At 40.1% G+C, this 72,089-nt stretch overlaps 3 protein-coding genes across 4 annotated transcripts; 1 reads left to right on the top strand and 2 right to left on the bottom strand.

Annotated features, from left to right (window-relative positions):
- Positions 1-28,104: 28,104 nt before the first annotated feature.
- Positions 28,105-32,951, bottom strand: lrrc8db (leucine rich repeat containing 8 VRAC subunit Db). The gene is made up of 2 exons (XM_044044954.1): positions 32,743-32,951; positions 28,105-31,576 (listed from the first exon to the last, which is right to left on the bottom strand). The coding sequence occupies exon 2, from the start codon at positions 31,572-31,574 to the stop codon at positions 29,019-29,021; it is 2,556 nt and encodes an 851-aa protein (XP_043900889.1). The 5' UTR covers positions 31,575-31,576; positions 32,743-32,951; the 3' UTR covers positions 28,105-29,018.
- A 1,199-nt stretch (positions 32,952-34,150) lies between these two features.
- lrrc8c (leucine rich repeat containing 8 VRAC subunit C) lies at positions 34,151-44,583 on the bottom strand. The gene is made up of 3 exons (XM_044043217.1): positions 44,490-44,583; positions 40,603-40,745; positions 34,151-37,991 (listed from the first exon to the last, which is right to left on the bottom strand). Exons 2-3 carry the CDS (start codon positions 40,738-40,740, stop codon positions 35,742-35,744), a joined length of 2,388 nt encoding a protein of 795 aa, XP_043899152.1. The 5' UTR covers positions 40,741-40,745; positions 44,490-44,583; the 3' UTR covers positions 34,151-35,741.
- Positions 44,584-46,933: 2,350 nt separating this feature from the next.
- LOC122781291 (kynurenine--oxoglutarate transaminase 3-like) lies at positions 46,934-58,686 on the top strand. 2 transcript variants are annotated; one of them, XM_044044928.1, is made up of 14 exons: positions 46,934-47,016; positions 48,029-48,136; positions 51,527-51,588; positions 52,076-52,220; positions 53,525-53,674; positions 53,764-53,850; positions 53,929-54,051; positions 54,432-54,552; positions 56,131-56,207; positions 56,297-56,386; positions 56,471-56,657; positions 57,156-57,229; positions 57,302-57,388; positions 57,457-58,686. In XM_044044928.1, the coding sequence occupies exons 2-14, from the start codon at positions 48,047-48,049 to the stop codon at positions 57,511-57,513; spliced, it is 1,350 nt and encodes a 449-aa protein (XP_043900863.1). In that variant the 5' UTR covers positions 46,934-47,016; positions 48,029-48,046; the 3' UTR covers positions 57,514-58,686. The 2 variants fall into 2 exon arrangements, with proteins under 2 accessions (XP_043900863.1, XP_043900864.1); XM_044044929.1 differs by having other exon boundaries at positions 46,939-47,016; positions 48,046-48,136.
- The last annotated feature ends 13,403 nt before the right edge of the window (positions 58,687-72,089 follow it).

Below are 72,089 nucleotides of genomic sequence, written 5' to 3'. Positions count from 1 at the left end.
GATTAAATTTTCAATGATCAACACATGAATTTATTGGACCTGACCAAGGGCTTCACCGCTCCAAACCGTACCGTACTGTACCAAACCAAACTGTACCAGGATAGAAACACAGCTATAACGTGCACACTCACTGCAGTTACAAAAAAGTGTCACTAGGTGGCAGTTGCCCTCTGTGACCTCTCATTTCCTTACAGTTTCTTCCCACAATGACAGATGAAACAAGTTGTTGTTCTATTGTAAAATGGTTAAATGTGACATAACGACCCAAGTGTGGCACATTGTACACAAATAATGGACACTACCTCACACGACGCCATCTTTTATACATGTAGAAAGGTATTGTGGCATTTGGTTGTTTTCTTTAGCCTCGGTGCTAAAGAAGAAAAGAAAAAAGATACAGTATAGAAATATATATATATATACATATAATTTAGATGTGTATATATATATATATATGTAGTATATTATGTGTTTTAAGGTATATTTTAAAATAATATAAAAGACAGCAGTCTATGATTGATCTTTGAAGGCCAAGTGTTTTATTTGCTGTAATCTCTCAATTAACTGTTTTTTTTTCCTCACCGGGTATATACTGTATTTCTTCATCTTCACAATGTCAGAGGACAAAAGTCTTTTCAAACTGCCTAAGAAGCATTATTCTGACCTATTTCACTGCTGCCTCTGTGCATGTTCGTTAGACAGTTAATCACAGGGGGAGATCTTCATAGGCGAGCAGGGATTAGTCAAGTCAGGGAGGCTTTTTGACATTCTGACAGCATTCCGCTGGGTCACTCCTTCCAACTTTGCTCCTGAAATCTGCTTCTGCTTCTTCCCTGGATGCTCTTACGGTCTCATGAGCTTATTCAATCACTTCCCTTTTAAGGTTCATTGTGTAACATTTAGGAGGGTTTATTGGCAGAAAATGAATATGCTATTACTGCTATTATATGTGTGCTTGAATTAGGGTATAATTGTTTTAAATTAAAAATCGCTTGTTTTTTATAGCCTTAGAAGTGGAAGCAACATCGGCTAGAAAGGCCAAACCAGCCAGCCAGTGCTTTTTGCAATTTAAAGCAGAGACTTACCGTGTAAACAAAGAAGAATGACATCCTTCCTGCAAACGCCAGGGAAGGATGAGCCAAACCAAACCAATATTCTAAAATAACAACACTATATGTTTGTTCCTATTCCCAAAAGAAGGCATTGAACTGTAGGTTGGACTATTACCAAGCATATTTGGTTCAAGTTTGGTTCAGATGGGACCTTCTGTAGTGGAGTTATAACACCTTTGCCACCTCCTAGTGTCTATTAAGTCGAGCTTTAAATAACTTTTAATCCTCATCTTGTTCATGGTTAAAGGTGGTTGCAGCAAAGCTCCAGGATGTCATGTGTTCTTTTTCCCTCTGTGATTACCCAACCTGTTTCACAGTAGCTCGGGAGAATGTTCCTGCCCGCATAAGAGCAGGGCCGTGCTTTTAAAGGTTCTGTGACATCATCCTATACCTCGCATTTGACCATTTTAGGTACTCTATCTCAATATAGAAGCCACCTGGTGTTAGACAGAGAAGACCTGTCTCCCGTTTGTCCAGGTGCCTCGTCCCTGGAAAACAAACAGAGTTACTAAACTATATATGTATACATTCTCTGTGCTGACCAGAGCCCAAACAAGGCAGTGTCCAGGCCTGACCTGTAGACCTCTGCTGTGAACCTGTTGTAAACTGTCATTAGATGTGATACATCTAAACCCCATAATAACTCTCTCCTGAGAGATCTTCTGTTCTGCTTATCAATACAATGAAATGTACATCTTTCCATTCTAGACAAAACTTAGCTTAGTTAATGTGTTCATCCAAGTGAATACACTACAGTGTGCTCAAAGATAAACTCGTTTTTTTACCACCGTCTTGCATCTGGGTCCAGTACGTGATACAGGATGAGTTTGAATGCAGTAAATACTACTTCCTGTGCCAAATCAACACAATTGGCCCCGAAATGGCGGTTCAATCCAAAATGGCCGCTTTATGTTGGATGTGGGTCATGGATCCAATTGACTTTTTCTTGTTTGTCCTGAGTGACACAAGTGTGTACAGATTTCTGTGTGTGTATGTGAGAACATATTTTTGCCCAAACACAGAACGCCCGAAACTGTCACCCCGACTGACGCAATGCATTTGAGGAATAATATTGAAAATAATAAAACCAATCTCATTTTTTACAAATACAAATACAAGGTTTGCTGTGTAAGAAAGACTAAAAACATCATCAAAATGATGTGACCTTTAATCAAATTTACTAATTAATTTAATGGAGGCGCAACCTCTACCGTAGCTTTTTATATTTTACATTTAACTTTTATATACTTTGATTGTATTGATATATTGAACATATAGTTGTGTATAAGCAAATTTATAGGTGTATAGACTGTATATGTGAGTCTGTATGTATGTATGCCTACTGTATATGTCCATGCACATATGACGATGGAAGTGTATACAAATGTGTATAAATGCATTCATATATAAATGGCAAATGTGGGAAATATTAAGTACCAGTTTATTAAGTACCCTTATGTTGTGAGGTGTGTATGTCTGTCAGTATTTCTAAATCAATACATGTATTATACAAAAATCCCATTTAATAAAATATACCAGAGGAGTTTAGTGATGCTCACAACGTATATTTATTATACTATTATTTATAAATACTATATATATATATATATATATATATATATATATATATATATATATATATATACATATATATATACACATATATTTATTAAGTATTTAGTCCATATGGGTTTTTTTTTTTGCCAAATTGTGTAATAAAATGAAGACCACCTCAAGCAGTGATTGTGCTTTATCTTTAGTGTTTTAATAACCAGACAGATCATCCTCTTCATTGTACTGCATGTTTTCCCCTGTATTTGCCCTGTGCATGTGACAGATAAAAATACTGTTGATTAATATGAGCAATAATAATTTAAATATTAATATTGTGACCGCAGTTTCATTATTGTGAATGTATTTCCTGTGTTGTACATATAATATGTTTTTTTACTATTTTAATATGTCTAATTCTTACCTACTGGACCTTTAAATTCAATTTTGAAGAAGCAAAGCAGGAGTTGCACTTCTTACGTCGCCTATATCCATGTGCTGATAGTCTCATAAAACTATTTTTCCCAAAGTCATATTGCCTCAGTAAAAACAGTCGAAGTGGTAACAAGTGTTTTCACAGCAATTTTTTTTTTTGTGAATTTACTTTATATATATAAAAAAACCACATGTTTTTCTTTTCTAATTTACACATCCTTTAGCTGAAGTCAAATCACAATCCTGCCTGCCTGCCTGCGTCTGATGACCCCGCACCGCTGAGATTTGCACTTACGTGTTGCATGCGCTGTGTTTACATTTGTCTAAAAGCGGTGTAAATTGAATTCTGCTGCATGTTCCCGACAGTGGCTACAAGTGTAAAGTGGCGTGTACAGAGTTGTACGTACGGCTCCTCTGGGGCCCAACCCTCCCCTCATTGTTCCATCAAGGCTCAGGATGATGGCTCGGAGAGCGGGAGGAAAATAATCAATAACTAACACGGCATCCTGCACCCAGGAAGACTCCGCTGTAAATTAACTTGACACTGGGGATGAAAAAGGAGTGAAAGCTCCTCTGGATATCTGTTTGTCTGCTCTCCTCCTCTGATGCGGCGGGGGAAAGAAGTACCAAACGGGGAGCAATTGAATGCAAAGTGCTCGTTTTCTCGCCGACTTTTCTGCAAGCACAGCCTACTCCCCGACCCCTGGAGGCGAGACCAGCAGAAACCTGCATCAGATCAGAAGGTGACATATCAAAAACTGTGTCACAAAAAAGGCAGTAATGGTTGCCAAAGATGTGGCAGGAGTTCTCGTTTTTCGACTGGGCTCGTTCTATTGCTCCCCTGTCTGTGGGGGTTGTATGGTATCAGAGGGAAGCGCACTCTCAGGCCTGCCATGTCGAAGCAGGATTTGATCTTGACGGCTTTGTGACAGTTTTTTTGGATGAGGGATAGCGGTTAGTGCTTAACAAGAGATTTGGAGTTGATCAATGGGACGTCGAAGACAGGGCTGTGTGCAGAGAAACGATGGGGTGGTACCTGTGCGGCGCTCGAAGCCTCTTCCTCTGCACTTTCTCTCACTTTCTAATAATCACTCTTCTCTTTTGCTGCAGTCTAACACGAGCTGACAACACGAAGTGCAGGAAACTGACCCGACACCCGCTGTTCACTTAGAGTAAACATAGATGAATTTATTTGTTGGAGCTATACTGTGTATTAGAATTCATATAAATAAAAAATGTTTTAAAAAAAAACATTGGACTTGTATAGATGATCAAATCTGGGCCTGTCAGCGTTTACGCATCCATCACGATTATCAGGTGGACAAATGAATGAATGAATGAATGAATATTCAGCTGCTGAGAAACAGCAGGAACTAATTCTACTGCTTTACAATCACTTTCTTTGCATTCATTTGATCTCAATCAAGATGCACTGGTATGAGCTGCTTTACATTGTTAAAAGGGACTTAAATGCGATTCTAAATGTGCTAAAAAAAAAATGCTATTGAACTTAATCATGAGTAAGAATTGATCATTCTGCCCTAATTTAATCAAGATGAAAGCTCAACATACAGAATATGGTTGATTTAATTCAATTTGTAATCAAATAATGGTCAAAATCACGGAAAAAGTCTGGCACATGTCTCGTTATGTCAAATAAGTGAGTAAATAAAAATAAGATATTTGTTACTGAATTTGTCAATGTTAGCGAGTTTTACTTTTATTCTATTCTATTCTACTATTATATTTTATTCTATTCTATTTTGCGACTACATGTATGACCAATACTAAGACCCAGATCTCAAGAACAAATGCCAAGAAAATTGTCAGAAATTCTGACCCAGACATTTCCCTCAAATCCATCAGCCAAAGTGACAAGTGACATTTTATATTCTTTTTAAAGTGAGACGAGAGATTGTTTGAACTACAGCGAGGTTAGTTTTCCACGTTAGGGTCACCGTGTTGCTCTAAGTCCAGAGAAGAGCTCGTCTTAAAGGTCGCTGCGACTCCATCACAGTGTCTAATCAAAGAGCTGCAGACAAGGCCACAGAACAATGAATGATGGCGCCAGTTCCCAAAGGTGCCCGGTCACCGGAGGAGGAAACACGTTAAGGATCAAATGCCAGCGACAACCTGAAATCAAAGGCGATACACAGCGAAGCACCTTTTACCATTTAGAGGCAGCTGTAGGAGACGCACAGCTTTCATTATAGATGTAATGGAGAGCCAGCCAAGGTCAGAAAGCAATCATCATTCTGACACCTCGCCTGGCAAGAGCTTCTGGAGGAAGATGCTGCCGTCCACGTAACAACAACAGGCGATGGAGGCCAACGGCGATGTCACAGGCCACTCCCCCCATCGATAACACTGAAAAGGGACCTTTTGTCATCGCATGAAACTTGAAGAGTCACATCTACACCTAAGTGTGCCTCTAATTGGAGCCAGATAAATACTGGCTGTAGCAAAACAGTTGAATGAGGAGAAGCAGGGGAAGGAAAAATAATGTATAATTTAACTTTCTTCCACTGATGGAATGTGGCCATGAATAAGACTATTGTGAGGACAAGTATCCCAGTATCATTCCTTTATCATATCATGTCAGTGACACATGAAGGATTTCTAACTTTTTATTTATTCTTTATACCCTTGCATGTTTTTTTTTAACCAGTTTGAAGCCCTTTCCTTATTATATACTTCTTATCTATTTATGCACCTTGTCTTTCCCTATGTGTTCTGTTATCTTTTCAAATTGTGTATTGATAACCCACATTTTATGTAAGCTATATAAACAAAAGTATTGCTATTATTGTTGTTATAGCTGTGACCTCTTCAAAATATAAAAGGTAGCCTTATGCTACGTTGGACTTCAACTGGACGACGGAACTGCGAGTGATGTCACCTCTGACTTCATCGCGGTCTACGTAGTCAGCCACTGATACAAAACAATGCTCTACGCCAGGGGTGGGCAATTATTTTTCCCAAGGGGCCACATGAGACACAAAACATTTGAGTTCATTTGAATTTAATTTTATCGCTTTTATCAAAAAAAAAAAGCAGTAAATTGTATTGTTTTGGTGTAAATTGGGCAACATACAAACACACAATAAGCACAATTACTAACCAACTGTACTGAAAACATCAAATGACTACACTATATAATTAATACTGTGGTGTAGTACAGTGAATATATCGTCTAACACAACCACAACTCCCCTGACATGTGCGTCCATACGTCAGGCTTTTCAAAATAAAAGCAACTCTTTGCCATCTAAGCTAATGGGGTGACGTGTGACCCCGGTTGAAGTCCGTTCTTGGCCATAAATAATACATTATAAAACTGTCACCATTACATGTCACTAACTGTCACACACTGGACAAATTCCTGACGTAAAACAAACACGCCTGTTACGCTCAGGACTTGAGGTGTAAATCTTATACGTGCATATACGTGAAGGTCCATTGTGGCGTAAAGTAAAGACAGAGGAGGGTTGGTCGGGCTCATCCCAGGCAGACGCTGCCCTCCCCACAGAGAAGCCCTGTAATTAGCGAGGCTAATGAAGAATAGAGCTGAGACTAATGTCCCGGCTGAACTCTGAGCTCTGCTGGCAGAAGGTGAGAGGGTGGACTTCAACTGAGCAGAACATGATCCTGTGCTAACACCATTAACCCTGACCCAGCGCTCCCCTCAGGCTTACATCTGCTGCAGGACTGGACCGGTACCAAATCTCAGTGGGCAGCAAGACTGACTACCTGGCTTTCACAGGTTATGAATGACCTAATAGGCCCCATTATCGCTAATTTATTCTCCTTCATTAACGTACGAAGCCAACCTTTAGGAGACACTATGTTATTAGCACCAGGCTGTGTTCCTTACACTCCTGCCGCTGACTTTAAAAATGTGATTCATACATGAACCCGAGGCATCCTCGAGAGTCCTCGCTTCATGTGTGCACAGTCTACATATTCCATCATTACAGAAACTGTTGTTGTCTGTTTGGCACAGCATGGGTCCTCGCACTGTGATTACATAGCAGAGGAAGACACCTGTCACATGGAGCTGTTACGAGCTGTTACGAGCTGTCAAGGCCAAGTACAGATTGGTTTGCAGCTCGTATGAATGCGCTGGAAGACAAAAAAAAAAATAAAAATGACAAGCCTAATCTTGGAGGGCATCGTTGTTTTTGTTTTTTTCGTCTGTGTGTAAAATCCCATTTTCAGAAACAAAACACTGTATAAACCAGCTCACAATCGCTCTGGTGGGGTTTTTGTGGAGCTGCACGGCGACGCTTTAATGTTGCCGCTTGATTTTGGAAAATGCCGAATGAAAGGATCGTTCCGTGGTGTGAATGCATCGCGGTGACAACGTGCGAGCGCTAACAAAGCAACATGACTGTCATCAGTCACCGCCGCGAATGCCAGGAACACTGATGTGTGTCAAGCTTCACGTGTGAACGCAGAAAAACACACATCAAACGCCGCAAAATAATGGACATCAGCTGGAGGAAGAGTAAAGAGAGACCGGTGGACATTACCTCAATATGTCAACAGTCTGTCAAAAAATGTTAAATATTACTTTTAAATGATAAATTATTATTGTAATATTACCATGAGATGTTCATGGTCCCCAGAGAGTGAATCCTGACGGCTGTCGTGATACTCGTCCTTAGATTTCAAATAGGTTTGCATTATGGAACAATGGCAAAATGTCAAATTTTGTATCTTCACCAAAAATGTTATGTTATTTAGCCTTTTACGAGGAAGTCACATCTCTTTTGCAGCTGATATCAAGTCACAAACAAACCAAATAATTGCTATATTATTGTCATAATTGTGAAAATGTGCTTTAAACTCTAACAATGGCTCTAAAACAAAGTTTAGCTTACAATTTGTTGAGATAGGATAAATCCTGTCCATGCTTTAAAGTGATTTATAATAATAATATTGGATTTAATAAGATTCAATAAGATTGTAAAGAAGTTATGTCAGACAGAGATATGAGATATGTGTATATCGATATCCAGTTCTTTTCTTTCTTTCTTTTTTTTGGCTGTTAGAGGGACAAATAAATCAATAAAATTATAAATAGAATAAACCGAGACAATAATAACCAACAATAATGAGAATTATTTATTTATGTGTATATACACTCAAAGACTAACAATATCAAATATTATGAATTCAAGTTCTGACATTAGATGTACATATGTAAAATTACATCATACATCATGTAAAAATCTACACAACTTCACACTAAAGATGACGTCTTGCTGTGTGTTTGATGTCGTCACATAGAGTGCTGTTCCGTTCGTGTACATTTATGGAGCAAATGAATGTATTGGTTTGTTGAAATGTGACACAAGGAAGTTCACAAATGCCAATCAAATGAGTCAAAGTCAGTGTGGGTGTGGTTACGTTCATCGTCAGTGAACATGGAGGATAAATGTCATCAAATATAGACGCCAGTATCAAACCTACGGAAACAATAACAACATGCTATCTGAACACTCACAAATGTAACAATATTATTAATAATAATAGACTTAATGAAATAAAAATGCATATAACTTTAAAAATAATGACTATATATGTAACTGTGGGCTGTATTTGACTGACCAAGTTGAGTAAAAGGACAGATAAATATTGTATAAATGAATTTATTGTGTAATGTGAGCAATCAAATTAATTACGGGGGTCCACAGCTGTTGGAGGCGAATAAGGCCATGAATTTTTCAGTGCTACCACTTCTCCCTAAGATTTTACAATAAATATTTCTGGAGGTCTTGGATGAATTTTTCATGGCTGAGTGGGGGAGATGAAAGGGAGAGTGAGGGATCCGGGGGACGGGAGCTCGACGCCGCTGCTGACACACCACAGAGCGCTGAATCGGCTCCAATCTTTATCAATGAGGCCCAACTCGGCACTATTGCTTTAATTAGCCTGCTTTGTCAAGCGTTCCGCTATCAATAAAGTGAGGCTGGGCCACACGTGCTCTGATAAAGGACCAGACGGTAGCAATATCGCAAAGTTCACCCTTGTTTTCATGCCCACGCCCACTTTGATGGAGGGAGATAATTCTAGACCGCTTCAAGCTCAGTGATATACTCCTGGTCATTTTAATCACAAACACCGCGGCTGTGTCAGGTGGAGCAGCATCGCCTTTAATTCAAGGCCGTATCATTTATTTATCTGTGATATCCTTGTACGAGACGAATCAATAAAACATCAGAACGGCCGTATGCATACTTCTGTATACCATACACCGTGAAGTGGTGATAAATGCCGTTGATTTGCATGCTACATAGCCTCAGCATGAGGCACAGACTGGATGAATAAATCAGAATTGTGCACAACTTCGTATGTTTCCCCTGATTTAGTATTCAGGGAGGATCCTGAGGTAACTAATTCAGGAGAGACATCTGTTTGGTGGGCAATACACCAGCGATATTCCACCTGGAATAGCATCCATAAACAGCATCCCTTCCTTCTCACCCGGTGCTACGACGCGCGGAGAACACAGGTGATGGTGAAGGTTTGTATGAGCACGATGTGATGGTTTTAACACCATCTTCTCCAGGTCCAACATAACAACACAGCTCATGATTGAGATAAAGAGTCTATATGTGAGATCGTTCATGCATGACTTAAAGAAAATGAGAACCTTCCTCAAACCTCCTGCCCGCCCACAAAATTCTGTAGATTGAATTGGAGTCTGTGAAAATCCGAATACGCCTCAGGTAAACATCAGAGGCAAACTTCCACCCACAAGCAGTGAGTAGCCAGCGAGTCGTAGCAGCAGCAAAACACACGCGCCAACAGAAACACAGCAAAAGCATGAAAAGCAAAGGAAAGTTTGATCACGTGCAGCCAAACACAAAGTCACTGTTTGTGTATATATATATATATATATATATATATATATATATACATATATACATATATATGTATATATATATATATATATATATACATATATACGTATATATATACATATATATGTATATATATATATATATATCATATATATATATGTATATATATATACATATATATACATATATATGTATATTTATATATATATATATATATATATATATCATATCTATACGTTTAATCAGTGTATATGTCTGCAGCGATCAGTAAATCAAACAGTAATTTACGAACATCTTAAGAAATCTAAAGATAAGATGTGAGTGATGTTCACAACATCTATTCAAATATGTTGTCCAAATTAAAGTAACTTATGTCTCACATTTTGCCAACTTGCATATTTAGATTATCCTAAACAATAAACAAACAATTATCTTTGTCTTCTGTCTTCTGCTGTCCTCCAGGACACAAACGTGGCAAGAAGCCAGTGATTATCCCAAAACATTAGTGAAGAAACACTTTTAATAATAGCTATTGTTCTTCTTCGTCCTCGGCTTCTCCCCTCAGGGGACGCCAAAGCGGATCATCTGCCAGATAGATGTACTTCTTGTTCAACGATAAAACAAAAAACTCGAGACACCAGAAACAAACACCAGACTCTCACGAGAACGGGTGAACGTCACCGAGTGATTAATGCTTATTCTGAGCCAGAATAATGAAATGAAGTGTCGGAAACTCATGCCATAAAACATAAAAACCAAACACTACGCTACACACTGAGCTCTTGGATGAAGCTGTTCTTCCAACATCGGTGGCTTTAGCGAAATTAGCAACTCTTGCTATGACAAACACTACTCCGCTAACGTCCAACAGTGACATGCACCTGTGCAGCATCAATGTGAAAGAAGGAGTTCTGTGTGCAGACGAGAGATGAGAAGCTATTTGAAAATCCTGTCATTGATCGTGATCCAGGGTTTTACACAACTGTCCAATACCAACACTGAGGTTGGGAAGAACTTGACTGAGCTGCGCAACACCTTGACCTCAATCTAATCCAATACCTTTGGGATGAATGGGAACGCCGGCTGCAAACCAGCCCTTAACACCGCAGCATCAGTGCCGGACTTGGCTAAAGCTCCAGGGTCCAACATCCATCAGGAAGCCTGAGAGCGGGACGAGCAGAGGCTGCACAAGCTGCACAAGCTGCACAAGCGCATTCATAACCACCACGTTCCTTTCTCCAAACACTCTCGACCACAGATTATGAGAACGCTGTCAATATGGTAATCTGTGCTCTCCTCGCAATGCTGCTGTTTTGTGATCTGATAATAGAAGGTAAAAGAGGATTACGATAACAGACAGCTCCGCCGAGCACCGATTGTTTCATTCTGTTATATTCACACCAATCAATGCGTTCACTTCAAAGCGATGGGAAATGCTCGCATCCAAAGGAGATTGATCAGTTCTAATACAAGTCATTAACATACAAGTTGTTAACAAGTGAGGCCTCTGTATGCTATCGAACAATCAAGAGAGTCATCGATGAAGCCAGTTTAAGACTTTTTAATGTCTTAAAACCTCGAGTACACTCTCGTTCACTCTTCATTTCCCTCTCACCAGGGCCGTAGCAAAGGGGGGGACAAACAGAGGGGCCCCCAAGCCTAGTTAGAGCTGTGCTGGACATTTTGTGGACATTTTTCGGAGCTCATGTCAGAAAATAGCTTAAGTTTTCAGAAATTAAATTCCATTTCTGCTTTTCGTAGCGTTAGCATAAGCCTTTATTATTTACTGTGGGCAAGGGCCTTGCTTTACACAGGGTTAGGGTTGCTAACTTTCACCACCATGTTTCTACGCAAATGAAGAAAAATTGCTATGCGTCAACCAATGAAGACAAAGGAGGCCAGTTTGCAGTCTCACCAATAGATGTCGCTAGTTCATACACGCTACACCTGTAAATGCTAACATATAAATGTGATCAGTACACACACACACACACACACACACATATACATACATATGTTGTATCTATTATCACTGCTGAATAATTGAAAATAATTAAATCCAAAATCATTTTGGATCATTTAGGCCCTCAATGTGTCCACAAATGAACATGATCATAAACATGATAATGAGATATTATATTTCAGTACATGTATTGTTTCCATATCTTTTCATGTGCATCAGGGGTCACATGAGCTTCAAGTCTGGTCAGGCGGAGGTCGCTCAAGTGAATAAACAGACCAACTGTTGAGTGAAGAAATGTGTGGAAAAACACGTAATTTCATAATAAACGAAAACGATAAAAAATAAAATAATAATAATAATAATAATTTTTGCAACGCAAATTTAATCTATAAACACCAAAAACAAGTGGGCTGCTTTAAGTTCATCAAAAAGTTGCATGAGTTCAAGAAAAGGATTCGACAGATTAAAAAATGTTTGCAGCCCAGTCTGAGGCTCACCTGCAATACCATTAATCGTCACCAGAGGGAAGCAGCCCACACTTTAGTCGGTACTGCCCTAATGAACAGCAAATTTATGGGTGAATGTTTTAAATTTTGGGTAAGTGTGAAGGTAATTTGGCATAGTATGACGGAGGGCCTCCCAGGACTGTTCTGCCCACGGCCCTCGAAGCTCCTTTCACACGCCTCTGCCTCTAGCTGTATTTTTCTTTTTCTGATTCTTCCAGTCTATCTCCTCACTCCACCTTCTATCCACTCACTCAACCTTTTAGCCACTTAGCTCAAAGCCTGTACTACCACGGCAGCATGAGACCACCAGTTTACTTTACTGATGATAAATTTATAAGACGAAAAGTATTCAACAAGCTCGTGAATAGCCGCGGCTCCCTTCAGCTGAGGCGGCGGCGGCGGCGTATCCTTTTCATCAACAGAAATAACCCTTCAAACACAGTGAAAGCATCATGCTTAGAGTAAAAGGCCATTTTAGCTGAGGAGGTAAAGGGGGGAGTGAGAGGGTGGACAAACCCTCACAGCCCCAAACCCCTCCCACCCACCCACCCACCGCTGCTTCCTGGACCACAACCAGTATGAACACACCCCCTCCTTCCAAAAAAAAAAAAAAAGGAGCTAAATCAAGGCTTTGAAAAACACACAGCATGTTTAATAATTCAAGCGTTGGTGGGTTTGAATAGCCTCTTTAGTGGAGAAATATACAGTCTCCTGATATAAGATCAGTCCCTCAGGGGGACCCCCCCGCCATCTCACTGCGCCGTGCCCTCTCCTAACTGCGGCACGAGCGGCTGCTTAAGATGCAACTACCTGCCTGATTATACCGAGCAGAAAGAAGCGGAATCCACGCCGACTTTTACTGACACTTTCAATCAGTCACTGTACGTTTAATTTGGGGGGTGGGAGGGGGGGAAACAAAACAAAATAAAAGTTGTGTGAACTTCTCGTACGACACACTGTGAGTCCGTGAATCATGTGCAAAGTTTTGCAGTGGAGCAATTATCGCAGTTGACTAGCATCTTTACTGGGGTTGTGGACGAACACAGGATTGTAAATATTTAACCATCTTCACACCCGACGCGCATTCATATTTCATCGGATTTCTTGCAGTTTATTCTCAAGTGTTGGACTGCATAATTATTTCAGTTTAGTCCTTTTTTTTTTCCACACAACCTATTACTTCCATAAATATGGGAATTTTGAGTTATAGCTCCTCAGAGGGCTAATTTAAGAAAAGCATGCATTAATTAATACAACCTAGATGGAGAAGGGGAGCAGTCCCTCAAGTAAGTAAGCTGTTGGCAGATATCAAGGATGATTTTCTTCTTCAAAGGAAATGGGGATGGATTTGAGAGGATGCGACGGTTGAATCGATACGCTCGGCTCCGGAGGTTGGCAGGTGCGCTTTTGCGTTGCACCTCTCAGTGTTTCTGTCATTCAGACCAAGAAGAGAAAACATCAGTGTGGTCGAGCCCGGAACTTTCCGAGTGTTCATTCCTATTTAATGTATATAAAAGAAATAAAAGCAGAGCTGCTGCTGCTGCTGCTGCTGCTGCCGCGCTCGCTCAGGTGCGTCTTTGTCTCCGACCACTTTGGTGTCGAGACGTTAAAACCTGCCGCTGTGTCGTCGCGTGTCCGATGTGTGCAATAATGAAATAAATATCAAACTCTTAAATATTTTAGTGCATTCTAGGAGTAAAGTGGAATTGTTTTTCTGACAGAGGTTGCCTCCCCTCCCCTCCCATCTCTCTCTCTCTCTCCCTCTCCTCACAAATGCATTGTGCGCACCGTGTCGGCCCAATCCATCACTCGGCGTCTGGCGGGAGAAAAAGCACTTTCCCAGGTTGGGTGTTTTTCAGTTCTGCCAGCGCTGCTGTTTCCACCGGCACCCGTGAGACCTCGCTGATGGACACTCTGGTCATCACTGGCAGGGAGCTTTGGGACTCTCTCTTCAACCTCCCTCCCTCCTCCCTCCCTGCTGCTCCACTCACCTCGTGTTTTCACCTGCACCTTCCTTTGTCCCATCAGTGTTGTGTTCTCTTTCTTGACAACGATGACCGCTGTCCCCGCCCGTGTCGTCCCTTGTAAAGTGGCTCCAGCCTCCGGGGACCATGAAGTCACACTCTGGTGTTTCAGGTGTGTGTGTGTTGGGAGACTTTAAGGATTACAGCAATTAAAACGGAATCGCTCTCAGCAGCAGGAGGTCGTACACTGTGTCATACAGCCAGTATGTCTGACTCGGAGTGGGTAAAATAGTCACTGATGGCTCCAGAAGTCCTCAGAAGTCTTCTGGTTCGCTCTTTCAGGCCAATCAGGAAGGAAGAATATATTTAATTACCACCAGGGGGCAATGTTTCAGTGAAAAAACATGGTTTCATGTGAAAATGACCTTGTCCTTGAGGGATTAATGCTTTCAATCCCTAGTTTAAACTCGTCTTTATTAGAATATGATGTCAGTTTTATAAATGGTGTTCACCTGTAGAGGAAAGTAGACGGTAAAGTATGGCACCAGTGTGTTCAACCTCTGGTTCTGGAGGAAAATCGTGCACTCCGACAGCAACTGGACTGATGTGTGTGTTGACATGTTTGACAGTGGAAACACATCAAACATGCTAACGCATATTAGCATAGTAGCATTGCCCAGATGTTCAGAAGCTGATGTGTGCTGTGTTTAAGAAGCCCTGGGACGTACACTGCACACTGGGCTGAAGTCGCTGCAGTGGTACAAACTCTAACTTACACAGAAGAATGAAAACAAATACAAAATCAAGCATGTGGGCCTAAACTCATGAAACTCATAAACTCATGAACTCATACTCAACCTTGACCCCAAACCCATGACATGGTCCTAGACTGAGACATGGACCCACCTCTCACCCTTCACTTATATTATTCTTTATTTGACAACTCCATGATTTAAAACTCTCCTGCACCAATGCAGTGCAGAAAGTTTGCTATTTTACAACACAGCACACAAGAGTTGCCTCTGCCTCCGTTAGCATGTTCAAATGTATTATTTTAGGAGTATTTTTAAGTGACACAAACTGGCAAAAACATGGATGTTTCTCAATGAACTTTGATTTGAAAATGTTGTCTCAGACTGAGATAAAGGGACCAAAATATTATAACGATAACATGGACTTGTTATGTTTTCATCTGCATGAGTTTTAGAGCTGAAACAACGACTTGATCGTCAACTGTTTTGATAATCGATTCACTGGTTTGAAGCTTTTTTCATGATTAAAACAAGATTTCCGCTTCTTAAATGTGAATATTTCCTTCATTTATTTGCTCCATAAAACAAAGAAGTCATTAAAACTGAATCATTTTTTTGTTTGTGGACAAAACAAGACGTTTGAGAACGTCATCATTTTCCAGGTTTGACGTTTTCTGACATTTTATGGACCAAACGATTAATCGATTATGAAAATAATCGTTAGGGGATTGGATTTGGACATTGAAAAATGTGTGCATGTGTGTGTATACATGTGTCATCTGGATCTGATCCAGATTACAGATTTGGCAGATGTGTTCAGATCAGGACGTCGGCGACATCTTCTCAGGTCAGGATGGATTTTGTCACGTTTATGTACGAAGGAAAAAGCCGGTGACGTTCTTTAGCAATCCAGGAAGTCTTCTGGTGTGTGCTCTCTGAGTGCTGTTGTTCTTCATGTCACTTCACGAAGGTCCCCTGGTTCTCCAAAAACTGTATGGGCCCCTGAAAATGTCCTGAAAATTCCATTTTCAAGTGAAGGTTAGCGTTTGGGTGAAGCTAGTACTGGTTTAAGTCTCCAGGAAATGAACGTGAGTGAATGTAATGTCCTCTGAAACCAGACTGTGTGTGTGTGTGTGTGTGTGAATGGTACAGTCAGGGAGAATCACACTCAGCTCCATTTTGCATCACATCCAGATGAAGTAGACAACACGGGGGGCTCCTGCGTGCACATGTATGTGCTCAGAACAATTACATAGAAATAAATCGGTTCAAATTACCGACGCCTGCTCCACTTTCCCTTTGACAAACCGAGATTTGATTTCCAAAAATGCTCGTCTCTTTCTACACAGAGGAGAAGCCAGCGGGGAGAGGGTGCAGTCGCTGGAGAGAGAAGTGGGCTGGAAGGCAAATCTAGGTGATGCGTATATATTCGCCGAGTGCCCCTGGGTCTTGCATGGGTAGGTAAGATCTGACAAAAGAGATCTGCACGGCAAAAAAAATCCTCCACTCTGCTAGAGCATGGGAAATTAAGCCCAGATAAAGATTCTCTCTTAAACACACTCCCCTCTCTCTCTTTACATCTCCCCTCTCCTCCGCAGTGGCAGGAGAAATTACCCATTGTAGCATTAGATAAACCCAAACAGCCAGTCTCCGTAAGACCTCCAGCTCCTCATGCAGTCCCAGCTTGGCGTCCCTCGGGTGTTTGTTCAAAAGGAAAACTCTGCACTGCCTCCGGGGGATGTTTAACTCATTGCAATGGCAAGTATTTAGAGAGAACTCAACAAGTTTGAGGCTGTCAGAGCCAGAATCCAACTGTCAGGCAGAATTATGTCTGATGTGAGGTAATGACCAATTGCATCACTTTGACAAACCCACCATCGATGAGAACTGGGGCAGGCGGCGATTGCGTTTGCACAAGTGGTTCGTTTGGATTTGAAACACTGCAGCTAAGTGCATTAAATGCTTCTGATTAACTGAGATTATAGCTGCTGCAGCAGGGATGCGGCTTCGGTTTTGATATGGAGCATAAATTGAGGAAGCGCAAACAGATTTTCCTCTCTTTTTTTTTTTGGAGTGGCTGATGAATAATTGAAAGTCAGCAGAGGGAACATCAATAAAAGTGGTAATGAAGCACATTTGTGTGAAATCCTCTCATTCTGAAAACTCCTCCAGCCGCGTGTAACATCTGCTGTTATGATGAAGATATGTAACCGCGTGTTTGTCGGTTACACATTAAACGCCATCGTTTCATGTACATTTAGAAAAGAATTCAAAATATCAACATTGATTATAAAATGCTCGCTCGCTAATTGTCACTTAAGATAATTGTAAAAAAAAAGGGAATTATACAGAAAATAAATGAATGTGTGTAAAATACATATATATATACATATATTTTAATGTATATACAGTATGTGTGTAATTTTTGTGAAAAATCTGTGATACAATTTTCTAAATTCACTGTATTAATGGATGTTAGAATGATGGTACATTATTACATGACACACTATGTAAAAAAGATTTATTGTTTATATGCCTTGACTTTTTATTCATTTATTTTGTGACTTCACATAAATCCCTTATGAAATATGGAGAATTTAAAAATACAAATTGCGCCCAACATGTGTGAATTGCATCTTAAATTGGTTTAGAGCACATGATCGGCCATCACACGTTGCATTGTGTGATAATAATAAATATGTCTTGAAGCTACATCATTTAAAATATTTCCTGACCCTATTCTGAACATGTGACCCCTGACCTGACCTCTGACCTTTGAGTACAGAGTCACATTTACAGCGTTAACACTGAAAACACAAATCTCTTCAAATCCTGATCGCTCATGTTTCAAAACTAAGGCTTTGCTGCCCCCTACCTTTGAGCCAGAGAATTAAAAAACTGAGGGGGAAAAAAACCTTGACAATTTAATTCATTTACAGTTAAATTGATTCCCTTTTTTTTTGTTTTGTTTTACATTATTCTGTCAACACACTCACACATACCCTGATGCCAAGGTTGAATGAGGAGGATGAATAATTGACTTTTAAATAAGGGACACAATCAATTTGATGTTTATTTTTATTTACAGGTCACTTTGTTTCACAGTGAAAGTGTTTCTTTTGTTCTGCCGTTTTCTTGTTTTTTTCCCTCCCTAACACACAGTCGTGGCATGTTGTTGTGTCCACCTGGAGTAGCGCTGACCTTCTACGTGGCAGCTGCCTATAGTTAAAGAAGTCCATTTTCAAGGCTGCTCTTGCTCAAATCAAAACTCCATTATAGATTTTACCTCCAGGGGAACCCAGGGCTCACAAGGTCCTTGGCAATTTTACCTGAGGAAGAAGCTAAAAGGATTTGAAAATCTCCCAGGACGGGCGAGGAGACACAGAGAGGAGAGAGTGAAAGAGGGTGGGATGTGCACCCCAGGACCCGAGCCCCTAATCTTCCTGTGCCAAGCAGGGAGCAAAGCAGAGCAAAAATGGAGATTTAGAGGATGGTTCAGTGGCACTGAACCCTGAGCATCAGGGCCTGGAGAAAAACAAGAGGTGTTTTCACAGTTTCAGCTTTCAATACATTTACAGGTGATGTAAGTCAAAGATATACAACAGCGACCTGCAGAATCAAAAGCACATATACATGCAGGACCTTCGCCGTAATTAATGCGGTGAAATGGCTCGTTGCAAGGATATTGGTGGCTCTCTCTTATATATATGTGTATATATATGGTTTCCTCCAGAACCAGAGGTTGAACATACATATATATGTGTATATATGTATATATTTATATATATGTGTGTATATATATGGTATGGATCAATAAGTGGGCGATGGTGGCTCGTTGGTGGAGCAAGTCGTCTTTCAGCTACAAGGTTGAGGGTTAATTTCCCGACTCAGGGCCACGTTGCTCCTGATGTGCCGTGCTGGCAGCATGAAAGAGATATGACAGAAATGTATGAATGGGTGAATGGCGAAACTGTGGTGTAAAGCAGCGATGAGTGGTTATCGAGACGAGAAAAGCGTTAAATAAATTCAAACTATTTACTGTTTAAAGTTAAATTAGCGTAAACACAAAAATAGCTCGGCAGAATTAGTCATTTTCATGTTGTTCAAACACTTCAAATTATATTTAATGTATTTTTTTTTTATCGTTTCTGGACACATTTTTCCCTCATGCATAACGTTGTAATTACCCAGCTATTACCTGGATATTACGTTGGGGTTACCATGTTATAACATCCTCTCTGTTCATGAAGACCAAACAGAAGCAGAAGAATAACATCTACACGCAGCTTTAGACGTGTTTATGAAAAGAGGGAGCAGCTCTGTCCTCACACCATCCTTAACTGTGTGTGTACTAACAAGACAGATGGAGGCCAAAGATGCAGACGGATCACATCAGGACATCTGTCACTTTGTGGCAACAGCCTCTATAATAAGTGACAAGGCTTCCTCACCCGTGGGGGCACAACACGGGGAGGGAGGGGGAGGTGGGGGATGTGGGTTAGTAGCAGTGTCTGGGAGCAATGGCCGAGCAGACTCATGTGGTGTCCCCTGCTTTTTTAAACAACTCGTCCCAATTACAGCCAATCACATGCAATCTGTGGCCTTGATGATGATGATGATGATGATACTGGGAAGGACACTTAATCATCATCATCATCATCATCATCCTCATTGTTGTGTGTGGAAGCTGACCGAAAACGAGTGACATCAACCAAAACGTTTTTACAGAAAAAAACTTTTTGTCTGTGTATCTTTGTGAGGACTGAAGAGGGACTTTTGGGGGATTAAGACCTGGTTATAGGGTTAGGGTTTAGAATTAAGTGTAGGTTAAAGGTGACATGGAATGCTTGAATCGCACATACATGTTAGTTATGGAGGTCTACTTACATATATTAACTTGTTTTTCATGGTTAAAAACCTCCTAGTCGCTGCAAATATCTCCTCACTGACGCTCTCGTCAGCCGCGCCGTTTCAGACCAAAACCACACCCCCAGAACGTGGACTGTGTTGTGGACTGTCCTGTGATTGGCCAGGTACCTGGAAGTGACACAGCTCCCCCCTCTGGCACGGTGGATGCTCTACACACAAACGCAGCGTTAATTGGAGCTTCCGGTCTATGTCACCTTTAAGGGTTAAGGGCAAGGGAGTGCATAAAGTCCATGAGTGTCCTCAGTAAGAAGCTGCACGAGAACATGTGTGTGTGTGTTTGTACTTGTATTTGTCATCCCTTTAGGACCTTTTCTGTCATAATCACTGACCTTATCAGGAGTCATGGAGACCAAAACCTGGTCCTAATGAGACATTTCTGAGGAACTAGTTAAGTTTAAGGATAAGATTTGAGTCAATGCAGTGTCCTTATCTGCACAAACTAGTGTGTGTGTGTGTGAGAGAAAAAGAGAGTGTGTGTGTGTGTGTGTGTGTGTGTGTGTGTAGTGTTCCTTTACATCAGGAGAGAATGATGCCCTACAGAAATAATTAAAACATAATTACAGCTCATCAACTGTGCAAGTGCTCACAAAGTGCTGTCGCTGAAGATCTGCTGCTGCTTTCCTCAGGGCATCACACACACACACACACACACACACACGCTCAAACACTTAGAGCTCAAATAAATTCTCACTGTATGTCTTGGTGCCAGAGAAAACCGCAAGAGTCAAAACCCTTGCCAAGATTTTTATTTATAAAATACTTTTCACACACAAAGGTGCAGCACAGAGACATAAAAAAAACAACAACGGGGACATTGAAAGAAACCAACACAAAATATAAAAGTGCAAAGATGAAGAAAAGGAGAATAAAATAGGTTAAAAGAGAAATGAAAGCATTCATTCATTCATTTAAAAAAAAAAAAAACACCGCAGAGACAAAACAGCAGTATAATATAAATGAACAAAACACTAAACAGATTAGGTTTAGATGCTGACATGACCTGATTTTGGGGTACCAGAGTAATGGTACGGTACTATCAGGCTCCGCCCACAGTCTATTCTCATACAGAACTTGACAAACAGGCACTAACAGAGCTGCTGGATGTCCTCCTTTGTTGTCTGTCAGTGTTTGTTGTTGTCACACCAGTGTGATGTCACACCAGGCCTAAGTAACCGTGCTGTTCTCAGTCCAAACACAAACCGTTCCAAACGCGCCAAAACTCCAACGACCTGGGGGCCAACAAACTTCTAGTCTGGCTCGGTGGGGGCCACAGGTTTGTTTAATCATATCACTACAGTAACAGTATTCAGAATATTATGTTACAACATTTTCAAAGTAGACGTGTTGTATAAATATTTATGACTCGAAATGAAAACAGAAGAAACACTGAATGTGTTGCATTTAATAATGTGATCTCATGTGATTTAATCACTATAAGAATATAAGTGTTTAAACCAACTGACAACGCCATTGTAACTTATAACAACCTAATAACCTAATAAAATCTATATCTCACTATCGACGTTTACGTGCACATTCCCCTGGTTATGATCAGACCAGCGCTGGCCTGTTTACATGTCCTGTCTTCATGACGCCCTGCAGCTGAACTACACGCTGCGTACACGCTATTTTTAGGTGAAGTTGCAGCTGTTTTTATCCTCTGTATGTGAATACAGAGGATAACAAATGTTATTGCAAACAGTTATCCGACTTCACCTCATACATGGCGGAAGACAAGAGCCTCATGGGGACATCCCTCGGACATCGCTTTTTTTAATGCATTTTAAAACAACATTCCAAATACCCAAGTAGTATCAAAAATATACTATTTGCAGCCACACCATGTATGAAAATAAAATACTAAAAATACCCCCCAGGCAGTTTTTTTAGACAACCTTTTTCATCTCTCCCTGGGAGCAACAGACATTCCATAATCAGTCAACAGATATAATATGCTGACCCCCTTTAGAGACATCCCAGTATGACCCAGGTAAGTAACTCAGGTTCAGGAAATTCTTTATTTACTTTCTTTCAGGATTACAACATACAAACTTTCACCAGTTCAACTCCCATACCTGTTCTCTTCCTGTCATCCGTCTCTCCTCACAGGCCACTGTCTGTCAATACTCTTCATTGGCAAGCATTAGCAAACATGTGGCATGCATATAATCTACTGTAAATACAGTGTCAATACAGTGGACAGCATGACCTTATCTGGGGTCTTTTCTCATGAAAAAGTAGCTTAAGCCTGCCCCACACTAGAGGGTTAATTGGCTAGATTTTAGTCCTGATCTTAGAATGCAGAATGGCTAAAGATCAGGATTTTAGTCCTGATCTTTAGCCATTCTGCATTCTAAAATCCAGAATTCACCCATAATTGTGGGTGAATTCCCCCCGACTGAACAGAGAGTGGGGGGCATGAACAGAGCCCTGCGATAACCAATGAGAGCAAGATGACTGGGAAACTGTTATGCACCGTCAGTTGTGTTAGTTAGTTTTAGTTCAGTGTCACTTCCTGTTTTATTTCACTATGCACTGTCAGTTGTGTTAGTTAGTTTTAGTTCAGTGTCACTTCCTGTTTCATTTCACTAAGCACCGTCAGTTGTGTTAGTTAGTTTTAGTTCAGTGTCACTTCCTGTTTCACTAAAAGTTGTGTTAGTTTTTTAGTTCAGTGTCACTTCCTGTTTTATTTCACTAAGCACCGTCAGTTGTGTTAGTTAGTTTTAGTTCAGTGTCACTTCCTGTTTTATTTAGCTAAGCACCGTCAGTTGTGTTAGTTAGTTTTAGTTCAGTGTCACTTCCTGTTTTATTTAGCTAAGCACCGTCAGTTGTGTTAGTTAGTTTTAGTTCAGTGTCACTTCCTGTTTTATTTCACTACACCGTCAGTTGTGTTAGTTAGTTTTAGTTCAGTGTCACTTCCTGTTTTATTTAGCTAAGTCAGTTGTGTTAGTTAGTTTTAGTTCAGTGTCACCTGTTTTATTTCACTAAGCACCGTCAGTTGTGTTAGTTAGTTTTAGTTCAGTGTCACTTCCTGTTTTATTTAGCTAAGCACCATCAGTTGTGTTAGTTAGTTTTAGTTCAGTGTCACTTCCTGTTTTATTTCACTAAGCACCGTCAGTTGTGTTAGTTTTTTAGTTCAGTGTCACTTCCTGTTTTATTTAGTTGTGTTAGTTAGTTTTAGTTCAGTACATGTCAGTTGTGTTAGTTAGTTTTAGTTCATTGTCACTTCCTGTTTTATTTAGCTTGTTTTTGTTTAGTTTTAGTTCAGTGTCACTCCTGTGTTGTTGTTAGTTTTAGTTCAGTGTCACTTCCTGTTTTATTTTTGTAAGCACCGTCAGTTGTGTTAGTTAGTTTTAGTTCAGTGTCATTTTTCAGTTGTGTTAGTTAGTTTTTCAGTGTCACTTCTGTTTTACAGTTTTAGTTCACTTCCTGTTTTAGTTGTGTTAGTTTTAGTTCAGTGTCACTTCCTGTTTTATGTTGTGTTACTTAGTTTTAGTTCAGTGTCACCTGTTTTATTTTGTACGCCAGTTGTGTTAGTTAGTTTTAGTTCAGTGTCACTTCCTGTTTTATTTAACAGTTGTGTTAGTTTTTAGTTCAGTGTCACTTCCTGTTTTATTTCGCTGTGCACCATCAGTTGTGTTAGTTAGTTTTAGTTCAGTGTCACTTCCTGTTTTATTTAGCTAAGCACCGTCAGTTGTGTTAGTTAGTTTTAGTTCAGTGTCACTTCCTGTTTTATTTAGCTAAGCACCATCAGTTGTGTTAGTTAGTTTTAGTTCAGTGTCACTTCCTGTTTTATTTAGCTTCAGTTGTGTTAGTTAGTTTTAGTTCAGTGTCACTTCCTGTTTTATTTAAGCTAGTCAGTTGTGTTAGTTAGTTTTAGTTCAGTGTCACTTCCTGTTTTATTTAGCTAAGCACCGTCAGTTGTGTTAGTTAGTTTTGTTCAGTGTCACCTGTTTTTTTTAGCTAAGCTCAGTTGTGTTAGTTAGTTTTAGTTCAGTGTCACTTCCTTTAGCTTTTAAGCTGTTTTAGTTCAGTGTCACTTCCTGTTTTATTTAGCTATCAGTTGTGTTAGTTAGTTTTAGTTCAGTGTCACTTCCTGTTTTATTTAGCTAAGCAAGTTAGTTTTAGTTCAGTGTCACTTCCTGGTTGTAGTTAGTTTTAGTTCAGTGTTTTTACACCATCAGTTGTGTTTAGTTAGTTTTAGTTCAGTGTCACTTCCTGTTTTATTTAGCTAAGCACTGTCAGTTGTGTTAGTTAGTTTTAGTTCAGTGTCACTTCCTGTTTTATTTAGCTAAGCACCGTCAGTTGTGTTAGTTAGTTTTAGTTCAGTGTCACTTCCTGTTTTATTTCGCTATGCACCGTCAAGAAGGCTGACAGTGTTTGGATAGCAATCTGATCTTGATGTGGACTCTGGAGACGCATGTTAAAACCAGGTCTAAAGAGGGTCTTAGTGTCTTAGTACTCATATGTTACCTCTTTTAGCTTAGCATTAGTTAGTGCAGTGCAGTTTCATGGTTTTTTTTTATGCACGTTATCACTGTAGCATTTAATGGTATTTTGTTTTTCAATTTCTCACAAAAAGAACATAAATAAAGTGTGATTTGTTTTGATGCTGTTGAATCAGTGTTTGCTGTTCTAGGCCTTATTATCCTTCATAAAAAAAAAAAAACACCTGCATTTGTTCAGGAATATGTTTCCTGCCAAGGACGACCTGGGCATCAGTGGAGGCTCAGAACGTACAGCAGGTCGTTAAAGCAATAACTCGGCTCCTCGGCTGACGTGTCAAACTGTAAAACTGAGACGCACAGACTGAGTCAGCCTCTTAGACTTGACAGCATGTGAGAGCCGCGTGTCCTCAGGTTACCGCGTGGGTCGATGACGGCCCGTTGCTTCTGTGGTGCTAAGTGTTTGTGATGAGAGCCGAGGCCACGGTTTGATCCCATGGAAGTAACGAAGGCGCTGTGTTTGTCTTCCTCCACCTGATGGCACACTCCTGACGAGGTCACTCGTCCTGTTTCTGCCTCTCGTGCTCTCTCTATTACTGTGCCTCCAGATTCATCACATCATGTTTGCCTCAAGGAACACTGGAGAGAAATTGAGTTTAACGTAAATAATTAATGCTAACTGCTAACACAGCATAAATACTACCAATATATGTTTATATATATGTATATACAAATGTTTATCAAATATTAAAATTATATTGTACACACAGCAGTTAATTAACAAATTCTCATCATTTTCTTAATTTGTATTTATATATATGTGTATACATATATACATATATGTATATATATATGAATACTTAGGGTATATATATATATATATATATATATACATATATATGTGTATATATGTATATATATGAATACTTAGGGTATATATATACATATATGTGTATACATATATATGTATATATATCAGGATCTAAAGCTGCTATAAAGTTATTTACAGTGACAATACATTGTAAATACACTGTTTATGGTCTGTATTACATGCATGACATACAGTTCAGATAAAACCTGGTTTTATTTTCTTTGACTTTTTGATGTTAAATGAAGGATATTTACGTATGTTAGAAACAATGGAAAGACTGGGCTGAAAATGTAAGAAGGAAGTGTCATTAAGTGACTTTCAAATATGATTAATTTAAAATATTTAGTGTATTTCACAAATTGATTCAAATGCAACTGCCTTCCAAACCAGGTAAACACATCACAGATACTTTATTACGATATGATGTGCTGTGTGTTGATGTTGGAGCTGTTCCCCCGAGGGAACCTCCCAAAGGGATCAATAAAGTCGTTTGTCTGTCTGTCTGTCTGTCTGATGTTATTTGGATTTCTTGTCTCATGTCACGATTTAGATATAATATCGATGTATTGCCCAACCCCACTCTTTAAATCTGATTTGTACATTTTCAACTTTACTTAAATGTCTCTAGAAAAGACATATTTGATATTTTGTATTAATAATATCATTATAATTCTCTAGTACTTAAAACCATTTCCTCTGAGACAAACTCCACCCAATGACTCATTTTGAAGAAGAAAAAAAAGCCAAGAAGTGGGCTGAGAGCTGAGTGAAGGAGGGAGCAGTGCAGAGAGAAAAAGGCAATGGCTGGTGTTTGACCAGAGAGGCAGTTATTACACAAATTCTTCATTTCAATCTATAATTTCAATAATTGACACTAAATTGTGAACATTTGCACCTGGATCAACAAATAACACAAGTAGATACACATATAAACTGGTTTACACCTGGGAAAAAGAGGTTTAGTATATTAAATATTATACTAAGCACGTTCAAGTAAGAATAACATATAGTATAAAAATAGTTGAGTGAAAAAATGTTAAATGAACAGACGCCATGATGTTGTTATGCCTCACAGCAGCAGCACAGATGACACGTGACACAATGTGTAATTACTATTTATATCCAGCAGAGGGCAACGGTATAAAGGAAACACGGCTTTACCTGTTGAGGACTTAATAAAAATGTATTACGACGTACAGTGAGATCACCTGACTACCCAAACATAATGTACATGAATGCATGAATATATTGTGTTAACCTCCTTGATTGACAAATTAAAGGTGTGAAGCAATAACATTTAATCACCATAGCAGATAGGAAATCATCCCAAATTATAAATACACCTGTATTTGATTGAGAGTTATATTCCTATATATTAAAATATAAGCTGTGTTTTTTACCTTTCTGCAAACTATTGCATTTGTACATTTTGTACAGGTCCTATTTTGAGACATGTTTTCATATGCTGTATATTTAAAGTGACACATCTGAGTTTGCTTTTAACTAATATCAGAGATCAATTGTGACAAGTGAACGCAAACATTGTAAGTGTTCAGAGAGAAATGACAGTCAATCATCTCTTCTACTATCATTGATTGTTGGCAGTGTTGTTAATTCAACCCAATGAGTGCAGTCATCATGGTTTCATGTTCTGTCCTGTTGACATTCTTCTTAGGGTGATACTGTGACTCTGACGTTTTCTGTTACCACGGCTTTGGAAACCGGTGAAGAAGTGTCTGGAGTCAGTGATGAGTTAAGTTTCAAGAATTTATTGAGAGAGAGGAAAACAGAGGCAACATCAGATTCTGACCCGTGCTGTCTGTGACATTAAAACATTAAAAGTGTGAGCCTTTAACTTAAAGTTGGCTATATTCATGGTTCAGTATTTAATCACAGAAAGATTTATTACAATTAGAAGTTTCCTTCACAGATACCGTTACCAGTTGTTGCCACTGGTTGGCGCTGTGGTGTCATGAGAGGTAGACTTTTGTATGTCACATTAGTTCATTTCTATGTCTATTACAGTAACTATGCCATAATTGTGTTAAATTAAATGAAGCAGCATTCATTAAAAATGCCAGAAAAGAAAATTATTAATAATTAAAAAGGGAGATTGAAACTCTTCCATATCTGTGTCCACACTTAGGAGGGAAAAGCATGTTTGTGAATGGAGTGCATAAATAATATTATAATAAATAATATACTTAATGTTTGATTTGTAATGAGAAGTGATGTGATGTGATCATTTAGCTCATTTAGCTTTCCACATCCATCAGATTTTAATGTTGTTTTTACTTTTTCTCATTTATTTAGTCTCTTTTTTTGCTTCTTTTGTACAGTAATTGGTTTTCTAAATGAGATTTTCTAACTAACTAATAACATAAAACGAGAAAAGTCTGTCAATTCTATGTTCTTCAAAAATATTTTTAATGAGATTTCAAATGATCGAGTATTACAGGCATCCAATCCAAACTGTGTCACTATTCAGAATATTTCAACATGTGACTATAAACAGAACTGGAGTGATTTGACCCCTAACGAATAGCTTTGAACGACTGTAGTGGTGTAGAAACGGCAATAATAACATTTATTTAACATAGATTACAAAAATGCTTCGCAGAGACAAGAGTAGATCAATTATAACGTACAGTTGTCAAAAAAACACGAAAAATAAAAATGGAAAATAATAAAAGTAACATTGTGACTTGTCTGTAAACAACAAACATTAACAAAAAATACATTAAAAAATAATGACAAAAGTGAAAGAAGTGTCATTCTTCATTTTAGTATTTAACATGAAGTTGAAATTTGTGCTTTTCCTAATCATTTTGACATTACACCAGAGAAATAGCACTGGTTTGAATAATGAAACAAACAATGCCAATGTCTCATCTGAATGAACCAACCATTTGTGCTGAGGTCAATCACTTGAAATTACAAATAGACTGAAGGTATACTGAATACAAAAGGTAAAAAATCTAAGGTGAGGGACTTGACAGCTACTGTGCACCTAGATGTTTAATTGTTAAGAAGCATAAAATAAATATTTGAACATGACACAAGCTATGATCATCTCTACAGTTCATCTCTAAACATTTCTACAGTGGTAACAACCTTACACTGTATGTGCTGTAAAACACTCACTATAGCCTCCTTTTCAGTAAAGTTGCCTCAGCTACATAAATAGTGGGATGTCATAACAGCAGCCAATAAATTCCACAAAGAACTCCTCGAAAGTACACTAAGTGTAACAATAGAGAACATCCAGAATTTTGTGTTTATTCTTCATGAAGGCTGCGGTCTGCATGGAAAATCAACACCATATTTCCCTATCATCACATAGAAGAGACAATACTCTGTCAACCAATCTATGGACTGCCTGTGTCTAGCGCCTCCCTTTAGGAGGTGCTTGGGACCCCAATGGAAGGATACCAAATACTGGGATGGTAAGTGGAAACGCAAATACTTGCACAACATACTACCAAAATTAACCTAACTGTACTGCTTGTGTAAAGTCTTGTGTAAACTCCTCAAAATGCATTCATCATTGGCAAATGCAAGTATTACAAGGCTGTACCCTGAACTACCACTATGGTGAAGTGGTCAACACGTCGGATATGACTATCGCCCGTCACTTAGACATTTGCAACCGTTAGTAAAAGAAACACCAGATTCCTGGTTGAGGCTCTCTTTGACCTCCATTGGAAGCGAGTCAAAGAGGTGATCCTCCACAATCAGACAGCTCCTGTGGAGGAGGCGGCACTGGCCGATCTGAGGCGGCAGACGATCCAGACAGTTTCCCTTCACTTCCAGGTGAGCCAGCTGTGAGAGTTGGCCAATTTTCTCAGGAATGACCAAGATACAGTTGTGGCTGAGGCATAAGGTCCTCAGTTTGGTGCACTTGAACAGCTGTTTGGGGACTACCTCAACTCTGTTGCCTGTAATGGCAAAATGTTGGAGATTCTGCAGGAAGCCAACCTCCAGTGGTATTACCACGATGGAGTTATGGCTAACATCCAGGTACCTCAGCTTTGGGAGTGAGAATAATGAAGAGGGTAGAGATTCAAGCTTGTTGTGTGAGAGATAGAGTGACTCAATGTTTTTGACGTGGCTAATCGACAATGGAATAGTGATGATCTTATTGTGCCAAAGTTTCAGGCATGTCAGTCTCTTGAGGTGCTGGAAGCTGATGACCTCCTCAATGGTACGGATATGGTTGGACTTCAGGTCGAGCTCCTGCAGGTTGTTCAGACTGAAGATAGCGTGAGGAATTCGCTCCAGCTCGCAATTATGAAGCTCCAGCTCTGCGAGGTTTGTCATTTTCTTCAAACTATTAAGCACTAGGAGCTTGGTCCCGTCATTATGAATGACCAGCTTGATCAGATGTGGGGACAGGTCTGTTATGTTCGTCGGTACTTTTGTGAGGTTGCTTTTGAGATGCAGAGTTTTTAGGTGCCTGAGATCTCGGAGAGATTCGAGTCCGATCATTTTGTTGTTTTCAGAATTCAAGTTGCCAACCAAGTACAGTTCCCTTAGATTTGCCAGTAGGTATACCCAGCTAGGAATCTCAGCGACATCCGTGAATTTGACATGAAGGCACCGCAGGTGATCACGAAGAAACATGAACGCAGTCTGCTCAACTTTGGCCGGACAGTGGTAGAAGTGAAGCTCCTGGAGGTTTATCATTTGTGAGATCTTAGCCGTAATCCTGGCCTCTGGGATTAATTCCAGTTTCAGGATTTCTAGATCAGTGAGCTCAAAGACAGCGTCAGGCACGCCAGACAGCATGAAGAGATGAAGTTCCAGCTTTTCTTGAGAGTTGCGTGTTACATGCTGCCGCAGCTTTTCATAAGTCCACTCTTGATTCAGGCTGATCTCTCGGAGTTTGTTTTCACTCACCTCGGAGAGAAAAACCCCAAAACGCTTTGAGTACAACTGGTCATACTGATCGACCATGTGGAGGAGGAACGCAAAGTCGTTCTTTACATCAGGGATGTCGCTGAAGCTGCTCTCCTCCCTGACTTTCTCAAATGAATACTCCTTCAGTGGTCGCCGAAAAAGCCAGAACAGTGTGTAAATGCAGATAAAGCCATAAACACATATGATCGTGATATAACTGACGAGGAGCTTCTTCAACATGAAAGCCATGTTGTGCGTACAGTGGAATTTAGTGTATCCAGTCAAATGCTTTATCTCGGGCACACAGACGTGATCGAAATCTATCGATGCAACGAACGTCATGGTGTAGCAAAGTATTAGAATGAACTTGACTGTTTTGATGACTGTCTGGATGGCATACAGTCTGTAGATCAAGTCACTGTCTTCCACATGGGCACGGAATTTCCGTACTTTTTCGAACAAGGCCTTTGCTTGCTCACCATCTTTCTTGTCCAGTATGGTCATAGAGGGAACTTCACTCACAAGCTTCTCCACTGAAAATGTCACCCCAGATTTGGTCAGCACCGGTGCGGACTGGTTGGGACTCCCTTCCTCGCTGCTTGTGGACAGGTGTTTCAGGAGCGAGGACGCCCCAGCTAGCCTCTGCTTGTTCTCCTCCGAGTCCTCACAGGCAGTTTCGGACAGCGCTTTTGTAGTCCAAGGTGATTCAAAACACTTTCCAAGTATGGAAACGAAATGTTCGATTTTGGAACTGGTCTTTGGGTACTTGAACCAGAAGTTGCTGCTGACCATCAGAACAATGGTGTGGATTAAAGCGAGGTATGGAAAATATTTGGAATACCAAGGAAGGGCAACATGGTAGCACATCTGGTTGACAAAAACATATTGCTGAAAATCTAGTTTGGTTCTGACACCTGTGGGCTGGGGCTGCCCGAAAGTAGCTGGCTGTGGGAAGTGAATGGTCGGTGCAACGTTTTCAGGAGGCTTTTTAGCCATGAGAGGAGCAGCTTGCTCTCCGATGGCATTTTCTTTGTTCCAGAAGCCATCTGCTGTTTCCACTGGTTCATGGCCCAAGAAATCTCCAGCACCCTCTGGCGTTTGTTCCAGAATGGGAAGACAAACCACTTGGTCTTTGGTTAACTGCATGGTCCCCGAAAATATGGCCAGCATCAGCATGACAATGCCAAGATAATCCATGAAGACATCCCACCATGGTTTCAGTATTCGATAAGTTGGCTGGATGTCGTTCAGCGATGCTACTTCTGTGAGGGTGAACATTCCTGCAACAGAGAGTGTCAATTATCACCATGTTGATGAAATGGTTTCCACACGGATTTGTCTGTTGTCCATACTGAGGCCTTGAACCGTGGGTTTGTGTGTGTACACAGTCAATGATACAGTATGTTGTCTGTCTGCAGTAAAGTACATTATATTTAGATGAATGGATATTTTTCCCAGCTGAGATTGGCACAGCTTCCCCCGCGACCCTCTGCTGGAGGATAAAGTGATGGATAATGGTTGAAGTGCTGTACCCATAAGCATGTAAAGTTATTTTTAAGGAAATAGTGACAGTTGAAGTTATTTGAAGTGTGTGTTTATTACATACTGACACACAGCCAGTGTTGTACCCCCAGCAGGGACACAAGGTTTGGTAAGTTGTGTTACTTTGGTGAATGCAAAGGAATGATCCAAGAGATATGGATCCAAGTATAAGAAATAAGAAACCTCATCAAGCTACACATAAAGAAAGCTGAATTATCCCTTTAATCGTAGGGAACGGCATTGTCTTTCTAAATGAGTACAAGTCAATGTGGTGTCATGAGTGAATAGCTCCTGTGTTACAGTATATGTCACCTCTTTAGGACCTTTTCTGGCCTTAACACTGACCTTGACAGGAGCAGCAGTCCTCATGGAGACCAAAACCTGGTCCGAAGAGCCTAATTTTTGAGGAACTGGTTAAGTTCCCAGATATGATTTGAACTGCGGTTGGGTTAAGGTTAGTTATTAACAATTAAGGTTAGGAATAAGGCTTTGGTTAGGCTGTACAAACAAATAGAAGTCAATGTAATGTTTTAAAATAATAGATGTGGCTCTTTGTGTGTGTGTGTGTGTGTATTTTGACAGTATGAAGGTCACTATTGTTAATGTGGCAGCAGCAGCAGCAGCAGCAGCAGGCTCAGACCGGCTCCAGCAGCAGCAAGGCGCATCCAAACACACAATACGGGAGGTGAGCGTGATGTCCATGAACGCAACACTTCAAACTACATGGTCATTGTTATAAAATCACAGCAGTCAAAATGAATATAAAGTACTACATTCACGAGCGACTTTAATGATTACTATGTGCCTTTATCCGCTAAGTATAGTCCTCTGACGTTATCAGAACACATCGCTGTGTTTCCAGGCTTTTGAGGACCTAGAGATGAGGACCAGCACTCAAACGCACCTTGAGGTGGACGGATCCGGTTAAGTGGAGGACAGCGGTACCGGACAAAGCCTCTTGTTACGCGCCATGTTTCGCTGCGGCGAGGACGCGCTCCATTCTTCTGACCCGTTCAAACGAGGGCCTGATGACTGGGCAGTAAAGAGCTTAGTGGCCACCCCCACCCCCGCTTCAGATGGTCCGCTCCTGTGGAGATGATGTAGAGCCGCGACGTGACGTCATTCACACGGTGTCATCCCCATGTTTCACAGGACGACACAGCTGCCGAGTCAAAACCAAACCAAACGGGACGTTGACCCACTAACGTTTGGGGCCGTCGTAAAAACGCAGAGTGGTGTCGTTTAAAGGGATAGTTCACATTTTTTCTTCAGTGACTGAGGGTGCTTTACAAAAACACATTCATTAAACCAAAGAATAGTTTCAAATAGGAAAAATAACATTATATATATTGTAAGATGTAGTGTCTATATGTATGTTACACTCATGCCACTGTCAAATAACTTAACACAAGGACAAATATGTCTGAAACATGTGAATTCTACTGCTCAAAAAGCAGTTTGACAGGGTATATTATTTTTGTCCGCGCTGCCGCTGTATACACAAACGCTCCCTCTGTCAGGTCTGATAGTAGTGTGTGAAAGAGCCTGTTTTACAGCATACAAATAATGTTAAATACTATCTGTTCATGAAGACCAGAGAGAGGCAGAACAATAATAATATATCAGTAACAACAAATAAAGTTACACACTGTAGCTTTACATACACATGAGACAAGTGGAAATAATCCCTGGGGCTCTCAACAGGCCTATAATTTAAAAAGGCTTTAATATTTCATGGCTCAGTTAGGGTATTAATAAAATGAGCGGTGTGGCACTAATGCAGTCTACCTGCTTCTCCACTTGTGCCAATACCTCAAGCTATAATAAACATCATGACTAAAGATCGTGACAGCTCCCATCAGTAAAGCAAAAACATGCATTTACTCCCAGATTAAAGTTGTTTGTACAAATCCCTTCCACCAACACTGCAGTCATTTAAAAGATTGGATAACAAAATGTCCAAATCAGCATCATATCTTTCAAAACTGACTTTTATTGTTATGCTTTTTGTTGTTGACACTCACTACTTTTTTATTTTTTTTCAAAGGTGCGTCATGCACGCACCATAAAAGCCTAATCGTCTTTGCAATAATCCTCACCAGCAAGCAGGTGACATTATCAGGCACACCTGCATATGTAGGCCAAAACTAGAAGACTGAATTCATTCTCCCTCTCATCCGTCTCAATTTAACACTATTATCAAATTGGTAGTTCATTATTACTCAGATTAAATAAATGGCATGTTTCTATTTTTGTTTCCTGCAGGATTTCGTTTTCAAAAGTTTTCAAAAAGTCCAACCTAAGAACTGACATCCACAAAAAGAAATCTGTCTTTATTGAGCAACAAAATAATGCTGTTTAAGAAAATACAATTTTAATACACTACACTCTTTGTTCGCATATTACAGGAACTGGAGAAAGACAGCATGGCATAGTCCTTTAAGTTTAATGCACTTAAATGGTATCTTTCTACAACACATATTTGTTTAGACAGGGTGTAGCATGTACTATTTTGCATTTCCCCTGCAGTTCACTTTATTAACAGTCTTTTGAAGAAAATAAAGCTTTATAAAGGCAACATAAAAACATATATTCAATGCATCATAACATGAGGTTTTCAGCTTTGATTTACATTCAGAAATACTGCACAATTTGTATGTGGCACTCAAAATTGTGCTATAGGTGCATTTTGGAAAATATGCTTATTTGCTTTCTTTCCAAAAAAGTATGATGAACACAGTGACACCGATTCCAATACCTGAAATTTGCTTCTAAGCCAAAATGCCTACCAACCTACACCAGTGTACACACAACCTATATGACCTATTTTAAAGGCCAATTTATACTCTGATGGATGAAATGGATCAATGCCACCGGAAATCGTGGGAGCAGTAAAGAGTCAATGGTCCAATCAGTCAGGAAAAAGGGTAAAGAAACAACTGTAAAACATACTTGCTGCCAGAAAACAGAGAGTGACAGCCAGGAGCTCGGCTTCACTCACTGACCAATACAATAATGCTCACTATGTTTGTTGATGCCTGCAACTTGGTACTCGGCACTGCCATCGAGAGGAAGCATTGGGTAAATGTCCACACCGACACAAAAGATACACAGAGGTATGTAGGGTAGTGAGGGAGATAATGTCTGGAATGTAAGAAAATTGAGTATAAATGTAAAGCTGTATAGGAATGATTACTGATTTAATTACCTCATTCGTTTTTAACCATTTGAAAAACAAATGCAAACAAAAAATATAGTTATCCAAATTTCCAGTCATACTAAAGAATGTGTTACCATTTTACTTACAAAAAAAGGCTGACATGCTAGCTAACAATGGTTATCGCTCCACTATGATAAATTACATTTATGCTGTACAACTGCTGTATTGGAGCTGTGAATAAGAAATAATGTCTAGCTTTATCTGATATATACTTTGAAGATGTGGAACAGGATTCACATGTGAAATGTGACACATTTCTTATACTGGGATCCATATTGGAACATCTCCTTTTTGTGTTTATAACAAAACGATCAAATTAAGACAATAAAATGTAACACTCCCCATCATCAGACTGCCTCTGACCCTAATCCTTACCTTCTGGGTGTCACGGAACATTTAACATAGAAATGTGGATTTTTACTAATGCTATATTTCCCAAAATGCCAAAAAAAACATTCCTTAAAGGATTCATGGATGGATAACGTGTCAAAAGCTAATAACAGAACTAGCATATCTGTAGCAGCATTATGTGACAACATACAAATAAATAATGTATCCATCCATCCATCGAGGAATCTTTTAAACAGTTGTGTAATACTTCATGGTTCAGACCTCATACAAAAGTCGGGCTGGGAACTCGTGGACAGAGCGAACAGCAGGCACTGCGGCTACAATGAAGTGTCTCACTCCGCCTTCATTTGGTCCCTGATATCTGAAGGCAAAGTTTCAAACAGTGCGTCTTCCACTATAAGGCCACTGCGCTTCAAAGCACGACAGTACCCGAGCTCCTGCGGCAGGAACTCAAAGTGGTTGCATTTGAGCTCCAGATATGTCAGCAGAGCTAGGTAGGAAATTTTTGGTGAGATTATGGACAGCGAGTTCTTCCCAAGCTTTAGCGTTTTGAGCTTCTTGCAAAAGAAGAGCTCATCCGGTAGGTTTTCGATTTTGTTACACGTGACAGAAAAATACTGCAGACTCTGGAGGACTCCAATTTCTGGAGGGATGAATCGGATGTCATTGTTGGACAGGTCCAAGTACCGCAGCTTGTTGCAGAGGAACAAGTGCGAAGGCAAAATCTCAATCTTGTTGTAGCTGAAGTAGAGGCGCTCGAGGCTGCCAAGCTTTTTGATATGCTCTGGGATGTACATGATGCTGTTGTACCAAAGTTTAAGGCAAGTGAGCTTTCGAAGGTGCTGGAAACTGATAATCTCCTCTATTGACCGAATGTTGTTCTCTTTCAGATCGAGCTCTTGGAGATTTGTGAGGCTGAAGACTGCATGCGGGATGCGTTCCAGATCGCAGCGCACTAACTCCAGCTCGAGCAGATTGGGGATCTTTTTTAGATTGTTGAGCATCACGAGTTTAGTGCCATCATTGTGCAAGTACAGCCGCTGCAGATGGCTGGAAACATCCACTATCGACTGAGGTATCTTGGTCAAATTACTTTTCAGGGAAAGTGTTTTCAAACATTTCATCTCCCGCAGTGACTCGAGAACGATATTCTTCGAGGCATCGGGGCTGAGGGATCCAGTGAGAGCGAGCTCCTCCAAGTTGCGCAGGCCATACAACCAGTTTGGAAGCTCCCTGTTATCATCGAACTTCACGCGAAGCACTTTCAGGTTCTCTTTGAGGAAGGAGGTAGCTGTTGTGTGCAACTTTAAAGAGCATTGGTAAAGAGACAGCTCCTGCAGGTCTTCCAGCTGAGAGATGGAGGCAGGTACGGTGACATTGTTGATCATTTCGAGCTTGAGTGACTGCAGCTCTGTCAACTCAAAGACAGTGTCAGGTAACCCAGGAAGCATGAAGAGCTGAAGTTCTAGTCTGTTATTGGCGTTAGTCTGGAGTCTCAGGCGCAGCTTCTCTGCAGTCCACTCATGGTTGAGGTTGAGCTGTTTGAGCTTGTTCTCGCTGACCTCCGACAAAAAAACTGCAAACCTTTTGGAATACAGCGGGTCATACTGGTCAATCATATGTAGCATGAAGGCAAAGTCATTTTTGACATCCGGGATGTCGTTGATGCCCGTTTCCTGCCGCACATACTCAAAGGAGTATTCTTTCAGTGAGCGGTAAAACAGCCAGTAGGAGGTGTAAAGGCTTGTTAATCCATACACAGCCACTAAACACAGGTAACAGTAGGACAGCTTAGAAAACAGATGGGCCATAGTGTGATTACACTCAAACTCTTTGTAGCCTGTCATGTCCTGGATCTCCACCTCACAGTGTACTCTGTTCCGCACCTTATTCACTAACGAGCTATTATAGGCAATGATTAGTAGGAATTTAAACACCTTGACGACCGTTTGCCGAACATACATCAGGTAGAGAATGTCCCCTTCTTCAACATGCAGACGGAACTTCTTCACCTTTTCAAAAAGAGCTTTGGCTTGTTCGCCCTCTTTTTTATCAAGGACACTTGCGGATGGTTTTTCAACGACAATCTTCTCTGGGATTGAGCGGAGCGACTGTGTCTTCTCTACACTTCCTTCTCCAGGACACACTGTGATGTTGGACTTAAAGGCGCTGGTCTTCTTACTGTCCTTTTCTTCCGGATTTTCTCCGGACACTTCCGACAAAGCTCGCGTGGTCCAGGGAGAGTCAAAGCACTTGCCAAGCATGGAGATAAAGTGTTCTATTTTTGAGCTGGAGCCAGGGAATTTGAACCAGAAGTTGCTGCACACCATTAATACCACAGTGTGTATGAGAACCAAATAGGGAAAATACTTGGCATACCAGTGTAGAGCCTTCTCATAACACATCTGATTGATGAAACTGTACTGCTGAAGATCCAGGTCCGTCTTCAGGCCTGTCATCTCTTTCGGTACAGCTGAAATGTTGGATTGCAGGTGCAACAGTGACTTCACCTCCACTTCGCTTGCGTTGTCAGAGGGCGATGCCGTTCTCTGCGGAAGGCATATGATTTTGTCTTGCATCACCTAACAGACGAAACAGAGAAAAAGAGAGAATCAGAGACAGCACGGCCCCTCTGCCTCGCTACCACTTTGTGTCAATGGCCACTTGTGTGCTGCACCTGGAAAATGTCCTCCATTACAGATCACCCTCATAAAACCTATAGCTTACTGTGATTTATGACCAGTCACTTTCTACAGTTACATTTTTTCCACATGACCAAAAATAGATTTCCAAGGGTGTGACTTTGTCCCAAAGGATATGAACCAAACAGTAATGTGCAAACAATGTTCTGCAAAAGAAATTGTGCATGTGCACATTGAATCTTAGTGTTTGATGCTGATGTGTTCATATTTATCAAACCCCAAACCCTTCGTAGCTCCCTTCTTGTGCATTGACAGAGAAGTCTAGAAATGGCACTTGCAGTGAAGGTCATGCAAAATGCTAACTTGCTCGCTGCATGTAAACAAAGTTATTACAGTAAACAATGTATTAAGTCTCTAATTTAAACCGATTCATTAGAATAAACCAGTGGCATATATGTAAACCAGCAGAACACAGATCTCAAGTTGACGTCAGTAAACAGCGAGAGCCTTTGTTTACATTTTCTGTAAATAATGGCAACAGGAAACTGTGTGCACGATGATGAGCTGCCCATTACTCAACTCTCAACCTTTTATACAACAACATGAGCTGACACCAAGTGCAGAGAAAGCCTGTGTTTACAGCTGCACTCTAATATCAATGAGTATATATTGTATAGTCAATGACATATTAAATACATCTTATTTATGATTACTTTGTATCTTTTTAATCCTGTTTTAAGAGACTGTCCTAGTACAATTTATTTTAAGTCAATTTTCTGTCTTTTATCTCTTTCTTTTTTAAAACTAACCCTTTAAATTGATACATAGAGTTGAATAAATGTTTAAGGTGTTTGTTGGTCTGATATTTTGCGTATTATGTCTGTTTCTTTCATCTTGATTGTATCCAGTCTTAATTAATGTTGCCTATGCGTTCTGAGAAGTTTTTCCTCTGAGTATTTGCATCCCAGTTACACAATTTTACAGCAAGTAAACAGAATCTGAAAATGTAGTTGTTGTTTTTTTGGTTAATGTTTTCGACAATAGTGCGTTTTCCTTTACTTTTGTTGACAAGTTTCGCCGTGTATCTCAGAACTGTCACCTGATGTTAGGCGGTGACATGCCTTATCAGCTGATGTCAGATTTGACAGGTCGATCACGCCTCCTGCTGTCCGGTTGCCCCCCCCCAGGACAGGTGTGTGACAGCATAAACGTTCCCTCATCCCGGTTCATTGTCCTGTGCACACACGTTTCCTTATTTCCACTGCCTCCATGGTATCGGTTTTCTCTCTCTGGCCTCTTGTCGTTTGCGGTGATCTGAAATGTCAGACTTTTCCTGGGATGCCTTCTCTTTTTCCGATCTTGTGCGTCTCTTTTCTGTTTCTTCGTCACATTCTTTCTGTTCTATTCCGCGTGGGCGTGGCGCGATCGACCCGTCAAATCTGACAGGAAGATGACGCCTCCGAACATCAGCTGATAAGGCACGTCACCACCTAACATCAGGTGACAGATCTGAGGAAGGCGGAAGGTGCACGCCGAAACTTGTTAACAAAGGTAAAGGAAAACTTACTACTGTCTAGAAAATGAAACAAAAGTTCAATCAGAAGACATGACAATCACAATATAGAATCTGATAATGCATGACTGAATTAGTCTCATAACAATACTGGAGTATACTGCCAGTATCCTGAGAACATTTTGCACCTGGCAGACTATTAAATCTTCATTTCACTGTAAATACTTACATTTTCAGAGTTCTCCACGCAACATTATAACCCACGTCATATAAAACCTGTAATGTTTTTAAAAAATAACAGTATCATCTGTTTATTACTTTGCTGCAATGTTGTTGGAGTGGTTTCACCCACTGGTTCCAGCACTTTGTGTACATCTGTGATGAAATCCTGTGACACCAGTGCAGCTGTGCTGCAGCACATTTGCAGATTAAAGTGCAAAGTCAGGTCTGCATAAATCTCTGAGGAGCTGATTTACAGACTATGACTTTCTTTGTGTTTCTCCCACCTGCAGGCATTGATGTGCCGGACAATAAAATAATGACATAACGTTGATGACATATTTAACAATCTGGACTACAAATTAATTTGCAAATTTTATTTACTGTCTACACGATCATAATAAATCATTTCATTTCCCGCACTCACACAAAAAGCCCTCAGAGCAGCCAGTTCCTCTCAGGTAGAGAAGTCAAACGCTCGGTCACGCCATTCTGGAATCTTGTGTTTACGTAGAGGGGCAGGGCGAGTAAATGTTTCCACTGGTAAACTCCTGATGGGCTGAATGCTTCCTTTGGTGCACACAGTGCAGACTGTAAAAGCAGGGAATGAGTGTTTTTGAGCTGGTGCCAATGCAGAGCGCTGTAATGTTCCATCTTAGAGCTGGTTCTAGTGGATTCAAGTGCTCATTGCTAATAAAAACAGAACTGTAGGGTAACTCCTTTCATGTCATGAACATGTTCAAAGTCATTAGCACTTGACACTTCACTTACATGAGATGCACTTAAGTAGAAACACCAGGGTGAGGCATTGTTACTGACCTGAAGAGTGCATCCGAACACACCGATCATGAGCATGATGACGGACAGGTAGTCAGTGAACACATCCCACCATGGCTTGAGGACTCTGAACGCTGGCTGCTGTTCAGAGAACTGCCGGAACTCCATCACAGGAATCATGATGCCTGAGACAAAAGAAGCTCACGTGAGCGACCTTCAGTCAGTGCAACAACATGTGTTCATGTTATTCCTGTCCCACCGGCATTGTCGTTCACCCTCCATTGTTCATGCAGGTCCCTCTACGTTTAGTTTGTCCAGTTCTTTGGTTTTCTGTACATACCATCACAAACAAATCACATTTCTGAACTATAACAGTAAGTGAAGAAAACCTTCTTAGCATCAGCGTGTTTTTGAGAGTGCTTCACTAAAATACTGAACCTTAGTGTACATTATGTTAAATAACACTACTACTACTTTCTGTTTTTAATTTACATTTTTAGCAACTGTATGTTATTAATGTAACACACCAATAATTTGTTGCTTCTCGTTGCTGCTTCATTCTTAAAAATTGAAAAAGGTCTTCATATAATTGTTCAAATGGCTGATGAATGGAGACACCTGTGCTGCGTCCTTTAGCTTCAGTGTTAGCGGCTGCTGTTTCATACTCTTTGAATACACGATGAAGATTTGTTGTGTTTATCCAGACTCTGAACGCTGCATATGAGCGCAGCACTGAGGGTAACACCTGAGGCTGGTTTCCTGTTGTTTGGCCGCAGTGTAGTGCCCCCTAGCGGCATTGCAATGTCATTGCATTATCTGATCATTTATCCGGTCAAATTTCATGATCGAAGCAATTTATCGGGCCCCATAATTCTCTGTTGATGAATGTAATGAAATGTGTTGCTTATAAACACAATAGCATGCTGAGCTAAGCTAAATAGTGTAGTAGTATCTGTACAAATGAAATGTTTCATGTCGCCATGCTTGTGACCATGTTATGCTAAGCTTACATACATGCAGGTAAGCATTTGAATATAGCATTATCATGTTCATGGCAGCCGTGGCCAAGTGGAAAGGGAACTTGACTTGTAACCGGAGGGTCGCTGGTTCAAATCCCCTCCCGGCCAAAAAGGGCTGGGGGCTGAAACTGGATCAAACCACATATCTGTCATTCACTGCTTTAAAAACCATGAAATATTATACAGTAATATACAGGATTTCTCTCTATCTGTTATAAAATGATTACCACAGATATTTCTGATATCTGTCTGATCTGACCAAAGATTGACCTCAGTGTAATTCAAAATTAAAAATACTCATGAGTGTTGTTGTAAACACACACACACACACATCGTATAATGAATTATCTACAATGTACAGTATTTTATGGTGAGCTCCACTGTGCTGCTGTGAGATAGGTGCTGTCAAGTGAATGCGTCTGTCCATTATTCATGCTTTGAGCTGTAAAATGATGTAGAAGCCTCGAGGCTTTTATACGCATCTCATTTTTGATCATTCAATTCACAAAAGGTCTTCACTGATTCTCCCCGGTGACAGCAGGAACAATGGAGAGAAGACATTCAAGAGATGTTTGCACTCAACGCTCCACTAACGGCCCCCTTTAAAGAGTACTTTATATATTAAAGTAAAGAAATACCACCACAACAACAGCATCAATGATATACTAGGGTATATTATTGACGCTGTTGTTGTGGTGGTATTTAGGGTATTTATGCTGTGACATTCTCAGACCTTACTGAGAATAGCTTTCATTACGGAACTTCAAGAAGAAAGAATTGGGTTTGGTTTCACAGCTTTACTTAAAGTAAAGTACTTAACAATTACTTCAGTCTACTGTATTGATATTTGACAGGTAGCGTGTCTAGTGGCGGTGAGGATTTACATGGTAATCACACGCAGCAACATCAGATAATCAGTGTATCTAATGTTTGCTGTGGTTTTTGTACATTTGATGAGTTAAACTGCAGCATAAACATAGTAAATATGCTAAACATGCACATTAGAGTTCTTGAATGCAGCTTTTTTTGGCTAACTTTTGGCAAAGTCCATGTCCCTTGCTGCCATCAGAATTCCCCATCCTCGCAGCGCTTGCGTCCATCCAACTTCTCAACTGGAACACGGTGAACTTGGGGATGACGTAACTCCCAGTTCCGAGTTCCGATGTAAATGGAACGCAGCATTGGGATACTTGAAACACTTCCCCTAGATACTACTATACCAGATAAACAATTTTCAGGGATTTACATTTCCTCTACGACTGTATATTAAGATCTGGCAGATGTAGTTTCTAATAACGTTGAAGACTGACGTGGAAAACACATACAGCAAGACCCTCACTATTTCACATCATGAACGTTTTTGGAGAAGGGCCGGAGGATTTATTCACGTACAAACGGTCTCTTTGTGGAGTTCTGGCTCCTGATTGGTTAAAGTGTTGTGGTTTACGGGAAAAGTTACTTCCAGACTTACTGTCAAAACAAACCCTGAGACTGAGAGGCCTATGTAGCTCAGCATACACTCTCAATGAGTGACATTCACTTGCTAAGTATTTTATCTTAGGTACAAATATGTTGACAGCAGCTTTAAAATGATGTAATATTATGTTGTTGTTTTTAATGATGGGGTTTCATTATTATTCTCATAACAAATGCTATGAAACCTCCATCCTCAAGAGGTTTGGAACATATTGCAGACAAGATCGATCCCTTGACTAGTTGATTATTCTTATACTGTGGTAGTTAATTTAATTAGTGTAAATAAAGGGCATGAATCCTGAGGGACAATGAGCAACTTCTGTTTAAATTTGTTTTTAATTGCTGTGGCAACAAAATAATCATTGCATTGTTTTGTATCATCAGTTCAAAGAGACAACGTGTGTGTTCCTTGTGATTCCAGTTATATGTCGCAGTATTCCGAGCCATTGTGTCACAACAGACATTCCTACCCATACTTTATTGGGTGCATGCTAGTCTCTGTTGTTGTTGTTTTCCAATACACAAAATAAATACAGATATTATACATAATAATGTATCATTGTTACATATTATTATTTCAGCTTTGAGGTTGTGCCACCACAAAGACAGGAACTCATGACACAGACACACAACTGAAGAAAACAATATCAAGACTTCCTGTCATGAAAAGGAATTCTATTTTCCCATAGTGCAACTCTTTGATGAATCAATTAACATCCTTCCTGCCTCCTGCACATCAACTTCTGTCAACGACACTGAAACTCTAACAGCTACAAATAGTAACAATAACAGTGAGCAGTGAGACAATTGTTCAGTTTAAGTTTGGGGAAAGTCAGTATGAGTGAGAATCACAGTTAGTAATGTGTTCTTAGGAAAATCACTGTCTCCAGTGGATGAGTCAGCCACTGATTTGGGCTGACCAGGCCATATCCTCGTCCCTTCCTGACAGGAAATGTGTCTGAACCCAAGATATCCAAAAACAGACATGTTTGGAACACACCCAGAGCCGCAGGCTCAACACAACAACAACTCCTAACTATCATGGAAGAAGAAGAAAACACACTTATCTGACCGCAATGCGGGGAAACAACACACACACACGTAGTTGTATGTTTGAGGTGCAGTACTTTAGACTTTATAGTGAAAGAGCAGTGAGAGGACCTGAGATTGACACAGTGATTCCGTCACACCAATCATCAATAAATCAATCGATCAGAAACACGAGGCGCACGTGCGCAAAGTAACGCGCATTCACAATGACACACACGCGCAACATTCCAGGTGAAGTAACGGCGATGTGAGTGTGAACAGTGGCTGTTATTCACATTTCCCCCTGCGTTACTACAGCGTCTTATGTTTATGATGATAACAGCAGTAATAATAATAATAATAATAATAATAATAATAATAATGATAATATATGTGATGTTTTACCTTCCGTCAGAGAAGATCAGGGCTGGAGATCCTCTGAGCTCGTCTTTCACGCGCTGGGAGGTTTCGGATCATGATGTGCGCGCCGTCCACCTCCTCGCCTCTCCTCTCCTTTCCTCCCCTCCCTCCTCTCCTCCCCCTCTCTCCGCGTGCCAACCTTCCTATATCCTCTGCCTGACCATGCAGGGGCGTGCACAGCTGAAGAAACACAAGACTTCACTGTGTGTGTGTGTGTGTGTAGGCTTTGAGTACAAATTTGGATTCAAAGTCATGTTGGTGAGGACATTTTGTCTGGTCCTCACAACTTTAAAGAGCTTTTTTGCAGGTTAAGACTTGATTTTAGGGTTAGATGAAGACTTGGGTTCATGTCAGGGTTAGGATTAGGCAACTCGTTGAGATGGTTAAGGTTAGGGTAAAGGCCCATCATTGTGCACGTCTCAGGCAAGCTTACCACAACAGACGAAACCGAGCAATTCCACTGGAAATTATCTGGAAGTTTAGAGTCAATAATCAGTCAGAAAAACATCATGAAGCGGTTTGGTTTGGTACAGTTTGGAACGGTAAAACCCTGAGTCAGGCTTGCGTTTCGACCGAGAACAGTACCTTTACTTGGTGGGGGGAGGCTGTGCCCGATGGCCGCGTAACATCAAACTGGTTTGATAACCTTGAACAAGGGCATTAATTCTTAAGGTTTATTCCAGCCAAATACTAACGAGAACAATTAGCTCATCGGGTAAAATATAGATGGAATCATATAGGCTTATGAAATTTGCTAGATCTCAACTAGCTATTTAAACTGTTGTAGAGAGGAAAGACTCATGTGTTTCTTTTATATAATCATGACTTTGGCAGTCCAAGTTATCTGGCTTTTTTTATTTCACAGTCACACATAAAAAACAAATCATGTAATAGACCTTGGGTCTGGCAAATAAAACCCTGAACATTGGGAGTGATGCTGCTGCAGCACAGAGCCCCAGGCATTCTACAAATGCACAGCCTATAGGCAAAGAAAGGTAATGTCATTATTTTCTAGTGCGTTGTGTGTGGGAAATTGTCACTTAACAGTTACAATCAAGCAACTGTTCCTTATACAAACATTGTTCCTTGACTCTCCATGCACTGGATGATAGTAGGTGAGATAGCGTCTGAAACCTTGACTGTAATTTTACATTTATTACGTTATATACCAGTTGCATTCGATCCATACTCACATTTAAGATAAATATACAATAAATGTATAAAGAAAGAGAAACACAAATATTAAATATATTAAAGGTCCAAATTATCCCTGACTGACATATCACTCTCTCAACAAATCATCAATTCTGGTTTGGTCAAAGTAAACACTTAATTCACTAAATTAACAAAAACAAACACTTATAACCTAAATGACTACTTCTTTAACAGAATTAGGTGGCTTTAGCAAGTGTGTCATGGTGGCTTTTTTTTTATTAAAACAATAGAAAACATCCTACTTAACAACAAAATAGTGTAAGCACACTTAGAATAGCTAACATAAACTTCCCCGTGTAATTCAAGCATTCAAAATTTAAGTTAATTTGACATTCAGTGGTACGGTCACATTGAATTGAATGAAGCGTTGTCTTCTGCGTTCAACTGATGGCGCTTTTAAGAAAAGCTGCCTGGTCTGTCTGTCGTTTACTCTGTGCCCAAACGTAAGGGTGCCAAAGAACAGTTGGGGCCAGTTATTTTGCTACTGTTCAAAATGGAAACAGAAAATAATACATAATACAATACTGCTTGTGTTTCCGCTAACGCTGATGTGGACCGAAAACAGCTGGAGTGCACCACACTTGTGTTTCACTCAACAATAAACCAGAAAAAGTGAATGAGGGCTGTGGAGCATTTAGTGGAATTGTACTTTAGAATAGGTTTCACAAACATCACAAGTATCAGGACATAAAAAATGAATTGTAAATTTTTTTTTCTCAATGTGGCCCTAATATACTGTCGTACTCCTCCAGATGTGGTGTGTGTGTGTGTGTGTGTGGGTAAAATGTAAAATGAACATCACAGATGGTCAGTGCTGCATTCACTTACACACTCCTCCATTGCTAGTACATTCATGTGTTTTTTTTTGTTGTTTTTTTTAAAACTTACTCTGGAAAATAATTATAATAAAAGATATGTTAATGATATTGTCTTATCATTCACGGCAACAGGGACACATTTTATTTCAGTCTGTTAAAATCAGTGCTATCCCACATTCTTGCTGCTAATGTACAAATCTAATCTACATGTTTTTTTTTAGAATTTCAAGCCTCTATAGTCTGAGACTCTGGTTTTGGTGTTTCTTTCGTGGGGGTGCTTTTTATTATTGTTGCGTTTTTTTTTGTTTTACGTTAGTCAGGTGTTAGAGAAGTTAGAGCAGTATTGCACTAATTTCACAGCGACCGTGAAGGCAGCATCACCTTGTCCAGCCTTTCCAATGACGTCACCCCCCGCTCCTCTCGAGGAGACTGTCCGGTCAGTGGTGGTACTGTTTGTTGACACTCCACACAGTTTATCAGTAAGTTGTGGTGTTTCAAACACATTAACCTCTTTCACTTCATGGTACGTGTTTCTGACAGAGGGACGTTCAAATCCCATCGCTACCTACTGCGATTTAATGCTAAAAACAAAGCTAACGGACCGACTAATAAACGTTGACTGAAGCTAGCCTGGAGGTGCTAGCAGGTTAGCACAGTGAGCCCATTGGGCTGTTGCTAACATCAGCGTATGTACATTTTCCGCTGAAACAACCGAACAGATATAACATGAATGCATTAACTAAACAAACAAACTACACAGTTTTCCCGACAGTATTTTTTCCCTGCGTTTTCCGTTTAAAGGAAAGAAAACACAATGTACATCTGTTTATATGAGGTATTGGTTAAAGTTCGTTAGTTTATTTAGGTTTTTACACTGTATAGACACATTTAAATGGCCTGTTAAATAAGGTTATTCAGTATCATGTATGCCAGAAAGAAATGATAAACTTGAGGTTTTAAAAGTCAATGTTTGATTGGATTAACACGGCAACAACAGATTTCACAGATACAAAATATATAGGCTCTTCTTAATCAGCTCTCGCACAATGGCGCCACCTGCTGTTGTACTACTTTCTTTTTTAGCAACAAAACAGTCAAAGAAAAACTTGATTTTTGACTCATGATTAAAATGCCTTTAATGTGGTGGTATGGTCATATTAAATGGTTTATTATGACAGGACACTGCATCATTTCAGGTGATTATTAGAGAGTCTTATGGACACTTGTGTTTCTAAATGCACCTCCCACTAATCTAGTTGGAAGTGCTCAAGAGGTTTCAACAATACAAGCAGGTTTGGCACATGATTGTTTTCATGAAGGACAGAGGAGGAAACAAGCCCAAAATACAGACTAGTTATCATTTAGATTGTTTATTAGTACTTTATGTATAAATATACAATTCCAGGCTTTGTAAGAGTTAAAAAATTGTGCAACATCAGATTTGAATGGTGCTGTAATAATCGTTTTTACAGGATTTTTTTTTTTTTACAGTTTTGATTCTCTTGCAGCATGAACGTCACACAGCAAGTGCTGAAATCCATCAAATCTGCACGTCGTTCAGTTTACATAAACTGCAGAAGAAAGTTTTGTGCGTCACAGGTAAGAAAACATGCGATGCAGGTGTGATCAAGTAGCTTCTTTGTTAAATGTGTGTTTACGGTTTAAGTGTGTCGTGGTTGTAATGTTTATATTCATATCTGTTTGTTGCTGTCGCTCTCTGTGAGATGAGATAAAAAAAAAGTTTTATTGTGTAAAAAATGTAAACAAAGGATCTGAAAGTTATAAACTATGGGCAACTCCCTTTAAATGTTGAATTTATTTGTAAATGTTGTGATAAAAGATCATTTAAGTAGTTTATATAACAAACTGCTTGGTGTTAAACTTTCATACTCGGCTCCCCGACCGTAGTTAGAGATCGTAGAGGGCTGAAGAGGTATCACTTCGCTTCAGGTTCAATGACCCAATTAACTCCACACGGCAGGTAAACATATGGACGGATATGTCTTGCCTACTTATGCCGAGTGTTTATTACAGCAATCACAACCCCAACACTTATTCTGCTACATTTATAAACTTCTGTGGGCTAAACAGTTTCGCTTCTCTCGCTTCATATCACAACACCCTCACCCCGTACACCGTCGCTCACTCACACACACACACACACACGCACACGCAGACGTCCTCACGCATCGCACTGAGGTCAAGCCAGCCGTGGTTCGCGTTTGCCTGGTCAAATCAGCCGCACGTTTTTGTCTAGTGCGCGAATCTACTAACGTTTACGGTAATCGTAATGAAACGGCACTGAAGAGCTGGGAGTGACTGTGAGGAGTTCAAGATTCATACTGCTAGACTGAGTAGTATGCAGCGGCAGCGCCGGAGAGCAACAACCGGGAACAACACCCCAGTGTTATTTATTTATTTATATATTCATTTATTTAAATTTTGTTTACACACCGAAACAGAGGATTCCGCCAGAAAACTCAAAGAAGAAGAAACGAAGAGAAAACTAGAAAGTAGTGAACTAAATACTTCCCAGACTACCTGCAAGCATAATATAAAGTACTTACACTGTGTACTTTTTGAGTAATCCTGTCAAAATCATTACAGAGGACAAGATTAAGTCTATTTCGCCCTACTTTGACATGGAATAAAAAGCTTATTTTCCATTAGTAGTCCAAGATTCACACACTATAGAACTTAGTACTTCCCAAACTTACCTGCATGAATAATAAGAACTACTTTTACTGTGTACCTTTTGAGTAATCCTCTGCCAAAATTCTTTACATAGAACATGATTAAGTCAATTTTGTCCATCTTGGACATTGAATAAAAAGCTTATTTTACATAAGTAGTCGTTGATTCACACACTATAGAGTTGTGTGAAGTTTTGTGAAGAGTTGTACAAACATTGGACAAAATTGACTTAATCTTGTCCTCTGTTAAGGATTTCGACAGAGTATTACTCAAAAAGTACACAGTAAAAGTACTTCATACTATGAATGTATGTAGTCTGGGAAGTACTAAGTTCTATAGTGTGTGAATCATTGACTACTTATAGAAAATAAGCCTTTTATTCCATGACAAATTTGGACAAATTGACTTAATCTTGTCCTCTGTAATGATTTTGACAGGATTACTCAAAAAGTACACAGTAAAAGTATTTCATATTATGAATGCAGGTAGTCTGGGAAGTACTAAGTTCTATAGTGCGTGAATCACTGACAACTTATGTAAAATAAGCTTTTTATTCCCTGTCCAACTTGGACAAAATTGACTTAATCATGTCTTCTGTAAAGAATTTTGGCAGAGGATTACTCAAAAGGTACACAGTAAATGTACTTTATATTATGAATGTATGTCGTCTGGGAAGTACTAAGTTCTATAGTGTGTGAATCTCTGACTACTTATGGAAAATATGCTTTTTATTCCATGTGGAAGTAGGACAAAATAGATTTAATCTTGTCCTCTGTTAAGGATTTCGACAGAGGATTACTCAAAAAGTACACAGTGTAAGTACTTCATATTATGCTTGCAGGTAGTCTGGGAAGTATTTAGTTCACTACTTTCTAGTTTTCTCTTCGTTTCTTCTTCTTCTTTGAGTTTTCTGGCGGAATCCTCTGTTTCGGTGTGTAAACAAAGTTTAAATAAATAAATAAATAAATGAATACATAAATAACACTGGGGTGTTGTTTCCAGTTGTTGCTCTCCGGCGCTGCCGCTGCATACTACTCAGTCCAGCAGTATGAATCTTGAACTCCTCACAGTCACTCCCAGCTCTTCAGTGCCGTTTCATTACGATTACAGTAAACGTTAGTAGATTTGCGGCTGATTTGACCAGGCAAGCGCGAACTACGGCTGGCTTGACCGCAGTGGCATCGTGCACCTCCTGCTCTCTTAAAAGAATGCACTCTTAAATCTCAGCAGCTCTAATTTTTCTTTTTTTCCTGCACCTGCAGTTATTTATATTGTTAATAAATTAAGAAATCTAATATATATTATATGATATATATGTGTAGGGATGGGCGATATGTCAAAAACATTCCCCAGGGTAAGAATATGTCATCCCACGTTAAAAACGATACATTCCCATTGATGACGTACATATGTGCGCAAGCAGTGCACATAAAGTAATTGTGCTGCCCCATTGCAACAGAGCCTACACACACCTGCCAACCTCTGCGCATTTTGACATTAAATTACGCTACGCTATTCCGACGTGTCACTTCAAACTACAGTCTGTGGCTCTAACTTTAGCAACTTTAGCAACTTTAGCCTGCTGGGAAAAGACTTCGGCCAGTCATTGCGCTCGTTTCCATCCATTCAGTTAGCTTATGTCAAATATATTAAGATCTACATTTAAGATAGGTCTGACTTAAAGTGAATCAGAGTAATATAAACAACTCTGTATGGGTTCAAAAAAAGAAGTGCCTTTTCTTCTTATAGAGTTCTTGTTTTCCCTCATTGTCTATTTGTATGTTGAATATCTGTGTGGGGAAGTGATTATTAAGCATGTGAAAGAGACATATTAATTATGTGTGGTCAGCCAAAAGGTCATTGAAAATGAGATGATTTTTCCCTGGGACCCATCTAAAAGACCACCCTTGGGTCCCAGGACACATCGCATTGAAAAGCTAGCAACATCACTGCTTTATTATCATTTTGGTGATAGATTTATTGTCAAAAAGATAAGGCTGAATTGGCGTTTATCTATCGTCATTTTTGTCGTTACCGTGATAAATACCAGAAATGATCGCCCATCCCTAGTATGTATCATATATGAAAATATCTTATTCAGGATACAGCCAATCAGATTTCTTGTGCCTTTGCAAACAGTCAGCGACGCAAAGCCCTGAATGTTATTGAACACCACCAGCTCTGAACTTGTCTAACTGAACAGGCTGATCCAGTATTTCACTTCACAGTTAAACACAACAACTTCTTGTTCTTAATTGTCGACTTAATCCCCTGTGATGTGGTTTCATCTCACAGTGTACGATGACATCACGACACACCCACTCCAAAAGAATTGAAGGACTGGACAAAAATGTCTGGTAAGTGACAGAATTAAACTTCCACCTGTGTTTATGACAATGAAGAAGAGGAATTCTGAGTTATAATGACAATTAGTTTAGTTTATTTTGTTTTTTGCACAATATACACATATGTAAAAAAACTGTGTAAAAGTTTGGGAGAAAAACAGAGAGGGTTTATTTGAAGAAAGTAATAACTTTCAACTCAAGTGTTGAAATGTGTGGCTTCGAGATGCATTTAAGAAACTTCACTTCTGCAAGCACATATACCTTATAGTATAGTTTGACAGAAATATTGATTTAATTTGTATCATGATAGATATGGAATTATGTATTCCCATATTACCCAGCCCTAATCATTTTTACACCTTCTTAAAATTAAAATGAACGAATGTGTATGCGCTAGAGTTTTTTTGAAAACATTTTTGTCTGATTCTTTTTGCTCGTCAGACACGACAGCATGAGATGTGTTCTGTCCAGTTATGAGTTTATTTTTCTGTCGACTCAGGGTGGCGTTTACTTCAGTGGCAGCAGACCCGTCCATAGTGAACCTCGGTCAAGGGTACCCCGACATCCCCCCACCTTCTTATGTCAAAGAGGCTCTGGCAAAAGCCGCATCCGTGGACAAGATAAACCAGTACACCAGAGGCTTTGTAAGCAACATCTCACACAGTGTGACATACAGTAAAACAACATGATAACAACATGTAAGATTACTGGACCTCATGTGTCAGCCATTTGTTTCTAGTGGCATGTACAATTGAATGATATGCACATTTCATTACTTGAAAATTGTCATCATGCTTATTTTATATTTTACTCTGCATTTAGAAATATAATTAAAGAGCTATGCGTATGAACCAGAGCTAATAATAGTTCTGTTGTCTGTCACCTGTTTAAAGTTTAGACACTTGCACTGCTGACGGTGCCAAAAATAACACAAGTTTCCTTTCTGGAGCCTGAAACCAGGACTGAATGAATGAGTAAACACATCCTGACCTACTGGAAAGGAAGCATGATCATATATGGTTATTCTAGCTCTCCTCGCACACACACACACACACTGAAAATCACACAGGTGTCACATGTTTATGTTGGTCATTCAATTCACACACTTTTCTGAAGTTTAGAAGGATTAAACTCAATTTGATGGGGAAGGTTTTTAAATAATGTAAGACCAAATTATATTTGTATACATATATATATATATATATGTATGTATAAATATATATACACATATATACACAGTATATGTATGTACAAATATACAAATGAGACCCATGTGTTTACTATATAGGAGGTGAAAACTATCTAACCAAACCAACAAACTATACTAACTACAGTTTAGCATTGTTTGTTTATTTGGTGTTATTCACCTTCTCTTATCAGATATATGGAGCCCTGATGTGTGATGTGTTCAATGACAATGATGTAAAAACTTTGTGGTCATGGAGTATCCCTTTAGTAATTAATACAAGCTGTATGATTTTTCACGCTCTTAAATGTGAATATTCACTGGGTTGTTTGCTCCATATAATAAAGAAATCATCAAAACTGGAGAATTTTAGTGTGGACAAAATAAGACTAGATCTTCTGGTTTGGGAAACACTGATCAACATTTTTTTTATAATTTCCTGCCATTTTATGGACCAAAGAAATGATCGATTAATGGAAAAAGTAATCAGCAGATTGTTATAATCTATTATGAAAAGAATTGTTAGTTGTAGCTGGAGTGGCAAGTGCAAGCTAAGAGCCTTCATAATCAGTTTTAATTGAAAATAAAAAAAACAATAGTGATGTTTCTGAAGTATTTTGCATGTATTTGCTCTGTATTAGATTTTTTTCCCCTTCCAACACTTAAAATGAACATTCTGACATTTATGCAGTTAATTCCACAGTTTCAATATATTCACTGTCCTGTTACTCCTTTACATCTTGTGTTTATACTGAATATTAGGGTCATCCCTCACTGGTGAAAGCCCTCGCTCAGGTTTATGGAAAAGTCTACGGACGGCACATCGACCCTTTCAAAGATATCCTGGTCACAGTCGGAGGTTACGGTTCCTTGTTCAGCACCATGCAAGCGCTGGTGGAGGAGGGAGACGAGGTACACGCACGCCCTCACCTCTCTCACATCTGTATTTGTCTTTGAATTCAGAAACATGCTCCCAGTATTTACAGTGCTTTTCCGCCTAGGTCATCATAATAGAACCTTTCTTCGATTGCTACGTACCTATGGTACGAATGGCCGGAGCCAAGCCTGTGCTGATACCGCTACGCCTTGTAAGTTCAATTTAAATGAGCCGCTGTTTGACGAACATGTTCCATGTTTACAGAGTTTACTCTACTACAACTCAACAGAAGCCTGGAAAGAAGACAATCACAAGTGCTGACTGGTTTCTTGATCCGGAGGAGCTTTCCAGTAAATTCAACTCCAAGACAAAGGCCATCATCATCAACACACCAAACAATCCTATAGGAAAGGCAAGTATACATCATGGTCACCTTGTGTTATGTTGGACAAATTAAATCAGTTACCGTGTCTATTTGTAAACAAATGTTTTATCAGTGATAGCATTCACAAAAACAAATCTCTCTACTCCTAAGAGTGCAGAGGTGATGATATGTTAGCTGTTTCTTGAATGCATCTTGAAGCTGCTCCTCTTAGCTCAACACGCTGTGAACCCTGCAGTACTTTCACTGGCTCTCATGCACTGGAGTTTAGAATATTCAAATATTCAATGGATAATGCCTTTGAATATTCAAATAGCATTTTTGCTAAAAATGCCCACCTGAAATAAACGCTTAATGTAATGACCCGAACACGTACGCAGTTTCAGTCGTTTCTGTTTTCATTCCTGCAGATTTTTAGCAGAGATGAGCTGCAGATGATCGCTGACCTGTGTATAAAACACGACACTCTGTGCTTCAGCGACGAGGTGTATGAGTGGCTCATCTACAGGGGAAACCAGCATATCAAAATTGGTATGATTTATATTTAATCAATTGTCTGACCAAAATTGTGCCTGTTAGGTGCCTCTCTCTGAGCCTTAGGAAAACTCATACACAGGTATGTTGGAGATATTCGCTTAACAACATAACTGAGGTCCTTTTTTTATTATCATTTATTTATTTATATTTTTTTCATGGGCCAAGAGGGTATAGATATGCACTTACCATTATGCACTCATAGCTGGACCATGCAGTAATTACTGTATGTTGTTTGATGCACTTCCAGGCTGTGTATTTTGGTCGATGCGTCAATGTCACAAAACACTAATGCTATGTTAACATGCATTATTGTTGATGAAAAAAGAGGAGACTAAAATGTTTTGCATTAAATAAAAACTAAGATAAAATATTTCGGTATTGTCCTTTTACCATTAAAAAACGGTACATTTTGGCTCTTTTGTGTGAGGATTTGATCAGCATTCCGGAACGTGTGCGTGTTCAGTATCAAATACGTAATCAATGTCCAATCGTAAGTGGTTCTTTTGAATAAAATGCATTTATTTACATCCCGTGCACAGGTACGGAGGATGATGAATGACCTACCTAAATGTCCTTTCAAACCCAATGCCCCCCTCTGGTGGCTTAACAAAAGAATTACATGATGGCTTCAACAATCTCTTTATTTTGGTCAATAAAATAAAGAGACAGATATCTAGCTGTTAGGCATTCACAATACTCTGAACAAGTTGATGTGCAGCAGCTATATTTCTGGCGTGTGCTGTTGGTGCGACTCTGTCGCTGCAACAGAAAGCCGCCCTGACTGAACCTCACGTGACTCATACTTTCAATCAAGCTTGTTTACAGAGTCAGCGATGACATCGTACTATGACGTCATGACACGACGTAACACCTGTGCTCAGTTACACCTGTCTAAACTAAAGATTGACTTTCATAGTAGGTTTTGAACACCATGTGACCTTTCGCCCAGACACTTTTATCAGTGTTGCACAAGTGACTTTTTCTCAGATAATTATAGTAACATTTGATCAGTATTTGAGATTTGAGTGTGACTGAAATCAGAAAATCAGAAAAGTAATGTTTTTGTTAAGAAAAGACTAAATATGACATTTGAAACAAGGCTAAGACTAAATTAAAAAGAAAATGGGTGACAAAATAACACAAGCAGTGGAGAGAGAAAGACGACAAAGCAGCAGCTTCTGAGAGGCAGTAGATACACCAATTGTGTATAATTTCAGTATGAAACTGTGAAGATTTACATTACTAGATACCCATATGCACTGGTTTACACTTAAAGGTTCAAATTTGAGCCTTTCACAATGCAGCATTGAAAATGATCTTTCAACACACTCTACCATTTCAGTTTCCTGAATCCATTCATTTTTGTGAAATATACTGTATATGCTTCCTGTGAGAACAACAGAGGCACACTTTGTGTCTTCACTATTCCGCCACACTTATTTACATATGAACGGTGAAAGGACAACCAATCACATTCCCAGATTTCAGGTAGTGAATGTTTGTGGAGTATTTTGTTGCTGGAGTTGCATTCATATTTGTATTTGTAACGGGTTGTTGTTTCTTTGTCTACAGCCACTCTGCCTGGAATGTGGGACAGAACGATCACCATCGGCAGTGCAGGGAAAACATTCAGTGTAACTGGATGGAAGGTGAGAAAAGTGTGCATTGTACAACTCTCTGTCAAACACTCGCCACCATCACTTTGAGTACATGACAGAGTTCAACTTGTGTCTCCAAGCTTGGTTGGTCCATCGGACCCGAGCACTTGATGAAGCACCTACAAACCGTGATGCAGAATACGCTCTACACCTGTCCAACACCTTTACAGGCCAGTCTACGAAGCTCCTTCAAAAATGGACTTAAAGTACAATTAAATTCACGCATTTTCAAGTGTGTCTATTTCTACCTACAGGAAGCTGTGGCACAAGGTTTGAACCTGAACTATGACCTGATGGGTCAGCCTGAGTGCTACTTCACCTCACTGGCAGAAGAACTGCAAGGGAAGAGGGACCGCATGGCCACCATCATGCAGGAGGCTGGCATGACACCTGTTATCCCAGAGGGAGGCTACTTCATGCTGGTGGATGTCACGTCTCTCAGTGAGTTTGGAAAATATTGATTTATTTTGCACGCATAGAAAAACTAAAAGATAATGTTATTGACTATAGAAAGGGTTTTACAGAATTGCAAAGTTAAATATTTATGGCTATTTTCACTATTTTGAAAGGCAATCCCTATGTAAAACATAACAAGCTGATTACATCATTAAAAGTTGAATTGAAGTGGAACTGTCATTTACATTTTCATTAGAAATACACAACTCTATGGATGTAAAGTGTTGGTAACAATTTCAGTACAAAAACAAAATTACACCAGTGTTGTTGTTTACGATATTTTTATGTAGAAATGTCAAATATTTAAGTGGAGAAAAATAAGTGCCACCACTTATTTACATGTGACATGTGCATGACTGGATGATTGGGATTAAAAAGCAGTTGAACAGGTGTACCTAACAAAGTGGCCGGAGAGTGTATGTGCACAAGAAACTTGAATTCAAAGTATTCCGAGTATTTATCTGTGTTTTGTATTTGTTGTAGATCAGGATCTGTCACATATGGGCGACGATGAAGCCTATGACTACAAGTTTGTGAAATGGATGATCAAAGAAAAGGTGAATTAAATGAGTTTGGTTCCTACCATACACAGCACGTGTGTCACTCACGTTCTATTTTATCTTTTCCAGAAACTGGCAGCCATTCCAGTCACAGCGTTTGTTGGAGATGAGTCCAAGAAGCACTTTGAGAAATATATTCGTTTTTGCTTCATCAAGGTAAATAAACGAGTGTTAAAAAAGAAAAACAACATCTTCATAATGTTCATTTGTTTTTCCATCAACAGCAAGACGAAACCATCGAAGCCGCAGGAAACATCCTGAAAAACTGGACTAAGGGTTAAAGTGCTGCTGTGTCAGGAGGAGGAGGAGGAGGAGGAGGAGGACTAAGAACTGTGATTTGACTGTGATTTTTCTCTTATTATGTATTCCAACACTTTGAAGTGTATCATTTTATAACGTAGCACTCACACATACATGGAAGTCATCCTTGTCTGACAGCCTGGTGCTTTCATGATGATGTCATCTGCCACTCACACATTTCCCCACTCAGGACACACACTTCTTTCTGTGTTTCCATCATGGTACGGTTCAGTTTGGAATGGTAAAGCCTGAATGGTCAGGCTTGTGTTTCAACTGAGAACAATGGAGGAACATCCAGACTCTCTTTTTTTCTGTGGCTTTTTGTCTTAATTAGGGCAGTGTTTTTCAGCCAGTGAGATATTGTCAGGTGTGCCGTGGGAAATGATCCAATTTCACCTAATTGGTCTAAAGAACGAGTGTCTGTGCTGTCTAGTGACTGGCAGAGTTAATCATTTAATACTTTTCCATCTCAGTAGGTGGCAGCAGGTAGCTAATTGCCTTGTACTTTGAGACAAGAGAATTATTAACGCTTGGATGCGACAGGTGGCGGTGACAGTGATGGAGAGGTTTTTGAAACTGGACCCTGGACAAAAGTCTCGAGGCGGTACAGCGAAAGCTCCGTTGCGCTTGGTGAAAAGCTATCCAACAGTGCTGTGGTCCCAAGTGAGCTTAAACGCCATCTCCAAACGAAAACAGAGAACACGTGAATTGATTCCACAGCAAGACACTTTGACGAGAATTATTGTTGAGCTACAGTTTCACTTTTTAACATTTTCGGCTGGTGGTGTGTCTCGTGATTTTTTCAATGAAAAAAGTACCATGGCTCAAAAAAGGTTGAAAAACACTAAATTTGGGCCGTCAATTCCGTTTTTTCAAATCTGAACATGTACGTGATGTGACTTTAACTTTGACTTAATTGACTCGTCAATTCACCGTCACTACATTCCACTCTTACTGATATTTTCTTAGCGGGTTCACATTAGACGCTCAGTTTCTTTTACTATTACCATCTCACATCATGTGAAGATGAAAGGCAAACTACATGGACCTTTATACCGTGTTCATATTTCGTTTCTCTTAATTTGTTTGTTGTGTGTAGAAAGTGTGGTTTCTCAAAATCGGTGCAGTTAATAAACAAACCGAGTCCGTTTGTCCTCCCGAGAGTTCTGCTTTTTTTCTTCTCCTCAGCCTTTTCAAAGCCCTTTTCCACAAAGTGCAACCAAATCCGTGTATATTGTTACCTCTGTGCCAGTGCCACGGCAGTGAAATGCAATCCTGAAAAGCATTAAATGCTTCATGCTTGCACTTTATCTGCTTTCCTTACCAGTAAAATCGATGTCACAGAAATTCAAGTGCCTTATGTCGGCCTTCACTTTACAGCAGAGGTTCTTTAAGTGGGAAGTGTGGCTCCTTAGAGGAGGAAGCTCAATTATTGAAAGTTTAAAAGGGTTCCATCACTTTTTCACTGTTAAATAGGGTGTGATTTAGGAAAAGTTCCAAGATAATATAACTAGGGTGATTAATGTATCAAACATTTATTAGAAATAATTATAATGTGTCACAGAAATGGCTGTAAATCAGTTGCTTTATTATGTACAAATTTACTTGTCACAATTGTGATTTGGGTCACAATAGTTTGCCATGTTTAAACAGTTGGTCCCCACATAAAAAGTCTGGAAACGCTGCTTTATTTTTTCTCATATCTCAGTGGTTCTGACAGGATAACCAAATTACATTATTGGCTGTGATAAATTGATTTAATAACATTTCCAAATCAGAATTATTTATAAATAATACGTTTATCAGCAAAGTCTGATGAACTAGCTGTATTTTAGCTAGCTATACTTTAGCGAGCTATAAATTGCTGTAGTTCCCTGTTGACGTGTCAACTTATTGTCTTCACTCACTAACAATGTTATATATTATTGTATTTAATAAAATAAAGTCTCGGTGGATTTCACGAACCGTTCTAAAGGTTCAGCTTTATGAGCTAATTCAGACACACTTGCATATTTCAGCGAGCTAAAGACGAGGACTAAACTACGTCTCAAGCTTTTGTGCTAGCTTACAAATAATTCTATTTAATATTTCTTTAAATAAACCAAAAAACATGATTAAATCCACAAACTGTTCATAACTGCATGCCATGTTTCTTGTGCAAAACGTGTCAGTGACGTCAGATAAGCATATTTTAGCTCGCTGAGCTAACATTGCTTCAGCAGGTTTTCAGTTACAGGACGAGAGAGACAATAAGGGCCAGGAGGGTTTGCTTAATCTGGACAATAAACTACAGCTAAGTTAATCACAGCTGCATCTGTACAATGTAAAAACATTTATGTTGCGTGTGGTTATTACATTTTCAACGTTCTTAATAATTGTTTTTTTAAACCTCGTAGACGTGAAACAAACTTCACAGCTTTTATTTCATAAAATGATTGGCGGCTCACAGCTTCTTCACCTTTGGCCGAGCGAGGAGTGACTCACCTGAATGGAATGCAGCCATCATGATTAAAGTTTTCAGTTCCAATTCTGTTTTTCCCACTGCGACCTTTCAGTACGTTTTCTGGACCATGTCCTCTGTTTGTTAGCAGATCTACACATACAGTGACTCATGGTGTTTATTGCTCCCCACGGCCACTAGAGGGAGACACAGTACCTAAAACTGAAACAACAAATGAGTTTCACAGTCTTTATTGTTATTATTATTATTCTTTCCATTGAGAAAAAGAACAACAGCAAACTCTTTGTATTTGACCCTTTATGTAAAAGTAGAAAGTCGACCTTAAATGCTGTGACATGGGATGGCTGAATCTGTCAGGGAGTCATTGCTGAGAATAAACCTATTATTATGAACACAGATTCTGAAAAATGTGTCTCAGAGTCTTTGCAAACATTATGAAAATGTATTGAAGACTACTACGACTGACACATGTCCACACTGTTTTATATTTTGCTGTTATTCACTGCAGCAGTTTGGTCATATGCATCCCTCCATTTGGTTTATTATTGTTGCTAAAAGATTAGATTAATTGTTATCTTCTCTCACTTATAGTGTGTTATTTGTATTTGTTGGACATTCTCTGATTTGTTGTAAGATAAAACTTATTTTCTACACTAAATATTGACATTTTCTTGAGGTTTTTTTGTTAGTTTGCTGCAAAGTATCTGTAGGATTGTTCACGTTGGCTGCTCAGGAGGTGACATTTAAAGTGTGAACTTTAAAATGTGTGTACACGAGTAGGAGTTTGTGTTCCTTTTAGAAATCGAGCACATTATTTCCTGTCAAATTCAAACCCACGTAGCATAAGTGTACTGCGGCAGATGATTGGATTCCACACATGAAGCAGGTCAGTCAACACCAAACACCACAGCTACTCCCATGCTGTCGTCATAATCATCACTTCATCTGCTGGAGGAAGGAGCACAATCTGATGAAATGCTTTTAATTGTAGCCTCAGAGTTAATAGTTAGCGTTCCAAGCTAGTTGGCATGAAATTGTGCTGCCGCTGCTGCTGCTGCTGCTGGAGGGAAGAAGGGAGAGGTGAGGAGGGGGCGTTGATTTCTGCTCACCCTCTCCAACCCCCCAGATTAACATCTATACACCATGTGAACCTTTGAATTCATGTAGGTGGCTGATGTCATGGCAACCACCACAAAAACAAATGATGCCAGTCTGCTTTGGCGAGAGATCCATTTCCTTTTCCATAAACATCTCTGTGATGGAGTCCAGAATAACAGCAGTAGGTTTTTAGTCATGTGATAGCTGTGGTAATTTAAGTGATGGTGGTTTTACGTATCATTGTGCATTTTAAAGTGCTTTCATTCATGGGTTATTTTTGATGGCCCTTTTTCCCACTATGGTCCCAGCTCGCCACGGCACGGCACAGTTTAGGTTGGTTTCCCACTACAAAAATATTACCTACTCAACGTGGGCGGAGTCATCACTGACTTGTAAAGCAGCTGTTTTCAGTGTGACTGACTCATTAGAATCCGTTGATTAAAAGTATTGGTGTAGAACTTGAAATGAAATACAGTACATGTGATGCTAAATACACCACACTCTGAGATTTTAGACCTTTTCCTGGTAATTGTTGGAGATGAACCCACGTTTTCACTGATCTACAGTACGGCGTACTGTAGCACGTAGTACACGCAGAGTACATGCTGGAACCTCGCCAGAGCAGGTACTAAAAAAAGTACCTTGTGTTTCAGGAAATGCATTTTAAACGACACAACGAAGGAACACATTCTTTATCAATTCATAAAAAAAGAAGAGCAGACCGCATGAGGGGGTGATCGATCATATCAGTGATGAATTTTTAGTTGACATGAGGGTGAAGAGGCGGAGTCACACCGTGGACAGCTCACCTGTGCATCACCCTGCAAACAACCATTCACTCTCACACCTACGGTCGTTTTAGTGTGTCCTGTTATCCCTAAATCGTCCACACAGAAAGTCCTTTGGTTCAACCAGGATCTGAACCAGTGACCTTCTTCCTGTGAGGCAACAACACATAGCAGCTGCAGTGGCCTAGCCAGCGCTCACCTGACTGACGTCCCCTCCTGACACCAAAATAACAAACACAAACAAACTTGTTGAAACTGCCAAATACTCCAAAAACTCTGGAGATGTGGATGGACAGGAACTTTTTTTGCAGCGTCGACAGCCAGTGAGTTTTACTGCGGGACGAGTTCAGGAGGACGCAGCTTTTTCACGGCTGATGTTAATGAAAACGTTTCCTCTGCAGCACAGTGAAGCAGGACACACTTTAACAGACCGCGGCGACGCTCTCCACTGGACACGGACTGGCACAGAAAATCAAAAATAGAGGACGAAAGAAATCGAATTAACTGAATAGTTTGTTATTGCTCATTTAGCTTTCATTGAGTTTTCAGGAAGTTTTAAAAACAAAGTCCCAGTATCGGCCTATTTTGGCATTGGTTTGGTGTAAATAACACCATAATATGATTGTTGTTGTTATGGCACACACGTTGATTTCTGCTTCTCGCTGCATATGCTTGAATTCTACTGTAATTAAAATACTTGACATTTTTATCTTTTAAAGTTGTAATTACAGGCCATTCTACTGTATTCTACTGTAATTAACAGGCCAAATAATTGATCTGGGCTCTGTTGAAATACATAATAACACAGCTGTCCAATACTACATGTACATACTTGACAACAGTCTGACTGTAACAGACATTTGTATCATTTTCTATAAGTTTGTTTAAACTTCATCACTTTGAACTCTTTTCTGTTCATAAAAAAACTGTACGACCACAAGTCAGTGGTTTGTTTAACTTTCACCCGGGAACAGAAACCTTTATTTATGCTGATAATTATAGATATCCACTGATTTGTTACTGTGTCACATGAAGCTGTTGAAATTCTTTTTCTATGTGAAAATGAATAAACCAAGAATGAATGTCAGTGATTTGTAACGATTGCATTGACAGTAGAAACACAGTCACTCTGTTCATTTAATCATTTATTACAAAATATCATTATAACAACATTATAATGTGTGTTAGAATTGGTCACGTGGCGGTGACGCGGTGAAGGATTAGGATCGTGTGCGCAGCTGTCCTCAGACATGTTTCACGTGCTGTTACCAGATCTCCATGGATTAGCTTGGTCTGTGTATGTTAATGATGATTATTATTGTGTCAATAATCTGATGTGGTGATCCTGTAATGAAGGAGGAATTAGGTTATTAAAGGCAGAGCAGATGTTGCTGTTTCCCTGTGTGGCCTCTAGGTGGCCACGTTGCTCACACTCTGCAGAGAACTTCTGTCTCTCCTGCCTTTGAAAGGGAAATGACTCGTTTTGGTACCAAAATAAAGTAATACAAAGTATTTAAATACTAAATACTTTGATGATTAAATATTTGGTTTTGATTTAAATGTGAGTATCTTCTGGCTTCTTTGCTCCTTACTGACAGTAAACTGATCACTTCCTGCTCTTTCATTTCAAATCTGACACAATGTTCTGTGATAAATTATTGAGAAAATAAATATCACTCATACAATGTGATCTGATCCTTTCACCTATTTATCTCGTGTTTTATCCCTTTTATCACATATTTATTTTCATCGTGCATTTGTGTTATGTTGTCCCTTTTTCTTCCTTTTTATCGTTTCTATTATTTATTTATTTGTATTTATAATTCACTCTTAACTGTGTTTGTGTAGTGGCATCTTCTTTGTTTTTATTTATATGTGTATGTGGTGTTTTTGTTGCCTTTGCCTGAGCTTCTCTTGTTTCTGTCCCTAAGTATTTAAGCACTTGTTAAACTTTTGTTTGTGTTTTTAATGGTAATATTTACAGAAATCTTCCTTCCTGTTTAGTGCACAGGTCCTTTTGGGATCACTGACTCATGTGTGTCCAACATTGTGTGACTATTCCCACATGTTTAGAAACCTCTAATGTGTGATTCCTTTTGTCGGAAGTTGGAATAGTAAAAGTTGAAGATTATTATTATTGTTATTATTATTATTATTGTTGTTGTCACCTGTCATTTCTATTCTACCAGTCATTAGGAAACAAATACATACCTGAAATTCTTTCAAACTAAAGAGTCTAACATGAGTCACAGTCTCAGACCTTAACCCAGGATTACCGTGATGATGTCACCGAGGTCATCCTTTTAAACCAGAGGTCTCAAACATATGACATGCTGTTAATTATCGGAACAAAAAACATTATGGGGATATAATTGTGGAATATTGTGCTCAGTGAACAGTTTTTGTCACTTCACCAGTGCGGACGCCGACCGGGCCCCAGGGCCCCTGCTTTAAACTCTGCTAAACTTCTCCCAGAGCTCCAGGAGACGCACACATGCAAAGATGGCAAATGATTCCATTCATGTGTCATTTGGAAGATAAACAGTGATTCAAATAACACACTGATCCTTCACTGTCGTTGATACGTGACAATAATTCCGCAGCATTTCTCCACATGTGTTGAATCTCTTGTGGCCGAGACATAAATATCTGTGAGAATTGGAGGGGTTGTAGCGGTTCTCCCCCCCCCTCCCTCCCCTCCCTCCCCTCCCTCCCCCTCTCCTTCTGTCCGCTGATGTCCGCTCTCTCACACAGTGACCATATGGCGGCATGTTCCCAGCTCCTACTGCCAGCGCCTGCTCTGTGCACACGGCCCTAACAGCTTGGTGGACACATAATTAATTTGCACGGGCGTCTGCCATTTATTTCCCAACCTACATTTTTGGTTAATTGGACAGAGGAAGGTTAAAATCCAATGAATGTCTGCGGGTTTGTTAAAGGCGACTCATTTACACGATGGAGTCAAAACATCATATGTGCTTTTAGTAATGTGCTCATGTGTGGTGGGCGGGGCTTGTGTCAATGTGCGCAGATGATCAGTGACAAAAATGTGACTCATCATTTGGAGAATTTTTAGGGCTGTAACAGTTAATCGATGACTCCATTAATCGCCGACTATTTTGATAAATGATCAATCCATGATTATCCAGTTTTTATTTTCATTCTCTGCTTCTTAATGTGCGGAATTTAGATTTTTTTTGCTCCTAAAGCAAATAAAACTGTAAAACCAAACTTATTGAGAAAATAATCCTTAGTTGGAGCCCTAATCAATACTTCATGAGTCCAGGTTTTGTTGTTAGAACACGGACCAATGACTATGTTTAAACATACAGAGGCTATAAGAATGTGTAGTATACAGTGTCTTATATCCTTTTTTCAGCACAACCGCGACAATCTGACTTTAATTTAAATAAAAAAATAATAATTTTCACCAACTACATAAACACACCTGAGCAAAAACTACTCAAAATGTTTCAAATCAGATTGAATTTGTGAAATTTGGAAATACGTCACAGTTCAAAGTTGACTTGGCTCGTTTTTATGACCACAAACAAAAGAAAAACGCACAGTTATTGCTACTTTATGTCTCTAATAAGATGCAATATAAAATGAATCATAACTTAGACTCAACAACACATTTTCTCCTCTCTGTTAAAGTGATTGTTTAATCTGATTTTAGAAGATTAACACACGTTTCCAGGATTTTCAAGTCTTTTTAACAGTTCAGCATCGTTTGGTTGGATTCTTGTGCCGTCGTCGTTGCGCTCATGACTCTTCCAGTGACGACACTCTCTGACCAATCAGGGGCCGGCAGTCTGCTCATATCACAGTTTAGTAACCGCTCTAACATCGGGGCGACGGTCGCTCAGCGGTAGAGCGAGTCGTCTTTCAACTTGAAGGTTGTGGTTTTGATTCCCGGCTCCGCTAGTCTACATGTCCATGTGTCCTTGGGCAAAACACTTAACCCCACGTTGCTCCTGTTTGATGGATGAGTGATGGAAAATGTGCTGTGTGAATGTATGAATGTAAAGCAGCTTGGAAAAGGGCTTAAACTGTAAATGCAGACTTGGAACCTCACCAGGTACCAGGGACCAAGGACCAGGTACCAGGGACCAGGTACCATGGATCAGGGACCAGGTACCAGGTACCAGGTACCAGGTACCAGGGACCAGGGACCATGGATCAGGGACCAGGAACCAGGTACCAGGTACCAGGTACCAGGTACCATGGACCAGGGACCAGGGACCAGGGACCAGGGAACAGGGACCAGGTACAAGGGACCAGGTACCATGGACCAGGGACCAGGGACCAGGGACCAGGGACCAGGTACCATGGACCAGGGACAAGGTACCAGGTACCAGGTACCAGGTACCATGGACCATGGACCATGGACCAGGGACCAGGGACCATGGACCAGGGACCATGGACCATGGACCAGGGACCATGGACCAGGGACCATGGACCATGGACCAGGGACCAGGGACTATCCCTAATGGAAAAGCAACAAAACTGAGTCGAGTCGAGCCGAGTAGTGCCAGAACTGTGTAATGGAAAAGCATCATATGGGAAAACGATCTAGTTCTCCCTTGATTTCTAATGTGACCTTTGCAGACCTTCTGCCTCAGTCTGGTTTTGGGTCTTAAACGTGTTAAACCTGTCTTAAACCTGTCCTCAAAAGAACATAATGGCAGTTTAGTAAATCATGTTCTCATTTGGAGGACAACATGGCACGTATGGGTGGACACGAGTGTGATTGACAGCTGGCATCATCCAATAGGAGCGTGAGTGCGGGTGACGTCTGTGAACGTCAGAAACTGACACGTTCGAAACAGGCGTTTGTTTTGCAACAAGGCGACGGCGTCCACTCCCGTACGCAGTCGTACGTAACCTAACAACACTGAGCTATTATTTATACGCCTCATATTGTAGCTCATGTGCTGTTTATTCAGAGTAATTCCTGTTGTCCTGTGTTGTTTACAGCATAATGGAACCTGACACAGCAGTCCTCCCCTCCCCTCCTGTCCTCTGTTTGTCATTTCACCCCGCTGCTATATTAATTCACTAAGCAGCAGCAGCAGCAGCAGCAGCAGCAGCAGCAGCAGCAGCAACTGTCTCTTTGCAAGCAAAGTTGAACCAGACACAGAATATGAATTTAATCAAGTTAATTGACTAATAAATGCAAGTGTTATTAGAAGCCCGAATACATAAATCTCTTCTGGCTTTTTTGTTGTATTTTGTAAACATCAAAAGCTGATGATGAAAGTTGTTATCTAAATGATCAGAGAGATATGTCTATAAAGAGAAACCGTTAATTAGAAATCCTGAATATGAAATGGGCCTGCCATTGTGTTATGTTTTCATTTATTACGGCTCCTTCGTGGTGAATAATTAAAAATGGCAGCGCTCTCAGAGAGCAAATAATTAGCTGAGAAACATTTAGGAATGTCGCATTAAATGATCTGATGCTCCGTAAATCTGCCCTTTCTTTTCTATAATGGAACTTTTGAAAGTCTCCGACTCTTTTTCTTATGTTTTCTTAATATATTCAATTTCTGCCAATAAGCTCTTCTAAATGTTACACCCTGTATCTTTAAGTGTATGCTCTGTATTAATAGAGTATTGGTGACCACCTAAAGCTGCTTTGCACCACAGTTTTTTGCCATTCACCCATTCATTCACACCCATTCAGTGACACAGCACATTTTTAACACCCATTCGCATGCTGCCAGGTGCATTGTGGGGTTAAATGTCTTGCCCAAGGACACATCAATATATAGACAAGTGGAGCTGGGAATCAAACCCACTTTACCACCTTTACTTTGTGACACACCAAGGTCCGATGACACAGAAGCTGCTGCTCTGCTGCCTCTTGTGGTAAGTTTGTGTCACTGAGATCAACTTGAAGTTACAAAATAACCCATTTAAAGTCGCCGGCTCCTGTAAACTGTGATATCGTTGACTTAAGCTGACGTAGATTGTACTAGAGTGGCCTTTTTTCTTTTTCTTTGTTTTCCACTGAAAAGTGCCAGTGAAATTTCCAGCTTGTAGTCGGACCTTTTTCAGTTTTTGGTGGGTGTGTTAAATAATGGGGTTGTTTGTGCCGAGGTGCACCACGGGTTAATGACAATACAAATGATTGCACTCATTCAGGCTCAGAGGGGATGAAACAGCTCGCCAGCGCCTGCAGCAGCTGTGAGGAAAGGGGACGTTCTCTCTTTCATTTGTATGTTGCCCCTCGAGCAGAGCAAAGCGGGGCACGTTGTCCACGGTGGCAAACCCTGCTGCTGTTAATCACCTGCCTCCCCCCCCAGTCTCACCCCCCTCTCCTTCTTCTCTTCCTCCTCTCTCTCTCTCTCTCTCTCTCTCTTTCCTGCACTGATTTGCAAGCGCAGATTAATCAGAGCATGGGGGCCTTGATGAAATTTTGCTGTTATTGTTCCCAATTTTAGCAACATCTTTTATTGTCTTCATCATTCATTTACAGGAGGGGGAGGCTGTGTCAATTATGCAAATAATGTTGCACACTCTTTTCCCTCTCACAGATTACTTCGTTCACTCGCCATTGTTTGCGGGAATTTCATTATTAAATATTATGACGCTCACGTTTCCTTCAATTTCCAGAAGCTTTGTTTCAAAATGTGATCTCTCCTGCAGCTGCTCATCCCCTCACTCTGAGCCAAAATCAAAGCACCGTGTGTGTGCGTGTGCGTGTGCGTGCACGTGTGTGTGTGCGGCAGCAGCACGCCAAGGCCAAACAAACTCAGTTTGATGGTTTTGAAGTTAGCACCTCACTCAAATAACAGACAAAAGTATGATTGGAAAGAAAGGTTGACCATATCTGGTTAAGCGACCGCAAATTGAATTCATTTTTTTTTCCTCCCCAAAACTGACATTCAATGATGCACCTAATGACATTTTAATCTCATTTCTTTAATTCCCAGGAATTGGCTTTTCAAAGGTTTTCTCTGGCAGCAACACAGATTGGTATTAGATCCCGGTGATAATAGAGAAATTAAAGCTTTTTATATTTCACACTTTCACAGGAACGGACATGTTTCCTCATTATTATTACACATCTCACTCTGACTTTCCTGAGGTCACTGCCGCCGCCTTTTACTCTGACTCTGAAAAGTTAGCTATTTAATAATCCAATACATTTGTAGAAAACATCAGTCACGCTTAATAATCCTTGATTATTTGAAGTTCTGGAAAATGAATCACACAGATAAGCTGATTTGATACTGAATGATTTTAATTTTTTTTTTTCCATATCTCAGTTTGAGGCTGTTCCTGTCGTGCTGCAAGGCCGAAGTGGACCAACACTGCTTTGTCCCTTTAAGCCCTAAGACTAATTTTTAGGTCTCTGCTCGAAAATGTCACACTCTTGGTAGCAAGGCAACAGAGTAACATGGTAAAAACAAGAAGCTATTTCAGGATGAATATCTCTGATGGAGAATAAGCTCTAAACTCACTCAAATCAAAGTACAACCTGTGAACATAGTCTCTGCAGAGTTTGACTTGATTGATTGACAGCTTTGTTAGCCAATGAGAAGCAACAGAACGCACAGATGTGACGCGCCTGGCTGCTGTCCTAGGATAGGGTAATGCTTCCCCAATGGTCCTTACATCAGCTCGAGACGCCCGTGTTTCGAATGTAACACAGAAAGTCCGTCTCACCAGAGAAAAATCAATTTTTTCAGCTTTCATTTGAGCCGCGGTGTTATTTGAGCTGTGTTTTCCACGTTTAAAATGTTTTTTACAGCCTTGTAGCCCAGATTCTGCTGCTGTTTAATTTGATGCCCAGCTCATTCTCTTAAAATTCACTTTTTTCGCGATCCTTATCGAAAATAGGCTGCCTCTGTCAGGGTCCCCCAATTGGGGGGGGGACCTTCGCGTACTAATACTACCACTACTACTACTACTACTCCTGCTACGACTGCTACTACTATAATAAAACTAGAGTTTAGGCCTAACAAAATGGTATTTTTGTTTATTTTCTTAAATCTTACAGGAAATAATTTTAAAAAAAGATAAAAAAAGCAACATACAAACACATATAAAATTAAATACAGACATAAAAAAACAAAAAATAGAAGTTGTATGCGTGGCTATAGCTGTAAATCAATCTCTCACGTGGCAGAGCAGGTTTTGATTCTCCAATGGGGAGATGAATTGGGCAGCCTGTGGACAAATGGAAGGGAATTGGAAGGTTGCTGGTCCAAATCACATTCTCTGGTTTGTGTGTAAATGCAGACATTCTAAATTCGAATTCTCTTTGACAAGTAAAGTGGTGAGAAATGTGACGATGAAGTGAAAAGATGTCAATATCAGAATGTGATCACAGTTTGTTTGATGATCACATCAACGATGGCTTGGTTCAGTTCCACTAAGTTGGGACAGTGTGTCTGTGAGCGAGCATGCATTCTGAAACTGAGAAAGCAAAATGGCACTGCTCCATCGTTCATTTGCACCTGCAACCTCTCAAAATGTCTGCTATGAAAATGAGCTATTGCTAATATACTCGTCTGAATGACAGTGATTTTTGGTTTAGTAACCTCTGTTACCCTGTTACCCTGTTGCTCTGTTACCCTGCTACCCTGTTAGCATATTACTCTGTTACCCTGCTACCCTGTTAGCATGTTACTCTGTTACCCTGTTACCATGTTACTCTGTTGCCCCGATACCCTGTTATCCAGTTACCCTGTTACCCTGCTACCATGTTGCTATGTTACCCTGTTGCCTGGTTAATCTGTTATCCCGTTGCTCTGTTACCCCGTTGCCCTGTTACTCTATTATCCTATTGCCCTGTTACTCTGTTACCCTGCTACCATGCTACTCTGCTATCCCGTTACCCTGTTATCCAGTTACTCTGTTACCCTGCTACCATGTTGCTCTGTTACCCTATAACCCTCTTATCCTGTTGCCCCGTTACCCTGTTACTGTCACCTTGTTACTCTGTTATCCTGTTGCCCTGTTACTCTGGTTCCCTGTTACCCTGTTACTCTTCTACCCTGTCTCCCTGTCATCCTGATTCCCTGTTACCGTCTCCCCTGCTACCCTGTTACTGTCACCCTGTTACTCTGTTGCCCTGTTACTCTGTTTCCCCGTTATCCTGTTACTCTGTTGCCCTGCTACCCTGTTACTCTGTTGCCCTGTTACTGTCACCCTGTTATTCTGTTATCCTGTTGCCCCTTTACCCTGTCACCATGTTTTCCCGTTTCCCTGTTGCCCTGTCGCCCTGTTACTCTGTTAGCATGTTACTCTGTTGCCCCGTCACCCTGTTACTTTGTTACCAAGTTACTCTGTTAGCATGTTACTCTGTTACCCTGTCTCCCTGTAATCCTGTTGCCCTGTTACCCTGCTACCCTGTTACTGTCACCCTGTTACTCTGTCACCCTGTTACTCTGTTGCCCTGTTGCTTTGTTGCCCTGTTACCCTGCTACCAAGTTACCCTGTCTCCCTGCCATCCTGTTGCCCTGTTACTTTTTTATCCTGTTACTCTGTTGCTGTTGCAAACTACACATATTCAAGCTGAAAGTAAATAAAAACAATAAAATATGATTAAAATCATTGATCACTTTAATAGTTGATTACTAATTGATCACTGCAGACCTAAGATTCTGGGTTGTTTCCAACCTAGAACCTTTAAGTGTGTTCACTCTTTGTTAATTGTTCTGGCTTCAAATAAAACTCATTCTAATTCTGCTGTGACCTTCAGCAGGTCATGTGACCGCCTCAGAACGCGAGTGGCTGGTCCATGAAGGGGGCGGGGCTTGAAAACACATAACTCGGTGGAGCTCCGTGACGTTTTCCGCGTGCGAGGCGGTTGCTCCCACGGTGGGTGTGTTCACTGTCATGTCCGGCGCCGCTCGTCATGTCGGAGGAACAGCTGTCCGTGCTAACGAGGCCACACACACACACACACACACACACACACACACTCAGGCCAGTGAGCAGACCAGAGCACCACTCAGGCTCTGTAAGGCCCCGGGATACATAAACAATGACTTAATGAGAATGCGTGCCATTACTGTAATTAACACAGCTCGCGTCAAAGCACTGTCAGCGTTCAGGAGTTTGAGGAGGGTTCTGGAGTTACAGCAAAAAGCCCGGGACGTGATGACCAGAGGCCCTGCCCTCAACACTGACAACAGACCACATGGAGCATAAACACACAGAGTATTTCACTTCTATGTTATGGTCACTAATT

The sequence above is a fragment of the Solea senegalensis genome, linkage group LG14, assembly GCF_019176455.1.
Source record: "Solea senegalensis isolate Sse05_10M linkage group LG14, IFAPA_SoseM_1, whole genome shotgun sequence".
In the NCBI taxonomy this organism is placed as follows: domain Eukaryota; kingdom Metazoa; phylum Chordata; class Actinopteri; order Pleuronectiformes; family Soleidae; genus Solea; species Solea senegalensis.
Note: the sequence above shows the minus strand (reverse complement) of the source record. Positions and strands in the feature narration are given on the sequence as shown.

Excerpts from the sequence above, each read along its gene's own strand:
- lrrc8c (XM_044043217.1), bottom strand. The coding sequence starts at position 40,740 with ATGATTCCTGTGATGGAGTTCCGGCAGTTCTCTGAACAGCAGCCAGCG. Across the intron at positions 37,992-40,602 it reads TGTTCGGATGCACTCTTCAG|GTGATGCAAGACAAAATCAT; the intron begins GTCAGTAACAAT and ends TTCGTCTGTTAG.
- lrrc8db (XM_044044954.1), bottom strand. The coding sequence starts at position 31,574 with ATGTTCACCCTCACAGAAGTAGCATCGCTGAACGACATCCAGCCAACT.
- LOC122781291 (XM_044044928.1), top strand. The coding sequence starts at position 48,047 with ATGAACGTCACACAGCAAGTGCTGAAATCCATCAAATCTGCACGTCGT. Across the intron at positions 56,658-57,155 it reads GGTGGATGTCACGTCTCTCA|ATCAGGATCTGTCACATATG; the intron begins GTGAGTTTGGAA and ends TATTTGTTGTAG. Across the intron at positions 57,230-57,301 it reads AATGGATGATCAAAGAAAAG|AAACTGGCAGCCATTCCAGT; the intron begins GTGAATTAAATG and ends TATCTTTTCCAG.